This window comes from Kryptolebias marmoratus, linkage group LG3 (genome assembly GCF_001649575.2).
Source record: "Kryptolebias marmoratus isolate JLee-2015 linkage group LG3, ASM164957v2, whole genome shotgun sequence".
Taxonomy (NCBI): domain Eukaryota; kingdom Metazoa; phylum Chordata; class Actinopteri; order Cyprinodontiformes; family Rivulidae; genus Kryptolebias; species Kryptolebias marmoratus.
In genome coordinates this window covers 24,329,562-24,401,650 of record NC_051432.1, presented here as the reverse complement: position 1 = coordinate 24,401,650, position 72,089 = coordinate 24,329,562, and the positions used below count along the sequence as shown (strand labels likewise).

The window sequence follows — 72,089 nt, the reverse complement described above, 5'->3', positions numbered from 1 at the left end:
CTCAGACATCTTCTGGTGTTCCTGCTATGAGCTGGTAAGGAGTGTCTCCTTTAGTACTAAGGCTAATAAATCTTTTAAACTGAAGATACTGTTTCTGACCATTTTTGACTCCTCGTTTCTATGTGCATTTTCCGGTCCGTCGTGAGGAGAGGTTTTTTAGAGTTTGAGTTTCATTTAGGTAATATTTTGTCTCCTCAACATATGTTAAGTGATATGTTAGGTGTATATGTAAGGTCATATGCAAGGTGTATATGTTAAGTGACATAATGATATGTACGGAACATAGACACAACGCAGTACATGTTACAATACATACACACTTAACATATCACTTTACATATCCCCTAATATATACACCTTACATATACACCTAACATATCACCTTACATATCACCTAAGATATCACCTTACATATCACCTAACATATACATAGCATGCTACATACACGCCTTACATAGACACATAAACATATTTTTGGCACTAATGGAACCCCATAAGCATGCTACATACACGGCTTACATAGACACATAAACATATTTTTGGCACTAATGGAACCCCATAATATGTAGCAAAATTATGTCTAAACGCTAAAATGATGGGGAGACAGAAGCTAAAAGGAACAAATGAAGAGAAAAACAGTAAGTTGATGAAGTAGATTTCAGAGAACAACGTTTCTGTAGCAACTGAAGAGATCTGAATGTGTTTCTATGGGGGAAATGTGAATAAAATTAAATATTTTTAAAAGTATAAAAATTAGAAATACTAAAAGTCACGGCGCACACACTGAACCTGTTGACATATGAATGGTTAAAATAGCACAGATATGATTGCAAAATAACATATGGAAAAAACTATAAACAGAAAAAGCAACAGGGCGAACGCTGAATCAGCAGACACACACTGAGTGTGTCAGTAAAAAACTGAAGTACTCTGGGCTCAATCTTAAGAAGTGTTTTGTGTCTTTAAACCCGTCCACCAGTTGTTCCCAGCAGCCGACAGGAGTCATACGGAGTATCAGTGCACACCGATGACTTGGCAGCAGTCGGGTAAATACTGCTTATGACGTCTGCGTGGATGGTCAAAGGTTGTCTCCTGAGTCTGTGGCAATAACAAGAAGTTAATCCCTGCGGTTCGCAGTTTGCTGCAGTGTTGGGTAATGAACACATCCGCAGAGCCTAGAAGGGGAAAAGCACTCTGCACGCAGCACGCACAGCACAGAAACGCTTCTCATAAGAGACCGAAACGAAAAGATAACCTCGTTTTAAAAGGTTAAAGTTACAAATGATGTCATACTTCTACAATATGACGCCAGATTGTTTCTGCTTTCGACGGTTTTTAAAATGACTACAAACGAGACAGCTTGAGTGTTTAAATTTGAAAATGCTTTTTGGAGTTTTTTTTTTAGGGGTCTGCTTTGAAAATGTTTGTTGCAGTGTCTTCTAATTCAGTGAGATTCTCAACCTGTCTGCTTTTTGCGCCTCTGTCAGATTCACGAGGATGTTTCTGTTTGAGGATCGTCAGGTTTCTGTACATAACCCTCCCTACTTCAGGAGCTTCTTTGGGATTTTTAGTGTTTTAGAATAACTTTCCTGTAATCACCCCATTTCATCTAACAGGTTTCATTCTATTTTAAAATGTATAAATACGATCATAAATATGACTGCACAGTAAACTATTGCATTCCTGAAGTCAAACATTTTATCGGCCTTTCTAACAATTCTATTTACTCTGGAATGATTTTTTTTTTTAGATTTTAGCTTGACCTCTGCCTTTATTTAATCACATCTCTTACAGGAGCCAGTGGTTCTGACAGGACATCATTCATGAAGTCATGATTATTCCTAAAACTTTCTGCTTTTCGGTGACTGTTAAACTATCAACACTTTCCTTTGCTGAGTTTTTTAAATCCAATTTTTTCATGTTGTATCTGTATTTTATTTTATTTGTTTTATGTGTTTGAACTGTGTCACCATTTTGGACTTTCTGAACTTCGGCCGATCCCTCCTGATTTCTCTAGAAGCTAACGAGACGACGCGTTTCCTTGCAGCGCTGGCTATAAGACAGTAAGGAAAAACAATCGGGAATTTAACAATCCTAAACTCACACCCCGGCTCGCACAGCTTTCTCATGCACCAAGAAGGCCAAACATGTAAACCCAGAGATTAAACACAGATACATTTATTTTCTCTTTAGAGGATCATGTCATATGTATGTACAGCACCGCCTCTAATCCCATGCAACAGCTCGGCTGTCAACTGAAAACGTAGGTGGGTTTAGATGTAGCTTTTTTGCATTGTGCACAAGTATCTATGTCAAAAGAGATTAAGAGCTGGTGCGTGGCATCTTTTGATTTCCCCTTCAATACATCTAAAGCATATGTGGCTTCAGAGTGGAACACAGCGAGGCCTAAGCTTTTGAAAGACAGAACTCATTTGTATTTCAGTGGCAACTTCTGCTTAAAGCTGATAAGAGTAGAATTTGCCTCTTAACACATAGCCCCTCAGGATTAGTCTTTATAATCTGCCATTCACTGATCCTCAAAATCATACTGTCTGCTCTGAAATCAGCTTACAGTGACAGTAGATGTTGACTGAGTGGTTTTATGATTGCACTTGTGAGCTTTACATCAGCAGTGATGGATGAGGGAAAAAAATAAAATAAAGACTATTGTTTGGGAGTGGTGGTGCCTCCAAACTCCACGGAGGATGTGCCACCCGCTGCTGTGACAACATGCTGCGCAGGCTGCACACACTCAGGCATCTTAACAACACTAAACAGATTAAACCTTTGCTCACACGGGAGCCAACAGATGCCAGCGGACAAAGTTTTGATGAGATACCAAAAAGAAATAGTCATCTGAGGTTCCCTGCAGCTCATGTTGATGCACGAAGTACTGGATCAGAAACAGATAAAACATAAAAATGGTGTCGACACTGACGGAGTTTCTTGGTGTGACGATAGACGACAAAATATGTTGGAAATTATGTTATATAAACATATGCATGGTTAATGATAAAGCATAAATTGTCCCCTTTTTGCTGGCAGCGATGAGAAAGAAGCACATCCTCCACTGTTTACGGGTTTCAGTGTTTTTAAAATGATTTTGCACAGGTTTGGGTTTATGCTTAAAAATGTTCAGTTTTATCATCTTATAAAAAGAGGAGAATAAGGATAATTTATAATACTGGTTACAGAGATCGTACAAATTCATTCTTCTTACAATCACAAATATTAAAATGAACCAAAAACTCGTTTAAACATGTGGTCTTTCCAAAGTACAGAGAGGAAGAAGGGCTTTGATCGTCTTTATACAGTAAATGTGTAACTTGTGATGGCCCTGTGTGTGTGTGTTATATGTCTATTCTGGATATTTGGAAATATGTACATTTCTTGACATGTTACTGGGGTTACATAACCAAAATAATATTTGCAATATTTATAGACTTAGGACAGAATAAAACAGGAAGAATTCAGTTCTAAATGTAAGAAAAGGGGTGGATTAAATAAGCCTGTGCTCCTTTCTATACTTCTATGAATGCTAGGCATGTATTGACTTTTTTAATTTAAGTTTTATTTGTTGTATTATTTAAAGATGTTCAAAATAAAGCCTTATCACTCAGAAAAGAGAAAGAAGTTCCTGACATTCTGGTGGAAAGAACACACAACACAGACAGTTTCATGCTGGCAGGATTTCAATCAGACAACTCTTCTTTTTACAGTTTTGCTCTGTATTAAAGTGAGATTACAAAGACACTTGGACAGATGGTTAACGAGTCCAGATGAGACTATAGAATGTCCCGTATAGTCCAAGTTAAAAATAGACCTTAATGTTTGGTGTTGAATAAAAAAAAAACAGACTGTCCCAGTCGAGCAGATGGGATTTCCTCTCCTCCGAATGTGGATCTTCATTATCCAGTGAGAGAATTTTCTTCGAAAAAGTTGCATCTTATTGTTGTACAAACTGATTCTTAACAAGACCCCAGGGTTAGGTCTGATCAGCCATGTGAACATTTTGAGATTCTTCTATAATTTATTCATGACAAAGTCTAAACATTTCATCTTTAGCTATAGACAAAGCAAGCACAAATACAAGCATCTTATTTCACAGCAGCTTCACTCCAGTCTGATGCAACAAACACAGAAAGACAAACGAGGAACTAATGTAAATATTAGTCTTTTCACTGTCAGATGTAAGTAGTATAAAATAGAGGATGTTCATATTGCTTACATGCACAATCTTTCGTTGCAGACTCATAAAGTCTAAATGACAACGTGTTGCTAGATTTATTTTCACAAATACACCAATCCTGACCCTTTCCCTTTGCTTCTTTAGAATCGTGGAAATCTCACAAGTCGAGGCAGACAACAGTGAAAGTGGATCAAGCTCAAACAGTAGACTGGAAATCTGGCTTCTTTACAAAAACATGGAAATGTTGTTGGATCCTAGAAGATTGTACTCTTCCTTTTTTTTGTGGTGGACTAGGTCTACGTGGAGCTGGAAACAGCCAGTTTCTTCAAGTGATCCATGAAGACTTGTAAGCTGACATCATCGGTCAGGATGGGGGCTCCTGTCTCCTACAGCGACAAGAGAGCAAAGGAAATAAAAGAACGGTGGTTAGAATATTTTAGTTTTCGAACAGATCTGTGCGTAAGACAGACAGCGGGTCCGTGATCGCTGCAGCACACAACACTCGGACCACATTCTGTTGGTAATCCTGCAGTATGACAATATGTGCTACAGTTTACACAACAGGTTAGAGTTCAGCTCCTTGGTGAGTTGGGAAATAAAGAGCTTAATGCTGTTTTTAGATTTCAATCTTTTCCCATTTATAATCAAAGGTTAACTAATCCCTAGATCAGTGTTTACAAACAGAAATCTTTTGAGAAGTCAGAGCTGATTGTTTTTCTTCCCACATTTCAGGCAATACTGGGGATTTTGTTTTATTTTAATAATAAAAAAGGAGGAAAAAACTCATATGTGGAAATGAAATGGGGAAAAAAATAAAAACAGCCCAACTTAATTTTATCAGTTTAAAGCGAAAATTATACTAAAACTGCAGTAAGATTCTGAATAAAATAAAACAAATCAAAAGAAACTGGCACTGTACCTGTCCCCATGCATAGAGGTTGTTGTGGGTCTGTGATGGGTTGACTTTGGAGAGCAGGAAGCGAGCCTGCGAGCCTCCGTGCTCGGTGTCAATGTAGCGAGGCATGGGGAAGCGAGTCTGTAAGATCTCCTGAGCGTCGTCCAGCGGAGCCTGAAGCAGCTGTTTGAAGTTCTCATACTCCGCCATTTCCTGGTAGCCTGCCTTTCTCCACTGGGCTATGGTCTGAAATAAAGACAAACACTTTAACTCTGCATGCATGGACTAGCCTTAGGTAAACAAACGACAACAAAAAAAGCTTTGCTAGAAAACAAACCGAGCTTTAAAAATCCTGTTTTTGACCTAGTGTCTCACCTCTCCGTGGTAAATAACCAGCTGGAAGAAAGTATCCATCAGTAGGATTCGATCTGGCAAGATGCTGCTGCTGTCCAGGAGCACAGGCTGTGGTAAACAAATCACACATTTACAACAGTTTGCAACGCTTCTGCATCAAAACACTGGCTTTAAGGAAAGGCTCAGCTGCTCTGCTGCTCTGCTGCCGGTGGAATATGTGAGGGGAATGAGGCTGACCTCTGGTGGTCCGTAGAAGGAGTACGAGTAGAGAATAGGCTGGACCATGATCAGGGACTGGGTCAGGTCCTGTCTCACAAAGTGGTGCCTGTAGTAGGAGGACTCATCCGGGCTGTTGTTGAACACTTGCAGGAAGGGCGACCGACGGAGGTGGAACATAAACTGTAGGTGGAGGAGAAAACGTTTAATGATGTCTAATTAGGAGAGAAACAAAATGAAACTACAATAAATGTTAAAATAACTTTAAACAAACAAAACAAAAAGGTTGAGTAGATTTTTTTTATATTTCCACTAGAGGGCAGGTTTACCTGTGGGTAGAGGGACAAGGACTCTGACAGCTTGAAGGATGTGGGGTCGTCTTTGTTGAACTGGCCAAACTTCTGACACTGAAAAATGGGCGGTGACACATTGCTTACATATTGAACATACCAAAGACTCAACCCTAAATAGCATGGCTAACCCACTAACCTACTAAAACAAATGACAAACCAACTCATTATGTTAATTACAGAATCCTAACAATGCCAGCTATGTACTGCCATTCTTGTCCTAAGTCCAACTGGGACAGGCCGGTGCGTGGGGTTGTCACTCACCAGGCGGATGAGCTGCCTGTCGAGCCAACGCAGAACGTCCGGTCCTTCCTCCGACTCCGCCCTGAAGACTCCCAAACGAGCCATGAGCACTGCGGCCGCTTCTTGGTCAAACGAGGACTCGATGTGCTGAATCTGAGACTGAGCATCTGCCCAGCTTGAGTAGTTTATAGAAAAATGAATAAAAAGGAAAGGCAGGAGGGGAGATGGAGAGAGAGAAGAAAGTAGCACAGTGGAAACAGGAGAGGAGACAGGTGAGCCACAGGTGAGCATGGGAGTGGTGAGATGACGCACACACATAACTTACAAGTCTTTAAGGGTCAGCCTTATTTGTAGATATGCAAATCTCTATTACAAACAAAGACTACTTCAGGTCTCAACTTCAAAGACTGGCATTCTTCATTTATGTAAATGTTTTCCACTCTTTTAAACAAGAGGGACCAGTTTGTTAAGAACATACCAGGCTGACACTTAAACTGACCTCTTTTAGAATCGACATGGTATTTTAATCTGCCCTGAGGAATCAGACTGCATTCAGATAGCTCTAAGTACAGGTGGGAACAGCAATCAATGCGCATTAGAAATATGTTCACTCAGACTCCCTTTTATCGGCATAGGTTTGGTAGTCTGAACATAATCTGTCCTGAGCCTCAACGTAGGACCCCCTACTGAACCAATGTGAGCTTGAGTAAAACGGCTGATGGTGGATTTTTACAAAACTTCAGTCTTTGCTGTGCCTGTATCACATCTCTTTAAGTAATCAAGCTTATCAAGATACAACTACAAAAATGTGAGTCTGAACTGTGTTATAGTTAAATAATATAGTTCAGATGTCTGAATGTGCTGTGATTTCTACAGAAGCATCAGCAGACTTGGGGTATGAATTAACTGCCAGCTGTGAAAACTCAATCAGAGCTGACCATTTGCAAACAAATTACCCAAGGCAGATGTAAAGTAAAGGTATCAACTGGGCCATTTTGTTCTGTCTGAAAGCCTTACAAAAAATAAAAACTAAAAAAACACAACAATAAAATCAGAGCCTTACTTCCGGGCAATGGTGGTGACCCGTATCCTCCTCTGTGTGTTCGAGTGCTGGTACTGGGTGATAAATTGGACCGCCCCTCGACCGCCCTGGGGGATTGGTGCATTGTGCTACAAACACACAAAAAACAAAACAATTATTCCTCTCTTGCATGTGTTTAACAAATCGCCATTCACTGCAGAAAAAAAAGCACAACAAGCCATTGTTTGAGGGGTTTCAGTAAAAGAAAGGCATTATTCTCAGTCGCAGCTATTGTTTCCTTTAATGTCATTCGAAATTATGCACTCAGCGTAATTTTGTAATCTTGTGATCTAAAAGCTGTAATGGAAAACCCTGCTTTACCTGATTCACAACTTCAAAGTAAATGCCCAAAGTCGTGGAGGGGTTGAGACCGCACACTTTCCACTGGCTTGTCCCACCAATACCCATCTCCTACACAAAACAAAGAGCACATTGTGGTGTAAATGGGTGGCTCTCAGGTTACATTTCTGAGAGCAAGAAATCTGAGTTCCCCAGTTTCACGTATGTGGTAGTGACGTACATTCTCCGAAACACAGGCACCCTTTGAGTGGAGGGAAACACACGGCCCAATGGCCCCACAAACCTTCAGCTCTCTTGAGGTCTGCAAAGACAAAATCTCTCATTAACCCTTAAAAACAAATTTATAACAGATGCAGATCCATTTTACAAGTCTCATTCACTTTTGACTGGGTATTATAGTGATAGGATTTATTTACCTTGATCTCTAGGACACCTCCAAACGCCATCCGGAAGTCTCCGTTGTAGTCCTTACTAAAGACTCTCTGGAAGGTTTGCTTAAACAGGGAGGTGTTGAAAGAGTCTCCCATCACTATGTGTCCCCTGAAACATAAAATATAACAATACTTAGTTAAACATTGAACAAATCCACGCCTGCAACAAATTGAACAGCGAGTGCTGACGTACCCTGTGATGTTAGACAAACACTTCATCTCCAGCAGCCCAGTCTGGTCTAGAGCGCAGGCATAGATGTCAACACTGTGGCCATTTGCTGCAGACCGGTTGGCCAAGGCTTCATAGTACTGTGAAAAGGAGAGAAACCACATGAAAGTGAACATCAGTACTCTTTTTATGAGCGTTTCTGCAAATACATTTATCATAGGATACTGAAAGAAGTTTTTAAAGATGTCCACGGAGGGTTTCATGAGTTTGTCACCTTAGTAGCTTTCTTCAAATGCCTTGCATTGTCCTTCTGGATGTCATGCCAAGAGCGGATGGGGGTTTTCAACTCATCTCCCACCACCATGCCTGGTCCCTGGGTGGGTGGCCCACCAATGAAAAGCATCACACGAGCCCCTGTGTTGGGGAATGTCCCCTGATGAAAAAGCAGGAGTTGGATTTCAGTAACCCCATTGTAGATCACATTGCACATTAGTTCAGTGCACCAAAAAAAAAAAAAGATTAAATAAAAGTCTCTTCTCTTCTTTTCACATTACTTGTCATATCGAGTTATTTTATCAATTGGATACACTGAAATGGTTGATGGCCAAGAACGCACTAAAATAATAAAGATCGCCTATAAAAATACAAGTTTAACATTCAATAACTAATGCTTTAATAGTCAAACTAATCTGTTTAAACTAAGGGCAGAGCTCACAACCAACACAGCCCAATCCAAAGTACCAGAGTCTGGGAAAGTACACAACGGGATGAAACATTTGGCAAAGAGCCACGCAGCCAAAGGAACAGCTACAACAAGCATGTTTATATGGTTTGACTTTTTGATACGTTCTACCCAAACAGTGATTAAACAAATAAACCAGATAACCCTGAATGCTGAAAACATTTTTGCAGCTCTGCTTCATGTGTAATACTTGTGTGTCAGGTCAAATCAGCGAATCTGGAGTCAGTGAAAGAACAGAAATCTGGGCACGTCTCCCGTCGGCTAAGCGGGAGAATGATCTTTTGCGGTTATATAACTACACAGATTATCGAAAGGAGAGGAGAGAGGATAATGATGGTGGGGGGTGTAGACAGAAGGCAAACAGGAACTAGCCTTTGAACTGACAGCACAAACCTACTGTTGATTATCAGGCAGTGAGTAACTTTCTGAACAGTGACATGTGGCGTGGTTGTATTGAAGAGGCTAAAGTTCAAGTTACTACAGAACACCTCAGTGACTGATAATCCATTTGTGTGCAACAGATGTGCCAATTTCTGTGTCCGAAAATGCTATTTGCATCAGATTTGTCTTTGTTGTACCTCCAGAAGGCCGACAGCAACAGACAGCGCGACACCAGTGGAGCGGAGAGGTCGTTTGCCCTGAGGGACAGGCCAGGGATCTTTCTGAAGCTCACCAAGCAAGTCTGTCAGGTTCATATCGACTCGATGCACAGGCTGAAGGAACCTGGGAGTGAACGATTAAAGCTCTTAGGAAAACAAATAGCAAACTGCTGCAAGCTCTTCTAAAAGTACCATGGATTATCATGTGGGAAGTGCTCTCGCTCATCCATACTTGCAAGAGGCAGCAGCAGCATCCTGAGGAGCCACAGGACGGCCTTGCTGTCCTGAAACTGCTGGCTTTGTCAAACCAAGCATCTCCTGGAAAAAACAAAAAAACATTAGGCTCTTTGTTTGAGAACAAAACCATTTCCAGGCATTTTTGTTCCCCGAGCATGAACTTCCTGGTCTAATCAGTTTAGCTTAATGTCACTCTAAATGCCAAGTTTTGTCCACAAATCGTCTCTCCTTTTTAAAAGTGCCCTGGACCAACCTGGATCTGTTTGGAGGAGAGGTCCTTGGTGCCCCTGAAGACATAGCTCTTGGCAATCCCCTCACAGCTGAGCTCGTGAACTTGAACCATGCGTCCGAACGTGATGAGGCCCACCAGTGCGTTGGGTGGCAGCAGGCTCAGGGACATCTGGAGGGACTCCTTGAGGGCCTGGAGGTCCTCTTCTTCCAAACACGTGTCCACAACATACAGGAAGATGAGAGGGGCTGAGGGTCCCCGCTGCGAAGAGTCAGCAAAGAAAGGTTAATAAAGCTGCATCATTATACACAGAGACAAAACAGCTTTTAGTTTTGTCTGCAAACAGAAAAATGTTCGGCTACAAAAAAAAAGGAAGCTGAAAACTGTTTGAACTTGTCAGATGTTGAACATCATTTTCTATCTGACTGTAACACAGATGTCATTTAATCACTAAACCACATGCTTTATTATGTTACACTTAATGCGTATAAATGCAGCTTATATTGTAATTTAACAAATTTTAACACTGATGTCTGTCATTAATATATCAACTTAGATGTTATTTATTATTCCTCAGTAATTCAGCAGCAAAAATGAAAGAATATGATGCATTTAAATCTACATATGAAACTTTAGAAATGCTTTTGGACTCCATGTAACAAAGTACTACACAATACAGATGTTTTAGAATAAGATGGTGACCATCAAACACTCTGTGTATTTAACTAATTGGATTCATTAATGTTCTTTGTTCAGAATATCTTTGGTACATTATGTACTTGGCTGATGTCAGGTTGGTGAGGTGTGTTAAGCATACCTGTACTATGTACTCAATGGTTGAAAATTGTGGCATGAGTTCAGCTGGCTGGTTCATCTCTGATATTCCTGCATAGGAGGGAGGAAACTGCACAAAGAGAAGGAAACAAAGATCCACCTTAAGCAGCCTAATAAAGGAATGTAGACAAACCACATTAATGTGTGACACTTAAACATATTTTGGCAGAACTTAAAATAGGACAAGAAAAAAAAAAAGAAAAAAGAAAAAGAGGACATACTAGTGCAGCTATACTTACAGGGTTCCTCTGGAAACAGAAGTTGCACGCCCATATTTTGGCTCTGAAGTCAACTTGACTGTAAAAAAATAAAATAAAAAGGGTTTGCTTAAAGAAGTCATGGGTAAAACTGATTTACACTATAGTGCAAAATGTAAGAACTTAGCATTTGGTAAAAAAATCATAAATCCTCAAAATTCATCATCCTTATCATATCCAATATGGCAAAATGAAAACAAAAAAAGGCTGACCAATAGGAATAAATAAATAAGTAAACAAACAATAACTCAATAATAGAAACCGATTTCCAGCAACAAACTGATAAAAAGTAGTTTCCACAGTGCGCACACATAAAACTGTGAAACTTACCACAGTGGGTTGAGCACAGCTTTGCAGTTTGCTCGGCTGCACACGACGGGCTCATACTGAACAGGTGGCAGGTTTGGTCTTTCCTTCAGAGGCGTAAGGAGGCAAGAAACGGGAACCACAAGTCTCGTGGCCTCCAGACGGCTGGAGGGCCAAAGGTTCCAGCTGAATCTCACACCATCTCTGTCCTCGTTCTGTTGGATGAACTCCTGGTAGGTCGACATCGCTGATCTTCAGCAGAAATAAATAAATAAATAAACACACCACAGTGAGGCGATCAGTCCAGTAGAAGAACTTAATATAATCAGAGCAACGGCGGTAATCCAAGCTCTGTTGCTCCAAATTTCCCGGGGCTCTGTCTCTCTTCACGCTACCCGCTCTCTGCTTACAACCACACTGAACGTCCTCTCTTTATACGCGGGATCTTTTCTCTGCCGTGCTAATTTAAGACATGGATCCTTGAAAGCATGACGCACATAAAGGCCGTCACAAAACCTGCTCAGCAAGTTTTCGTGACGAGAGCACAGTGAAAACAATTCCTGAAATGAATGAGCAGGTGTGCCCAACCTTTGATTAGTGCTATTTATTTAGGCCATATGTGTATTGGTATGTCCCGTTTGGACATTAGTGACGCCCTTTGCAAAGCATCACTAAGCAACTGAAGCAACAGGATCACTTTCACTAGGGATCACAACATTTTTATGCAGTTTTCAGAAGCATTTAGAAAAGGCCTAGTAAAGCAGTCAGATGCGATTAAGACAGTTTGAGACTAATATACAGTTTTGTCTGGACCAATGGTTCCTAAACCTTTTAGGTTCTGACCCACAAAACATCAGCAAAGATTTGTGACATCTACTGCTGCTGGTTGAAGTGTACAAAAAAAAAAGTCAGTAAGCCAGAAAACAAGGATACACAACAGCCTAAACTGCTGTTGATATTATTTATGGCAAAAAGGTGTTGTTAGAAATCAATTTTAACTTTGATTTAATTTCTGGAAACCATCTTAGGACCCCACGCTTGTTTCACGACCCACAGTGGGGTCCTGACCTTAACTATAGGAACCACAGGTCTAAACTACTGTAGGCTAGTGAATCAATGTAACAGGAAGGTGATATTTTTAGTTATAATATGGGTGAAATTGCTTGAGGCTTTAAGTTAGTGATCATCTTTCTATGGGAAGATTACAGGCTGACGTTTAAACCAAATAGTTTCACAAGAATTTACACTCATCAAGTTTTTGACTGTGTGGAAAAATCGATGCATACGTAATCTGTAATGCATACAAATTATATTACTGAGGGGATTAGAAGTAAATTAGGAAAAGAAAATGTTAAAGATAAAGTTAAAAAGGTGCAACAGAATATGAACATTTACCACTTATCTATATGTATCACCTTCTTTGTCGAAATTTAAACTGTTGATTTTAGATAAATTGTTTATTAAATCCTGAACTATATGCCAACATAACTCTTTTGCTCTGTGTGAGATTTTTCTCACTTTTTTCGAGGAGTAAAAGTGAGATCTTGAATACACTCAGTCAATAATACGAACTACGAGCCACGTATATCAACCCTGATAAAGACGCCGCAGAGGGCTGGTCCCCGTTCTGCTCGGGAATTTACGCTCTGGACTCATTCATATATATACGCAGAGGAAATTCTGTTCAAGATGCTTCGAGTGTTGCTTAATATTAACAAAATAGTAAAAGTCTCCTTGCTGTTTGAACGGTCAAACATCTACAAGTCAACGCCGCCTCGAACAGCGAGCTGAGCCAGGCTAACGGAATGTAGCATTAACCCACTTCCTGTCACTTAAATGGAAGCTAAAAAAAATGGGCGACCTACTTTTTTTTGCTTTTCGACAAAAATAAAGCCGAGCTCTTACCTTTTATATCGAGTTGGCTTCGAGACTGGACCGCAGCTAAACAGACTGTTGTGTTCGAGACGAATTACAGCATTTGGAGGTAAAATCGGACAAACGTAGATGACAGAAAGACGTCGGTGAATGAATCGCTCCTGTCAGCCGGCCGGTTTTTCACTTTACTAGAGCGACGTGTTACTCAGAGTTCAGGAGATTCCTATTGGCTCTGCTGTATATGACGTCACTCAGGCGTACTGCGGAAGTAGGTGCCTTCTGGGAAATGGAGTTCAGTTATGGCTTACGTGGAAACGTGTGCCATCTTTGTGATGATTTAATGTATACAGTGCGATATGCGTGTTATTTTTTTTATTTCTTATTACTTATTTCCCCCCCGTGGCTAATAATTTTATCCATCTTAATATAACTTGCAGGAAGTAATCATGGCATGTCTACAACTGAATTACTTTTGCAGTCAACACCATTCAAGATGGCTATCACAGGCCTTAAAAAACACAAAATGGCCATAATTCAGTTAGATATTGTGCTAAAGATTGGAGTAGTGGTAGCTGAGAATCATTCAGAGCTTAAACTCCATTAATATGACTAACTCAGTCAGTTTAACAAATATTGACCTAAAATCTGGTGTGGAAGTAGCCGAAACTGATCCCCAACACATTCAGGATGCTTACAGATCGTGCAAGGAATTCGTTTACAGTTTTTACTTTAACTATTTGGACACAATTGACTGTCTGTTAGCAAAATATCTTGTAACCCAGTGGACAGATTTGAATTAAACCTCTGGGAAATAATCAATGGATGTGTCTTTATAATTGATTAACAACTCAGTTCAAGATAGTCGCCACAGCCATCAGACCTTAGAAAACACAAAAATGGCCATTGTTTAGACAGATACTGTGCTAAAATTAGGAGTGGTAGTAGCTGAGAGTCATTCAGAACATAAACTCCAAGTGCTACTCATTGCACAGAACTTTTGCTCAATATTTTAGCAATTACTGTTAGTGTCAGCCTTGAACGTATGTTGCCAAAATCTCTCGTGATTTTATTGAAACTTTAATAAAATAATCACTGGATGTACATCTACAATTCATTATTGTTTGAAGTCACTCCAATTCAAAATAGCTGCCAAAGCTAATCGACATTACCCAATGCGAAAAAGGCTTTAACTCAGTCAGTTTAACAGATACTGAGCTAAAATTTGATGTGGTAGTAGTAGTTATTCAGAACACATACTCCGAGCGTGACATTTTGTGAGACTTGCACATAATGTTATTTTCAAGGTTCGAAAAAAACTAAAACAGCTATAACTCTGTCCCAACGTATCATGATCTTAGTCTAAAATTTGGCACAAAAGCAGGCAGACGATGCATTCCTTCAAGGAATGCTAGGCCTTTAATTTTATTGATGTTTTACAGTAAATTAGGCTTAATTTAAAAAATCTCTTGGTGTAGCCTATCTTAGTTTACATAAATGAGAGCAGCAGTTTGGGGGCTTTTCTGTATTTATATGATGTGCACATTTGATATTAGTACACCAAAATTAAGAGACAAACATTCCACTTTCTATGTTTAAAGGTTTTAATGGTAAAAATATATATATTTTTTTATATTAATAGCTTCTTTGTTGGAATCTGGAGTTTGAAACTATTAATAAATACAAGAAGAACAAATAAAAACATATATTTTTGTCTTCTATTGCAATTCACAATTTTTTGTTGGTTTGTTTTTAATGAACTTTTAATGAAAACTTTTAAAAAAGGGACACTTTTCCAAATTAAAATGCAAAAATAGACTACTGGAGTCATCTTGCAGCTGAACCCTTGTGGCTGCTTAGAGTTTCAAAATACTGACTCACATGCTGGAAAGCTATTGATTTTTTTCTGAAAATATAAGAATCTTCAGTTTTCACTGAAGAGCTGAAAACGCTCCTGCTTCAGACTTTTTGGAGTGAAGCTGACCAGTAGGTGTCGCTGCAGCAGAGGTGTATTTTTTATTGCGAGTCAAACCTCTGGAGGGAGAAATCCGGCAGAGAGGAGGAGAGGAGGAGAGAAAGGCAGAGCTGGCTCCCCTCGGTGTGTTTCTCTCTCCTCCCCGCCTCTCTCAGCTCCAAGCACCAGGCGCGTTTCTGCCCAAGCTGCCCTCACTTTCAGAACCGCGTTCCGAGCCGGATTCGGAGTCTGGATGAAGACCGCGCCTCTCCTGGGCTGCTCCGGGGATGATGCAGTGATACAGGGAGCACAGCATCCTCTCAGCTGTTGCTCTACGACGGAGTGGAGGAGTGGAGAGCAACAGAAAGGCCGAACTATGCCCCTGGTTTCCGAACGGTAACCGATTTCCGTCCTCAAAGTCGACGGGGCCAGCGGATGAGAGCAGAGCTCGGTGCCGAACCTCCAAGTATTTCCAGCCCGTCTGTCGGAGTCGGAGGAGCTGTGCCAATGGAGAAGGCAACTCCGCCGCCCCAGCCCCAGCTCCAGCTGTCCATAGCGAAGACGGAAAGTCCAGCCGAGGACATCTCCGGTCTGAGCGACGAGGAGCTGCTGAAGTGGACCAAAGAGGACCTGGTGCGCCGGCTCCGGCGCTCCGAGGCCGACAAGATGAGCGTGATCCTGGACCACGGGAATCTCATCCGAGAGGTCAACCGCAGCCTCCAGCTGCACCTCAACGAGATCAGGGGGCTGAAGGTGAGGGGGCGCGCGCCGGGGAAGGATGAGGTCATAGGTTTGGAGCTGGAGCGCACCTGAGAACGCGCACAGTGCCAGGAATGCTCCGCGTGAGACAAGATAGCGCACAAGTTTACTGCGCCTTTGTGTAGGTAGGCCTGAGGTAAATCTGCAGGCAGGAGGGTTAAATGTGCTGACACTGTGGACTTTGTTAAAATGAGGCTTGAAACGGGTTGATTTTCTGCTTTTGAGCGAAATCTGTAACAAGTGTCCTTTTCAGTCAGCTAATTCAGAGTTTGTCAAAAACCTCAAACCTTCAGATCATCTCAGTGCGGACTTTTGTTGTTCCTCATGGAGAAATTTGTCTTAAAATGACACAAGATATGCAGAAACAATTCGACCAAGTTCAGCCACAAACGTGTGCTCACCTAAAAGAACCCATGACATCTTTAGAGAAGGTGCAGCTGAATGACTCTGCTGAAATCTGCTGGAAAAGCTAAAACTGAGTTACAGCTAAAGAAAGCAGAATAGTACCTAAAAGCCAGAGGAGGAAAAACTCAAAGCTTAATGACGCAAAACACCAGCTGAAAGGTAAGAGAAGTAAAACAGTAGCTGAAAGCTAAAGTAGCAAAAGGGTAGCTGAAAGTAACACAAAGTTTAAAGTAACAGAACAGTAGCTAAAAGTAGCAACAAGCTAGCTAAAAGCAACAAAATGTTAGCTAAAAGCTAAAAGTTTCAAATGACTAGCTAAAAGGTAAAAGCAGGCATAACTATATATATGTAATAAATTGTCATAAAGAATTCATTCATTCATTCATTAAGATTTAGAAGAAAACAATGTTTTTGAAAGTGTTCAGTAGATCTAAATGTATTTCTATGGGGAAATATTCATAAATAAAATTAAATATTTTGAAAAGCAACAAAACTTACAAAAACCAAAAGTCATAGCAGCCATCTCCTGAATGAGCCGAACAGTTTGATATACGGTATGAATGGCTAAATTAGCCGAAATGTATGCAGAAGTAGACTGAAAAACATGGAAAAATAAAAAAGAGGATAACAATAGTGTGAGTGCTGAATCAGCATTCAAACAGAAAAAAACCCAACAGACTTTTTAATTGCATTTGTTGCACTTGGAACAATTTAAATTTTGTAATATTGCACATTGCCCTTGGTAGCCTATCGCTCTGACCAAATGGGAGAAGAACAAATTGTTCCCTTAAAGCATGGTGATAGCTGTCTAAAACAGACCTTCATAAGGTAGAAATGATGCTCTAATAGTGAAGATAAAGATACAAATCTTAACCTTTTCTGTCTGTCTGTCTGCACAGGCCTCACATTCTCTGAAAATCCTCCACAGAAATCGTTAGAAGATGTTTATCTGGTCCACGTTGAAATGCAGTTTGACTGAAGATCAATTAGCACTTGATTTGAAGTTGTATACAGCCTCTCTTTCCCTCAGTAACCTTTACATGTATACCTTTTCTAATAAGGATAATGCGGCCCAGTGTCCACAGTGTTTACAGTTCAAACTGCCTGAGGTAGCCTCAGCAGCACATTGGGATCATTTGCCTCACTCGGAGACCTTGTCACCTCTACCTATCCAAACGGCCTAATTACACTGAAAAGAGCTGCAGGGTTTGACAGGGAGGGGAGCGGGGACAGGAGAGGGAGGATTTAGGGGAGAGTTTAATTGTTACAGGAGGAAATATGGAGGCCTTTTAGAGGTGATGAAGGAGGTTTAATGTCACTGACTAAAATGCCCAACATGTATCATCTCTTTTTTCTTTCTAATTTTATTTCTCTATCTCTGACAGAATATTACAGCCTATATTTTGCATTAGATATTGTAACTATTCTTTTTGATTAAAAAAAAAAACACAGACACTGCTGTAATTTATTATCACCTGCTGTAAAAGGAGAGAGCAGATAATGTTGTGTGTGTACATCAACCCAATTCAAGATGGCCACCACAGCTAATCAACCTTAGCCAACACAAAATGTTTTACAGATATTGAGCTAATTTTTGGTGTGGTAGTAGCTGAAAGTCATCCTCGACGCATTCTCTGAGTGCTAACCAATCTTGCAAGATTTCATAATATTGCATGTTATTGCACATAACGGGATTTACAAGGTTTGATCAAAAATGGATATAACACTGTCACTTGGCAGCGTAAGATGATCCTAGTTAAAAACGTCTGACAGGAAAAATGGCAGGTGATATGCATTCCTTCAGTGAGTACTTGGCCTTTATTTGCGTGTAGGCTGACTCTAATACTACTGTTAGGTTAGTAGTGTCATGCTTTATGGCTCAGTTTAACTCATAATTCTTTTCTTTTTCCCAGGACATCAATCAGAAGCTGCAGGAGGACAATCGAGAGCTGAGGGACTTGTGCTGCTTCTTAGATGACGACCGTCAGAAAGGAAAGCGTGTGTCCAGGGAGTGGCAGCGCCTTGGGCGCTACAGCGCCAGCATCATGCGCAAAGAGGTGACCCTCTACCTTCAGAAGCTCAAGGAGCTGGAGCTTCGACAGGAAGAGGTGATCCGGGAGAATCAGGAGCTGAAGGAGCTCTGCCTGCTGCTGGATGAGGAGAAGGGGGTGGTGGGCGGCGGAGGGGGTGTGGGGGTGAGTGGGGGTGGAGGGGTTGTAGGGATGGGAGGATGCCGTAACTCGATAGACAGCCAGAATAGTTTGCTGCTGGTGCCGGGGCAGGGGCTGCTGATGAGAGACGTAGGGGATGGGAGCAGCACCTCCAGCGCGGGGAGTGCCGACAGCTCCGATCACCCCCATCACAAGCAGGCTCACTTGGCTGCAGGAGTGGGAGGGGTGGGCAGTGGTATAGAAAAAGGGAGTCCTGAACTTTTGCACAAACCCAGGTGTAGCAGCATCAGTGGAATAGGAGTAAGTGTTGGAGACAGGGAGGTGTCCAGTCCCGAGTTCCCTGCTGGGCGCCACCGAAGCACGAGCCTGGAGTATCCGTACACGCTGCCGCAGCTCTCCCGGCCCCGCTGTGGCTCCATATCTGTTCCTGACCACAGTCGAGTCATGCGGGGCCTGAGTCCAGAAAAGTACGGACGCAACATAGGCCATCGCAGTCCGGAGCAGCACCCCAAGCACCATAGCTCCGATCTCCTACTGGGCCAAAGGCAGAACTTCCTCGGTCACGGCGGCAGTGGGGAGCTCTATCAAAAGTACCAGAGGAGCAGCATCAGCAGTACAGGCTGTGGGAGTCCTGAGCCCCGGCATGCACATTTAGGAACTGGTGAGCATCACGAAAAGAGCTGCATGATTCAAGGTGGCAGCCCCGAAACCCATAAGCACCAGTACAGTATGAGTCCTGACCACGTGAAGTTTGGCAGCCCCGTGAGAGACGGGCAGAGGAGGCAGGCTGGAGACGAACTGTCACCACATCATCGGAGCATCTATAATGGCATGAATGGTAGGTGTGTGATTGTGGTCCCGTGAAGTTTGAAGTCACGAAAAAATATAATTCTGTAATAATCAAACTTTTCCTTGGACAGATTTCCTGAAATACTGTTCACTATCTTCAAAGGGATAGTCAAGTCATGTCTGAAGTGATGTTCTATTACTTGATAACTACTGAATAGTTATCAATAGTTATTACTTTATCATCTGTGGCATCAGTCATCGATCACTTCGTATGGAGAAAGAGCCAAAAGCCTTCATCCAGGCTAGACAAATGGCTAGCCAAATGAGCGACAGTTTTTTAAATTGTATTTCAGATTTACAAAACAATTCTTTCTCAAATACGACATACCGATGTGAAAGAACACAACATTAGCTAATAGTAAACCTCTACTCAACTCCAGGAGAACTGAGACATTCGTGGCCTCAGCGCCATCGACATAAACACGTTCTATCTTGAGAAAAGTAAGATCCTTATCAGGAAGACGTCACCACTCTTGTTATAACACTGAACTGTGAACAAAAGAACTACACACAACGATCCTCTTACATCTACTGATGTCATCTCAGCGGGCCTATCAGTATCTTATCCAAGAATCTTATTTTTCTGCAACAAGCAGTTGCTTTTTACAAACATTGTAAAGAGATTTGTTTGACATGGCAGTATTAGGATTTTCTTATTTGATGGAAAAAAGTTAATGCTCCTCCTTAGTCTGGTTGATGTAAAATTTACAGCATTATTGATTTTTTCTTTAGGTTCTTAAGGAGATTGACTCAGTAATTGCGTGAATACATTGATGGTTTAAAAATGTTATGTTCAAGTTATCAGTGCTCAAGATTAAGGCATTATTTTGCATCTTTTGCGACACAAAAACACACACCTTTATTAGAGGATGATTCGATGTTGAATCTTTGCTCAAGTCATGTCCATCTGGGAGTTATAGATGTCAGAGCGGAGGCGGAAAAATCAAAGAACCAACTTGGCCGCTGTGTAAATACCCAGCAGTGGCTGATAATGATTTCTGGAGTCTGGAGGAAAAAGTGCTGAGTGGCACAGAGCTCTCAGATGCTAAAGGACAAATTCCTCAAGGTAAAATATCGGCCTGACTTTGCAATTTGAGGCTGAAATAACAGCAGGAATACAAACAGTGTCCACAGAGCACACAAAGCCAAACTCACAGGATTTTCACTACTGTTGTCCTTCTAAATGATGAGTTATTTACAGGTATTTATCAGTGGGTAATAGACAGAAGATAAGTTGGTGATATTAAAAGTTTTGTTGGGCTAAATGGTGGTGAAATTAGCTTGTTTTCTCATAGTGAGAGGATCTCTAGTACTGAATCTTGGCTTTGTTGGCCTTGTGCACGCTTAGGTTTTGTTTCTACAGGTGTAAAATACATATTAGCTTTACTGGTGAATCTAAATGTACTTTTAGATGGAGGTTCCCAAGCATTTCTGTTTTTTACTCACAAAAAAGAAAAGTTGCAAAGACCTGTGTCCCAACTATTTAGCTGAAGGGTACAAATAAAGAGCCTTGTCAAACATTGCATAGGTTTTTTATGCATTTAAGGCCATTATTTGTATTTTTTTGTACAGTTAGGGCTAAATATGCTATTGGCAATCATTTTTAAAGTTTATTTGATTTCCAAAACTTTTCTGAAGACCTCATACTTGGCGCTTCATGACCTAAAGTGGGGTTCTGACCTCAACTTTGGGAACCACGGCTTTAGAAGTTAATCTGATCATGTTTCAGTGTTTGTCTCATGTTTCTGGTCCTGTTGGTCCTGGGGTAGACTGAAATGGCAACCCAGTGGATCTCACTGAGCTGAGACTGTTTGAGACTAGTTGGTGAAAGGTATTTGTGAAGTAGTCTCCAAAATGTCTTGAAACGTTTGCAGGGTTCTCAGTTTCTTGATGTAAGTCACAGAGGTTCTGTTTGCTTGAATTTTCCACAATTTTGAGTCTCCATCTAGTCTCCAACAGCCCCAGGCCAGTCAGATGCTACATTAAGGGTTATACTCCATAACTTTATGAAATTAAAATATTAAATGGATGAAGCATTTTTTTATTTAAGAACATCAGAATGCCACTGCAGCCTGAGAAATTACAGTCTAGTAGTAAACATGCAATTTCATAATCTCTGTGGATTGAGCTGGATTATTTTAAAGACAAGCACAACTTTGATTTAGATCGTCATTCTGTTTCTATTTTCACTCTCGGTGCACCCTGCGGGTCTAAGAGAGCTCAATCTTGATGTAAACTGAAACCCGTATGATGTCTGCAAAAGCCACAACACATTAAAGCCTCACAAATCCTGAACTGGAAGATGCTGTGAGTGCATGGGGCACTCACTGGCCCTCAGGCTCGGCTGTTTGCCAACACTGGCATAACTGTTTTGAACTTCGCTCAGAGTGAAAAAGCATGCACCCAATAGCCTTTAACCAGGGCCATAAAAGCTTCATTAAGCCCCCATCTCTGTGTGTGTAGAGTCATCAGAGGATATCAGAGCTTGGTTGTTGTCGGAATTGCTGCTTCTCTACAACATGAATACGTCCCCACGGGGGTCTGCAGGACTCGGACCTGACAGGAGCTATAACATGAAGCGCCAGTTGTTTCGTCGAGATCAAAACCACCAATCAGTGGTTAAAGATCAGCGATGCAAACAGTCACTTCTGAATTTACTGTAAAATACTCACTTGTCTCTAGCTGATGACTTCCTATACATACATAAACTGACTACAGCAGAAAAAGAAAATGAACAACAGTGAATGTAGACAAAGAAAATTCAAAAGGAAGAGCAGATTTATGATCATGTCCATCCTCTGACCCAACCTCACAGTCTTGACCTTTCTGAAAGAAGAGGGAATTTAATGCCTGTGGCCATGTAGTACACTCCACTTGCTTGGATTATCCTCTAAACCCTTTGCGCAGTATTATTTCATTTTTGATGTACTTGCATGTATGGGTGTGTGTGTGTGCAGTTTGGGTGTGTGCAGAAGTGTCTCATCTGTGGGTCAATGTAGCAGAGAGGGTTTATTTTTAACAAATTAGCATTTCATGTTCAGCTGCCATTCAGCAGTGCTGATTACTCAGTCCATTAAATTTTTTGACAAAAAAATGAAATAAATGCAGATATTAAAGCACTTCGACCTTTACACCCTTTCTGAAACAATCTGCTGTTGCATCTTTTGGGAAGCTTATCACACATATTTTCATCTGAAAGGAATTACACCAAAATAAATGACAGCATAAAACATGTAAGTCATAACATTGATATTCTGGTGGATGAAAACAAGCCTGGGTGAACTTTTGATCCAGACTCTGAGGCAATTAGTACATTCCAGTTTTAATTAAAGGGATCTCAGTCAGTCTGATCATTTGTTCTGCTCCACTCGAACACAAAATGTCAAGAAAATCAGCGAAGCGGTTTTTCACAAATTGCATAGAAATGAACAAATGACACTGAAAACAAAACTAATTGTAAAACATACTGAGCTTTTTAGCAGTAAAAGGTCACGTAAATTAGAGAAGAAAAGAAATTAGTGTGTGACAGTTGAGCTCTAATGCTGCCAAAGACCGTGAAGATCGTTAAATGTGATACTGAACCAAAATGACAATTTAAATTCTGTGATTACTGATTTAAAAAGTATCTGTCCTCCTATGAGACACGTTTCCTCTCAGAGAAAATAATCATCCTTGAACACTGTGGTCTCTTGACCCAGACGGAAGGGTGTGTGTGTGTGTGTGTTTGCTAAGTCTGCAGAATCTCTTCACTGCAGAGGATCTTTTTCAAGAAAGAGCCGAGACTTAATCATGTTTTCTGCTTTAACAATCACAAGTTCTGCATGTTAGCTTAAGCTGCTCAGACGATTGAAAGGAGAAGAAATAGGCTGCATGGGAAAGAACAGACGCTGCAGTGCGGGGAGAGAACTTTTGCCCTTGTGATGCCAATAAGAAACGCACACACACCCAGGCGCACACACACACACACACACACAGTGTTTACACAGTGAAAGATTCCATTTACAGGAACAGAACAAGTTTTATTCATTTGTGACTCTGCACAGAGGTTGGAACAAAACAAAAACAGAATGATTTTATATTAGTGTTCTTATTTTACTTCCTTAAATGACAGCAATAAAAAAACATACGTTTCACCATCTGATATCTTGGGACAAGAGTTATCATGAGAAATTCTCTCTTGTTAGTCTTTATTTTACTCTTATCTGGTCAGTTTTGGTTTAGCTTGCCTTAATCCTGGTCTAAATTGTCAAATTTGACAAATAAAGGAAGAGATAAAATTGGTAAACAAGAGAGAAATCAGAACTTGCCTTGAGAAACTAAATCCCATGACCAAAGAACAAGACAATTATTCATGTTCTGAACTGAATTTCTGACCTTAATGAGGTTCCTCTGCTCACATTTTTGCACACTTCAAACTACTGTTTATTATTAAGAAATGCACTCTTGTTTGAATCTAAATGTTACAAAATTAGGAAAGCTCACAAACAGTGTTGCTTGCCTAAGTAACAAAACTGGTGTTGTGCCAAAGTTTAATTCCCTGCATAATCCTACCCTCTGTTTGTGGTCCAGTCAGTAAAGTAAACAAATTACAGCACATTTTAATACATTTAACTGGAAGTTCATTTCATGCAATAATAGTCAGTGGCTGTGTTAAGTAACTGTAACTTTAATAATAATAAAAAAAAATGTTTTGGGACGTAAAAAGGTTTTTCTTTTAACTTTTAAGTGAAGAAGTTGTATTTTTTTAAGTTTAGCATAAACAGATTAAAACAAGATGTTAGGCAAATCTTGCAGTTTTAAAACATGATACTGAAGGTTAGTTAGCAGGTTTGCCTACAAAAGAAGCAAATTTTCTACAGTTTATGATAATTTATTTTACACAACACAGTTTTTCCTTCCAATTATGGTAATTCTTTTTAGGCCCCACAGCATTTTCCTTCATTTACAGTAAATCATTTTAGGTAGCACAGCACTTGAATAAGCAGTCAAGGATGAAGGTAAAATAGGGATCCTGTATTTATTTTTGGCCATTTTAAAACAGAAAATACTTTGAAGTAAAAAAAATGTACCCAGTGCTTGACACGTGTACACTTAGATGAGAATATAAACTTACATCTAAGAGCAGCGATAGTTAAACTCTAACATCTGAACTTAGTGTTTGGATCCAAAATTCAGTCTACAAATCTTCTCAGTTATTCAGATGATTCTATCAGGATCTTACAAAATAATCAAACATAAAGCACATTTTTTAACTTCACTGGAAATATCTTTAAAAATGTGGAAAATCTATGTTTCAGGTGTAGAAATAACCTGGATTTATAGTTCATGAATATATTCAATACATTCAGTCTGGAATGGATTTATTTTCCCAAAGGCAACCAAAAACAGAAAATACAGTTTAAAGGCAAAATATATCTGCAGAGAAGGCCAGACAACAAAATCTTTAACAAAATCCTGTTCAAGTTATGAATCTTATTTTAAAGGATGCTCAGTACCAAACCAAAATAAGTTTAATATCTGTAAAACTGACTGAGTGTTGTGGATGGTGCTCAGTTACTATCACACCAAAATTTCACTCAGTATCTGTAAACTTGGCTGAGTTGTAGCCATTTTTGTCTTATAAGGTCAGTTGGCTCAGCATCTGTAATCCTATGAAAATTTTTTTTCCCGTATCTGAATAAATTACAAGGTTTTTATATCTATTTATTGTTTTATTTTTTTTTACTTGCTTTCCTTTAAGTCATAAATGACTCAAACTATGAAAGCATCATTCTTTCAGCATTAATTATCGGATCAAATCATTGAAGCACATCCCTCTGTCTCGTTGCATCTGTTAATCTTTATAATTATAGCATCAGTTCAGACTCTCAGCTCCTCTGGCTGTTGTCTGGACGCGTTGCGGCCTGTCACAGCGACAGGAAGTCATCAGTGAAGCTCTCTCCAGTGTCACTGAGAAAGCCTGCTATCTCTTTTTTCTGTGTCTTCCTCTTCTCTAATTGGCTGCCACTACGAGCAACCAGCTGTCGGACAGGAAGAAAACTCTGATTACAAAGCCCTCTCTCTTTGGAGGATGGAGGATGTGCTGTTTGCCAGGAGGAGCTGAGGAAAGAAGGTTGAGGAAGTATTTGAGTGGATTACTGACTGTTTTCTTCCCCTCCTTCTCATGCTTTTTCTGTCCTCCACCCATCTTCTCCTCTCCGTCTGACTCCTCTCTGTCTTCCTCTTCCTCACTCGTCTGCCAAGGCAATAGATAGAAAGCATCCCTTGATAAACTGTGAAGTCTTGCAGCCTGGGCAACACGGGGAAACTGAAATGTTTGTCACAGCTGCTTGGTGTTAAAGGATTTGGTGGAGTATTAGGCTGGTGCTCAGATATATCACCAGCTTCGCCTGTTTTCCTCTAACTTTATCTCTCATTTCACAAACTTACTAAAGCGAAACATTGCTGGTTTAACTTTCCAGTGGTACTTTGGTTTGGGTCCCAACAGAGGCAAATGTTTATCTGGGTGAATGCCTTGTTACCCTTCAAAAGGGAAAATGTTACCTTTAAAAGTTATCTTGCCATTTGAATTTAAAATCACAGCTGAGACTAAACAACCTTAGTCATTTGAGTGTTCATTAACCAAGCAGAGCTTGATTAGGCACTTTGTTTATCTACCCTCGGTGCATATTATTGTCATTTTTAATCAAGACACTGTCAGCGTCTTCTCTCAGAGGTGGCTCCCCCTGGATCGAAGCAATCAGCCGTGGATTGCCTGTTTTTGGTGTTTTCTTCAGACTGTTCTTCAGACTATTTTTGTCCCTTCGTGTTGTATGTCCAGCCAAAAACCCAGACAGCAGGAGAGACAATGGGAACTGGAGTGTGAAGTGTGTGAAAAAAACAGACTTTTTGCTTCAGGCTGAATTCAAATATGTAGATAAAGTTTTGAGGACAACAGAATAATCAGAGCATGAGCTTGAAAAGCATTTAAACATGCTGGTAAATCGGCTGGTCACTTTATTAGGTACACCTTAGATCCCACTTTGCCTTCAGAACTGCCTTAATTCTTTGTGGCATAGATTCAACAAAGTCTTGGAAACATTCCTTAGAGATTTTGGTCCATATTGATATGATAGTATCACACAATTGCTGCAGATTTGTCAGCTGCACTTGTATGATGCAGATCTCCCGTTCCACCACATCCCAAAGATGTTGGATTGGATTGAGATCTGGTGACTGTGGAGACCACTGTGGTCCAGTGAATCAAGATCAGACCAGGCAATGTTCCTTCAGTTTCTTATTGTCCAATGTTGGTGAGCCTGTGTGATTTATAGCTTCAGTTTTTTGTCCGTAGCTGACAGGAATGGTATCCGGCGTGGTCTTCTGCTGCTGTAGACCATCTGCTTCACATGTTGCGTGTTCAGAGATGGTATTCTGCAGATCTTGATTGTCCTTATGGCATTGTGGGAGCAGCCCACTGAGCTGAAAGGAAATTAGTTTGCTAGGCCAGCTAATTAACTGGAAGTCGAGTGGCTTCTATGTCCAGGGGCAGGACTGGGCCTGAGGGAACCCCAGTCAGTCCTGAAGTCACCAGCAGTAACCACAATCAGCTGTGTTAGATTTACTCCAGGTGTGGGTTGTAGCATGCTGTTAGGTGGCAGTTTGAAGCCTTCAGGTGATTAGATGGAAGTGAAGCGGGAGAGCTGAGCTGGATCAATGTTGATGAGTGTGTCATACAAAGCGCATGAGCTTTAAAACTTGACATCTGGCAAATTTGGGCTGACTGCTTCAGCTTATTTAACTGCCTCTTATCATTCAAAGATAATAAACTTTCACAGTCTTTATTAATAATTGATTTCATGAGAAATACTCCTCAAAACTATAACACACCTAATAAATTTTAAGGTTTGCAGCTCAATTGTGTTTGAAAAAATAATTACTTCTTGCATGTTACTGCCATAATACTGTAAACGGACTGCTTTTATATAGAGTAAAGCACCTTTTCACACACATTAATGCTTCACTTTCTGGGTTAAATAGTCTCTTACAGGCTACATTGACCTGTCACTCTGACATACACACACTCACACATTCAGCGGATTGGGGGCAACATGAAGTTCAGTGTTTGGCCCAAATACATTTTATTACGTAGAGTTGGAAAGGTTGTTGAGCTTTTTGAGTCTGTAAAATGTAAAATAACTGTGAGAATTTAACTGATGCTCAAAGGGTGTTCAGGACTGTCTCAGTCAAGACGTCTGCAACATTAAATTTTGTATTATTTTGCAATATCAAACTATAAAAAGAAGCTACGGGATTTTTTTTACTTTGAAATATGTTAATAAAACTGAATTATGCAAAATCTCTGCTGGAAATCTTTTTTATATCTTTACTTGACTGAGTAAAATCATGTTAAATTAAAGGCTTAGCATTCTTTGAAGGAATGAATATCACCCACTGTCTTTTATGCCAGAGTTTTCTGAAACTTTGATGAATAAATAACTGTAAAACTGTAAAGCCATTTTTGTGTAGGCTAAGATCAATTAGCTGTGGTTGTCTTGAATTGGTTTAACTCCAAAAGTTATTCCATTGTAGATGTATATCTTATGATTATTTTCTGAAATGTTCAATAAAATTCATCCAGCGTTTCATATTTTGCAAAACAAACAAACAAATTTGACTCCAATAGTTATTAGTGAAGTTTTAAACACAGATTTCATGTGATCAGTTAGCAGTCAAAGCATAAGTTTGGGATCAATCTCAGCTACTAACACACCAAAGTTTAGGTCAGTATCTGCAAATTGTGTGCGCTTTAGCCAATACTGTATTTGCTAAACATGCTTTGCTGTGGCGGCCATCTTGAATGTGGCTGACTCAAAGTGATAATGGTTTTGTTACACACAAGCAAAAACATGATCACTCTGCTTTTGCCTTCTGTGATAATTAAGCTGAGAAATGAACCTCTGAGCTTACTGAATATGTCGTCAATAATATAAGGAATTGAATTTCTAATTTCTTGTTTGAAGTTGTGCATTGTTGTGAACTGCTCAGATAGCTCGTTTGTTTGTCTGTTGCTGGTTTGTTTTCTCAGTGGTCAAGCACCAGATGGGCGGCTTTTCTGCTCCCATTAATGTGATGGCTTTTACAGCTCAACCATCTGCTGAAAGAATGGAGAGTGAGATAACACATCAGGAATATAACAAGCCAAAAGGATGTAGTTATCCATTTCCTGGGGCACGGGTTTATCTCCTGCCCTTATTGTGCATTATGTGCATTTGATATAATGGTTTTTCTGATGAGAGTGACAGGAGAGCATGTGTACAGCTCCCATTACCGCTGATGGATCGGCTGATTCTACTGACACGGGATGATTGGCATTATATTTATGTCATTATCTGCCATGAGGTCTCTTTCAGCTTCTGCTCTGTAGGATTTCCTCTCAGAGATATTGGAATCTATTTCATTACCCCCCGCTGCTCCAGACTGGCTGGCTCATTTCCTTCACCATTACAGAAAAAAAGGTACATTTAATTACCACTTTCATCTAACTATGGGAGGACTGCAGCTGCAGGTAGCATGTACCACTGAGGCAGTTCTTCAGTTGCCTTGAACTTAAAGTGTTTCTGCACTTTAGAAATGAATGCTTGATGATTAATAGTCAATAACTATGCTTTATGTTAATATTTCTGAGATTGTAGTTCTTTATATTACAGTTTAAATTAAAGGTCTAGCTTTTCATCAAGGAATGCATATTTATTCTGATTCGCTGTGGGGACCATCTTGAAGTGGATTGAGTCCAAAAGTTAATTAGTTGTAGATGTACATTCAATGAATGCTCTCTGAACGTTTTATTAAAGTCTGTTCAGTGGTTTATAGGATATTTTGCTAAAGAACAAATAGGGTTAACACCACACACACACGGACACACAGTTAAAAACATTTCTGCCTTTAACTAAAAATCCCATTTTATGTGAAGAAAAGCTAAGAGCAGAAATACAAGATCAGAATTGAAATTCTTATCTACAACCAGCTGTTAGGTTTGTCTGTGTATGCTCATTTAAAATGCAAGCTGCATTGTGCTTCCTGAATTCTAGCGTGCATTTTCTCCCATTGTTCTGCAGACTGCCTACATACTTTTTTCACAGCAGGTGCAATATGTAGCATTGTTTCTAAAAACAGAAAAATCTAAAGGTCTTTTTAATGTGGCACAACAAAAGGTTCTTGTTTTCACTCAGGAAAGAAGAGGCAAAATATCAGAAAAACTTGGGAACGGGTTTCAGCCTCAGAACGCGGGCCAACCAGGTCCAAAGGCTTGTGGGAGTAGAGAAGACAGAAGTCATTAAATGTGGCCCCCATGGTGTTCGAAGAAACAGCAAAGCAAGGTGGGACGCTTGAAAGGATGCCATCCATCACAGCTAGTGAAATTAAATGTTGTATCTCTTCAAACCTCCCCATCTGAGATGTGATCTGAGGCACGCATCACAATCCTCTGCACGTTACCGAGAGCCCAGTCTGTTATATTATTCATCAGCTCTGAGGAGGGATGGCTACTGACATGTTCAAATAGGACAACAGCAGTTTATCTTGCAAGTGTCTGCTTAAATATTTAATTTACCTTTGAGAATCATAGCAGAATGCTGCGGCGACATGGAGACACAACACAGAGGATAAAGCATCAAAAGAAGAGTTTGGGGACAACGCTGTCACGTCACACACAGCGAGAATGCTTTCTGACAGTTTCTTGTTGAAGTTTTCTGTTTAAATCTCAAACTCACTGAGGATTTCACTGGACTACAGCGAAACTCCAGAATCTAACAAGGCTTCGTGTTTGGATGTGTTTGTGTGAGTGTATATGTGTATATGTGTGTATATGCACACATATACACACATCCAGTCCTCATAAGCATCATCAGACTGCAGTGTGTCAGTTATTTTACACACTCTCTTCTGTCTGCAGATATGGAAACTTCAAGTTCTCGATTCTTTTTCCCCCCACAAGTTCAGTTGCCTGTATCAGCCATATTGAATTGGACTGATTATAAAAGTTAACAGGTTGTAGATGTTCATCAAATGATTACTTTCTGAGAGTTTCTTTCAAATCTATCCACTGGTACATGAGATATTTGCTAACACACAGACAAACACTCAGACAGGGCAAAAACATGATTGCTGCTTTGCCTTTGACAGTATGTGATAAAGATGTAAAATATTCCCCCATGGCTTATTTTCATGCTCACAAGGCCAAATGTTTTGTGCAAAGAAACAAAAATCTTTCAGAAAAACAACCCTCAAAGAAAATAATGATGAACTAGAGACACTGAGAGAGTATAAATCTCCACCAGAGGCCATAACGTCAATAAAAAAATAATCTGATCCGCGTTGAGATCCGAATCGACACCAACATTTAATCAGTTGTTTCTTGTGACAACCCCAACATTTCCTGAAAACTTTGTTATAATCTGTTCATTAGTTTTTAAGTAGTCTTGCTGATAGATAAACAAACACTACTGAAAACATAACCTCCTTGGTGAAGGTAAAAATCTTTAAATCATGGATTTTCTTAAGTTAAAATCTTTGTTATTATAGTGTCGTAAATACAGCCGGCTTATCTTAAGAAGTGCCTTGCATGGTTTTGATTTTGATTTCTGATCCTTTTCCTTTAAGAAGGTGCTGAGTGTCCAGTAATAAATACAATCAACATTTATTACTTTGAATTATGCATCAAACATTTGTGCAATTTTCAGATTCATACCTAAACCTGATCTTTGGAAAAACTAAACGAATGTGGTGGTTTATATAATGTATGAAATGTTGAGTTTTCTTTCGTAGATATTCTTCATGATCTGTTTGACAGTGAAAATGACATCTCATTTAATCTTTGAGTTCTCTTTAAATCAACTGGGAAACCTTTTGTACCAATTTAACATTACTTTGTCCTTTTCTTCTTCCTTAATTATTTACTTGCTTTGGTTTTTCTCTTGTCTTAGCAGGGGTTTATCTTTGCACTTTGTGTTTTGTAACAGGATGAGAAAAACTGCCAAGGTAAAAAAATTCTGAAAATAGTTTAGGAACATAAAACATAAACAAAAGCAGAAGCAGTTAAATTTTGATGTGGATCTACTGTAGCTCACTTTTTCTTTGACTCAGAAGGTTATGTGCTTTCTTATGGCTGTTGTTTGTTTGGCTGTTTATTCTCAGGATTCTTCAAAAATTAATGAATAGATCTGCGTTAAATTTTTAATACAGGCACAGTGCGGACCAACTTAGAAGTGATTAACTTTTGATGTTGTTTAGAATTTGGATCCAAAGGACGTTTTAAGTGGTCTTGTTGGAGGTTTGCTCTGGGAGATGGCCCCGCTCATTATGTGTCTTTAATTTAAATAAAGAACTGCTCTTTGGCTGGAAGTCAAGCTGCATCCTTTTTCTCCAGTGTTTTATAAATATTCTGCCTATTTCTATCAGTGGCATTAAATTCTTTGGTTGGTTAGAGCTACTCTTAGAAGAATTATTAAAAAACTCAAAAGTTCTGGAGGTGCTTGATTAACATTATTTTAACTGAAAGTATTTCAAGATAACAGGTAAAAATAGGTAATTTTCTATTTTACCCACCTCTTAATCAATGTATGGTTTAAAGATTTATGAAGTTACCCTTTAAGGGATAGTCTGGTCATTTTTGAAGCTATGTTTTGTCAAATAGTTATCAATAGTCAGTCATAGAGCGCAGAGTCTGGAGGAAAGAGGCAGAAGTCTTCATCCATGCCAGGCTAATGGCGACCCAAATGAGGGACAGTTTTTTTTTAATTGTTTTTCAGACTTATAAAACAACTCTGTCATGTTGGGTGGAGAAGGAGGCGAACCCAGAGCTCAGACTCATCTTTCAAAAGAAACTAATTTATTAAAATAAAAGATAATCAAAAAGAAAGGCTGACGTGGCAGCAAAACCAAACATAACAAAATCCAAACCTGAGACACAAGATGAGAGGGACAACCAGACAGCGCGTGAAGCAACAAGGAACCAGCAGTGAGTGGAGGAGATGACCGGGTTTTAAAACAGAGGGTAATTAGGTGACGTGGGCCCAGGTGAGTGATTACAACTAGGATCAGGTGAAGATGGGCGTGGCAGGAAAACAAGAGACTGACTGAGGAGAAGTGAATGATGACAGGAAACAAAGACACGAGAAACAAGAGCTGAACTAAGACAAGGCTAACAAAGATGACTGAATAAGATAAACAATAAACTCAAACTGAAACATGAAGACAATAAAAGCAATAAGCTATACACAAAAACACAAAGAAAACACAAATCCTGACAAACTCTTTCTCAAAAACAATAAAAGCAGCTTTCTAGGCCTAAAAAAAGGCCTTCTTTTGGTTGGACATTAGCCTGGATGAAGACTTCCTCCTTATTCCTTCTACGACTGATGTCGCAGCTGATAAAGTAACTATTGATAACTATTAAGATAAGAACTTTATTGATCCCGCAGGAAACTGTTGTGCCAGGGTTACAATACAAAAAGGACAAGGAATCACACAATTTTGACAGAACATCCCTTCAAAAATGACGAGACTGTCCCTTTAAGCCAAGTTGCTCCCCGCCTCAGCCTGATGAACTGACTCTCTGACTGACTGCGAGCTTAACGGAAGGTCACTGATCTACAGTGCATCTCCACAGGCTTCTCCTGCACAGCCAGCCTGAATAATTTATATAGCCGATTTTCAGAAGATCTGAGCGAATGGCCATGTGAAATTACCTTGTATTGATTCTGTAAATTGAGAGAAGAAGTGGGTGTGATAGGAAGAAATCGGCAGATTGGAGACGATTGAAAGATGAGCGGTACTGATGTGAGCAGGTGATGTGTTTACAGCTTGATTCAGACATCAATGTCAAACTTATCACTGGTTTTAGCACATTATACAATCAGATATATATGTTTTTTGTTTGAAAAAGTGCTTCTGTGTGCATTTGGTATTACAAATATTTTTGAAATCAAGCTATTCAAAACGGTCCTAAATGATCTCCATAAACTGTGAGATTATGAGTAACCCAGAGTCAATAATTGGTGTCTGGTTGTAAAGGAAAAAAGGTTACCCATCTGTAAAAGTGATTTATTCAGTATGGGAGCAGCATCTCCCAAGCCAATCTCACAGATTTCTTTGTGCGAAAATTTAGAGCCTTTCACCAGAGCTGGGGAGTACAGAGGTGGAATTTAAGGAGCTTAGCACCGACATTATTCTGGAATAATCACATTAACTGTATACTCCTGCTCTGACCCACACCAAACCCTGTTTCCTCTACACATCTCTCATATCCCAATAAATCCAATTTTGGTCTTAACACCCTGCCCATAACTAAATCAGCAAACACCATCCAAGTGGGCTGTATGTTTATTTACTTTATAGGTCCCCTTGAGGAGGTCACAGATGCTGGTAAGAATTCAGAGAAAGTTTCATCACACACCAACTTCTCTGTGGTTAGAAACTCTGGATTTTGGAGTCTGAGTTAAACTTCTCCATCGCGAGACAGTAGACGATCTTGTGACTGTATGTGTGAGTGGAGTGTGTGTGTGACTGCCGATCATAAACAACTCATTCATTCAAGGTAATACTGTGAATGCTGAGTCAGCGTTAAGCCTTTTTTCAAAACGCTCAGCCTGATTGGAAATAGTGTGCTGTGCCTTTTTGGTTTAACATTTTGCTATTTTAGCCTTTAGCCACTGTTCTGCTACTTTAGGCCAGCCTTTTGCCATTTTTAGGTACCATTTTGCTCCTTTTAATTTGAAGCTTTTATTATACTCTTATTTAAGCTTCTGTCATCCTTATTTTAACAGTTCAGTTTCAGCTTCATCAGGATATTTCAGCAAAGTCCTTTAGCAGTCAGTGTTCACACTGCAGTTACAGAAAATGGAATTTCTTTAGGTGTCTTTGTGTGCTGAAGTGGTTGAGGACCTAAAACTAAGTTAAGTTAAGTTTAGCTTGACACACTGAAACAGAAACTGCTCAGTTTTCTCAAACTTCTTGAAACATTTCTTGCATTTTTCACCCTTTTCTTATTGACATATTGGTACTGTTCACTGTTGTTGTAACACAACAGATGTATATATTCTGTTAAATGTTATCCTGTTAGCATGGGTTTCTGCTGGGTTGACTCACACAGTGAAGTAAAACTACTAAGAATGCCTAAAACTGGTTTTCAAGACAGTGATGACGGGCCCTACCAACAAGTCTCTGAAGAAGCATACTGTTATGCACTGACCTGCTTTTGCACCCGTATGACAAAGTTATACAACTAAAGTGAGCACATCTGTCAACCTTAAGCCTTAATGTGATTTGGTTTTTACATTATAGCTTTGTACAGTCAGTATCTTACCTGCAGTAAGCAGCAGTCAGCCTTTGGAGAACCAGGAAGTAAGGAGGAACTCCTCAGAACAGGGCTCATTCAAAAGCAAAGCTCCACCATCTAAAACTACTCAAACTCAACTTTTTTTTAGCTGTTTAAGTTGTTGTTATTTTAGGGTTGCTAACTGTTTTGTAAAATTGTTTCATAGCTTAAAATTAAAAGGCGTGTTTCCAGGTTAGAAACAGTATTTCTCTTTGATCCAATGAGATGTTTCTGCTGATTTTAGGTATCACCTTTAAAGCCATTTATGAAAAATTTTGGTTAATCCACTTTAGATCATTAAATCATACGTTACCCTGGTTTGGTTAAAAAAAACACAACTTTTACGTCTTGTGTTTATGAAAGCAGAGGAACAAGAAGCCAAACACAAACGTAAATGACCTTAAGCAGCTCAGCAGAAATCGTCGGGTTTTTGTTAAATGAACCTGCATGTCGTCTTTTCACACAACAATCTGTAGAGTATACGTTCTTTCTGCATAGAATCCTGTGCTCCTGTAATCCAATTTACTTTTACCAGATCACTGTGTTCATGTCAAGCTTGCACAGCAGCAGCTTTCTGAAAACAAGCAATAGTGGAAGATTTTTTAGTGTGTGATGTGCTGAGTCCATTGATTCTTCTTTTATTTATTTATTTTTAAATAAAAACCTATGGTCATATTGCATCCCGTTAGATAACACTGAAGGCTCCAGAAGCCAATGACGATGAGTCAGCAGTAAGCATGTAATAAATAAAGGTAAGTTGTTGCAATAACTCCTCTACACTTGCACTTTGCACCATTTGTATTAGTGCAAATTTATGATTGTGCATTCGCTACAGCGAGTGCAGAAATGGTTTCTATGTTAAAACAGAAGTGATTGGATGTTGTGCCACCACGTGAAGATTGTGAGAGCTGTGATTAGGCAGGCAAGACCCTGTTTAAGTTGTTTTCAATGCTGAAAGTCGGCTGTTAGATGGGCTCTTCTCCAACGGTGGTGAGCTTGATGCCCCTGTGAGAACTTCTTCCTGCTTTTCCAAACTGAAATCGATCTGACTGCTGTCTGCTGCAGGTCAAACACCAAATACTCAAAAGTATGCATACAAGCCCACTATCAAATAACAGAAATGTTTTTTAAAAGGCTCATTTTTGTTTATCATTTTGGCTGATTCTGATGTCAGTGTTGAATTTCTTCCTGGACTGATTCACCAGATCCCCCTGCTTCAGACAGAATCTAAAAAGGACTGAGCTCAACTTTTGAGGCATTTTTTTTTTTGTGATTTTTGTTCCGAGGAAATGAGCTGCATTAGATTTGACCTTTTCCGCACACTCTTTTCTCCAAATAAAAATACCCTCAACTATTCTGCTTTGTCTCCGAAAGCCTTTAAAGGAGTTTTTCAGTGTTTTTACCATCTTGCATCATACCCTCTTTATCCCATAAACAATGGGAAAGAAAGAGGCCGGGGAAGCAGTGAAGGTGGCTACTTGAATCTTTGGCACAATGAAGCGGTCACAAGAGTGTTATGAATCTTTAATGTGAGATGTTGCCGTACCAAGGAGAGGAAATGTGCTGAAAACATGATTATGGACTCCTGGGGAGAAGGAGATTGTTGGCCAAGTGAGAAAGAGATAGAGATTTCAAGCAAGGCGGCGAGGACAAAAGAATTTTGAAGGGCATAGGAGGTAAAAGGGAACCAATTTTTTTAAAGCTTGGAACACTCAAAGCAAAGACATCTTTTTTACATCTTAAGTAAACCAGTGCTATGAAAAGTTGACGCTGTGTTAGAAAAGTTTAGATTTACAACATTTTCTCTGACAGAAAAAAAGCAAATCACCAGTGTTAGGTTGCATATGTGAAGCTAGAGTCACGGGCCTGACGTGTGTTTAAAGTTGAAGGAGTAGCGTTACATCTATCACCGTGTCTGGCTGAGTGTGTGACAGCATGACTTAACTTTTACTGCTCAACACAGTTCAGCCTGTCATTCATTCTGCAAAGTGATTGCTTTATCTCACTGTCTGTCCCTTGGTGTCATCTGTGATTAAAGTTTATATAAATCAGTCTGTGTGGGCGAGGGTCTGAGCACAGTATGAAGGTGCATCACGGCCCACAGCAGCACAGACGGAAACGTGCAAGGTTAAAGAAGGAGAACGTGGTAGTGGTTACTAATGAGATGCCTGTTTTTAATTCAAATAACAAGTTAATCAAGTAAAGGTAGGATTTCTTGAAAGAATGCATCTCAGCATGTTAGAGATTCAGACGAAGACAATCTCATGTTTATGTGTTTATGCTACCACACCAAATTTCAGCTCAACATCTGTAAAGTTCACTGAGGTAAGAGCAGTTAGCTGTGGTGGCCATCTTGAATTGGGTTGACTCCAAAAGTGAATCGGTTTTAGATGTTTATAATATGATTACTTTCTAAGAGTTTAATTAAAATCAGTCCACTGGGTCATGAGATATTTTGCTAACATGACAGACAAATGAACACTCACACACACCCACACACACACACGGGCAAATGCATTATCGTTTGCCTTCGCTTTTCAGCTGCGGTGACGATTAAAGCTTTGTTCAGCATGAACTGACAGGAAGTGCCTTATTTTATTGCCAAACATGGGGCATCGTTTGGTTACAAGTAACCACACTGCAACACTAAAAGGACAAATTGAAAACATTGTTTTTGCTGAAAGATGTCTTTAACAAAACTGCTTGCACTCAGTTGGCTCCTCTCTCCATCTTTTGTCCTCTGAAATGGATTTTTGTTGATTTTTATTGTCCTCCAGACTAAGTGAAGAAAATCTTTTTTCCACTACAACCTCAGACTAATGTGGTGTTACTGCTGTTATTTAAGCTTATTTCACATATTTCTGTCAGATCAGTGTGTTCCCTTGGTTTACAGTCTGTGTCCAGCCTCCTAATATGTGTATAATTTACCCTTTTGAAACTGGAAAAGTATTTGTGTGAATGTTGATCCAGCACTCACACTATTCTGTACCTGTTTTTTTATTTTTTATTTATTTTCAATCTAACTACTTCCTTTTAATTTGTGATATTTTAGCCATTCTTCATTGTATATTCGTCTCATTCAGGAGATGGGTGCTGTGACTTTTGGTTTTTTGTAACTTTTATACTTTTTAAAATATAGAAATACATGGAAATTGTCTTAAAAAACTGCTGACTCTTCAAACACCTTCCCAGCCTTGTTCCAAATGCCAGGAAAGTGCATTTCTGATGCTCTAAATTTCAAATTTCATCCAATAGATGGTCGTCCCTCTACGTTTTCTAAATAGCCTCCTGCTCCTGAAAGTTTTGAACCCCCTGAGTTTCAGTTTCCTCTGCAAATTTCTGCAGAGTCATTCAGCTCTTTGCATTCACACTGGATTTTGGGAGAAAATGTAGTTTCTCTAGTCGGTGGCACAAATTGCCATGAGACTGGCTTGTTTATAGACATGAATGTGTATTTACTCGTCTGATCTTCCTCTCATCGAGCGGAGGATTGGGCATTTCCCAAAATGCCTGTCACACTTTGTCTGTCAGTTTAGTCATTTTTATGTGTGATGTGTGTGTGTGGTGCTGCCATATTCCCAATTCCACATTTGACATACATTTCAAATGCAAGACGAAGCTGCTAGTCGAAGTGTTTTATTCATGAGTCATTTTTATGTACTTTAGCTGTCTAAACAGACACGCGTCAGCTCTAAATTAATGAGGCCTGTCACAACAGCACATTTAAGAATTCTCCTCTGTGTCTCCCCTCTTCTCTCTTTTTGCCACAGCTTTGATATCAGCTGGCTGCTGCTCCAACAACTGTAGAAATGTCAAGCTATGGGACAGGTAAAAACCCCTCTCCACCTTGTTTCTTTTCCATGAACCTCTTTTGAGTTAATTAGACTCTTTGAAGGAAGAAGAACGGCAAATGAAGGTCATTGTCTGTTCTTTTCACAAGGGTCCATAATCCTGTTATGAGCTCCCATTATTCTGTTTAAGCAGGCAGTGTGCTTTCTTTAGCTGACGTCTTGAAGCCTTTTTACTTTTTGTTTAGTTGGAGGAGTTTACCTTGGCAGGATTTACATGAAATAATGAAAAAAAAAAAAAAACTGAGTGCAAAGGAGATAAAATGTGGCAATATTTCCAAATATTTGTTGTGCGTCTTACTAAGTGATAAATAAAGTGTCATCGATATTTATTGTTGCGTCATTTTAAATGTGAGTTATCGCCCTTTGCCGAAGGTGAAAGGGCAATAACTTTTTTTGCTCGTATCTAATATCTGTGTGCATTTGTGTGTGTGTTTGTATGTCTGTTTGTTACCAAAATATCTCATGAACCCCTGGATGAAATGGAATGAAACTTGCAAAAATTAATAATTGGATGCATTTACAACAGTTTACCTTTTGAAGTCAATGCAATACAAAATGGCCACCACAGCTGATCGACCTTAACCAACACAGAAATGGCTATAATAGTCAAATTTACCAATATTGAACTAAAGCCTGATGTAGTAGGAGCACATATTCTGAGTCTGAATCTTGCAATTCTGCATGAGATCGTGCATAACGTCATTTACAAGGTTTGAACAAAAGGCTTTATATCCATTTTCATCATACAATAATCTTAGTTTAACTCTCTGGCATAAAAGGCAGTAGGTGATATAAGGAATGTTAAGCTTTTAATTTAGATGTTTTTCTTTTTATAAATGGACTGGCCCAGGTGTAATCAGTGGGTCTACAGAGTTAGAGGTGACCCTCTCCTGTCCCTGAGCCAACCTACGTCCTCAATCAGGCCTCAGCGGGAGCGGAGATGACTGCGCTAATATTTAATGAGTGTGAGATAAAGCATGCCTTTTCCTGGAGAACAGTGGGCACTCTTGGTCACTAACACGTGCACACGATCTCATAAATGGTTTTAACATACACGGTAAGCTCTTCAAATAGAGTTTCAAAGAATACCTCCCCTCTTTTGTTCCTCAGTTGCTCTCTACTCCCTCTTACCTCACATAAAACTGGTGAGGAAAAGCAGAAAGTGTACTTTGTGTCAGTAGCTGATTTGCAAGCTCAGAGAAAGGCAACAAGGATGTGCTAACAATGCAGACTGAAGTCAGGTCCTGCAGGTGTCCCTTGACTTTCTGCTGCGGCGGAGAACAGATGTAAGCAGCAACAAAAGGTCCTGATAAGTCATAAAAAATAAAGCCTGCTGAGATGAACATCATGTCAGGGTTTGGGGTTTCTGTCTCATGTTTTTTAAGGTTCACCCTGGTTTTTGTCATGTTTTGTGTCCCTGTCTGTTATGAGTTTCCATGATCACAATCTGTTAGTTTGAATTATTTTTCTTACTGAACCTCACTTCCTGTTTAACCTTGTTAGAATATTTTCCCTTTGTGCCTTTGGCTAATTAACTTCCTGTCTTAAAGCCACACTGGGTTTTTCTTTGTAATCAGCTCACCCGTAATGTATTTGTCATTACCTTCCTCGGCATTTATACCTCCAGTTTTCAGTTGTACTTTACCAGATTGTTTATGCCTTGTCTTTAGATTTGTTTCATGTTTGCCTTGTCTGCACAGAAACTCTGCTTTTCCAAAGCAATGTTTTTATTTGTCATTTCCAAACATATCTTCCTCAGTGCAGCACCGTTTCTAGAAATGTTTTTTTTTTCACAGGGAATTGCAGAAAACTATCCAAAACACTGTAGTAACTATCCCTGTATGCGGCGCTGTATTCCTGCCATGTAAAAACAGGAAACAAGGCTTGGAGCATACAGCTAACACTTTGGGTTGAAACCACAGACTTTATACATTATACTTCATGTCACATTAAACTACAAGACCACAAAAGTAAAATTCAATTCAGTTCAGTTCAGTATGATCCATATCTATTCAAATATTATTATTATTATTAATATAATATCAATATTTGAAAACTGCCAGTTTGAAATATTTTGCTTAAGGCCAAAAAAGCCAAAGTGTGTTTATTTTTGACTAACTTTATCTATTGTCATCATTTAAAGACAGTCAGAATTGCACAGTTTTTTAAATCTGATTTGTTGCTTTTTTTCTGCACAGTGATTTTTGACTTTTCATATGTACAATGTTTTTATAAAATAGGCTGTAGATTAAGAAGGGCTGCATAAAAAGCAACAAAACGCCTGCATACAAGGAGAATACGGTAGATTAATGAGTTAAACTGAGGTCTCTCAGCCAGTTGAATCAGGTTTGACGCTTTTAATAATGACCTATTTAGGGTGTATGAAAAATGTGCACACAGTCAAGCTCATCAAAAGACCCCGGTTAGAGAAAAGAGCTTCAGAGGCGGACTGTACATTAGAACGAGAACATTATTTGAAAAGTGGGGCTGTTCGCTGTTTCTGTTATTTGCAGATTTATTGAAAGTCTAATTACAATCATCCTGCTCTGTTTCATGCTGGGACGGCTTTTTGCAGCATAACAAGTCAAACGTCATCAGAAATTATGGTCTATTAGAGAATTAGGGTGGAATAACATATGATTAACAGTTTATTGTAACTCCCCCATTGTGCTTTAATGAGCAGCACACAATCCGTTCGTACCACTGATCTGCAAGAATCCATCAGATTTTACACTGCAGCAGTTTCATTTGTGTTTATTAAACTGTTTTATTCCAAACTAAATCTTTCTTGACCTGCTGGATGTCTGTCATTACTCTTAACTCATGGTTTTATTATCACACACCATTGAAGGCGAAAAGGCAGTATTTTTGCCTGTTTCTCTGCGTGTGCGTGTTTAATTGTCTGGATTGTTAGTAAAATATCCTTTGAACCAGTGCACAGACTTTAGGAAACTCTCAGAAAGTAAACAGTGGGTGTACATTTACTACTGACTTACCTTTGGATTCAGCCCAATTCAACATGGCCACTACAGCTAATCAGCAACAGCCAACACAAAAATTAGTTTTACAGATATTGAGGAACACTTTTACTTAAAATTTCATAATTTACAAGTAAAATCAACTTTGTCTGTTAGCAAAATAATCTAATGAACCACTGGATAGAATTTAGTGAAACTCTCAGGAAGTAATTGCTGGATATAAATTCACAAATGATTAACCAAAATGAAGATGGCTGCCACTGCTAATCGATCTTAGCCAACACAAAAATGGCTCTAACTCAGTTGGACCAACACTGAGTTAGATGTTGTTGTGGTAGAAGTGGAGAGCCGTCCTGTGTGCTAACACATCTCATGAGGTCTTAGAACGTTACACATAATTGATGTTTAATTGTACAAACTTTGTTCATAACGGCGACAACTCTGTCCCCTCTAATCATTGGACAAATTTAGATTAAAAGTCTGGCATATAAGCCGGTGATATGCATTCCTTCCAGAAATGAAGTGCCTTTAATTATTTTTAGCATTCAGCATCCATTTGAATAAAAACGTCTCTCCTCTTCCTGTGCTTCTCTTCTCTTCTGCAGCTTTGATGCATCCTCTTGACAACCTGCCCACCCACGCCTCTCACAAGAAGTAGGGGTAGTGGTGGGGCAGCCCTCCTGCGACTCTGGCCTTGAACGACTCCGGGGCCCCCGGAAGTCGCCCTCCATGGCTCCGGACCGTCTGTAGTTCCAGGCCTCAACCATGTCCACAGCCCTTAAAACAGCCTGCCTCCATGTTTTCATTTCTACATATCAAGAGTTTCGGGAGATTTTGGCTGGATTGGTTTTATTTTACTGATGTTTGTGTAAACTTGTGAGGACTGCCATGGCCGAACGATTTCGAGTGGATATCTCTCAGTACCAGCTGTGGTATCGCTGCCTCCTGGAGAGAAACTAAAGACAATGGGGCTTGGTGAGGAGATGAACAGGACTTTGCTCTGTTTGTGCTGCTACCCTCTGTTTACATATGTAGATCATCATTGGAGAAGCACAGAAAACTTGTTCAAAACATACCACCTCTTTTCCACACTTTTTATTCTTAATTCTACATTTTCTATCTTTTTTGACATCCCTGATCTTCATCCTTAAGGTGTGTAACGAGACCGGTGTAATCTAATGTTGCGTCTCCAAATCCAGTTGATCGTGAGTTGAACGTGGTTGCCACTGTCCACATCCTCATCAAAAAACTTTTCTGCCATTCCAAATGAACTTAAAACATATTTTTCAAAGATATACTTCCTGTGTCTTAAACCAAGATGGTCGACATTACTAGCTGCTGACAGATGTTCTAGTTCTGCAAGATGCAATTATCAGGTGTAATTTTGTTTTTGTATTATTTTCTCTGCTCCCTCAAAGCGCCTATATTGAAGCTGGGGAGGAAGTGATACATTTCTCAATATTGTTTGTTTTTTTTTTACACAAGGAAGTAATGTTCGAGTAAAAAGTAGATTATTGGATTAGTTTTCTATATATCTATATATACAAATATAATATGATTATTATTTTTGACTTACTGGTATTAGAACTATTATATGAAAATGCATATGATGAATCAATTAATAAACAGACATCTTTATCTAAAAGTGCATCATTTGTTCATGTTTTTGTTTGTTTCAGTTAAACGAGTTTTTGTTTTGTACCTGTTATGATATTAACTCTGATAAGACTTCAGTCTGACTTTAAAACGTAGAAGAAACGTCTTACAGACACAGTGTTGAATCTCAATGTTTCCCTCTGACTCTGGCAGAAGTTATTTAAGAGTTGCATCTTAAGAAATTACAGCACGAGCTACGTGACTCGAATTGCATTAAACATTAATAATAAATGAGAGAATTGGGGCTTTATTTTCTATTTGGAAACATGGAAAAAACCATGCAGCTCATGTGAACTCGATACTTTTAATACTGCCTTCATCTGCAGTTTTCTCAAGTGTGTGATGAGCGCTCATATAAGCTTTGGTGAGTTAAGATGATCAGTCAGCGGCTCAAACAGCTCCAGTTATCCTGTGTTACACAATGAGACCCTCACATGTTGCTACATCTCATCCGCTCAGGTGGAAAACAAGGCATCACCCTGTTGAGAAGTTCCTGTTGGAGAAGTTCCAGCCAGTTTTTCCTTCCTCTGAACTCGTCACATTCCCTCACATCTTGCAACATCTGCAGCGCCGCTAAACATTTACGACCCTCTTCCACTGTGCGTGCGATTGGGCTTATGATGATGTTGTTGGAGGATGTGTGCGGTGACATTTTATTCTTGTTAAGATGATCAAATCCATCGCATGAAAAAAAACAACTTCCAGTCCATCTTTTAGTACACTTTGATCTTTGTGTGGGATTGCAGCTTCAGATGGGTTAATGCAGAGGTCTGTGTGGTAGCTTGCAGGAAAATAGTGATGATAATAATAATAATGTTCTGTTAGATGCCACTAGACTTGTCTTTTATTATTAATGTTGAGGGCAGTTCAGGTCAGGTGTGACAACACCTGCAGCAAATTAATCAAATTTAGCACCATCCTATAAAAAACGTGTTTAAGGTGGCCTGCTGTAACCGGCTGAAGCTGATGTGTTTTGATCTGATTGCGGGGAGTCATTAGGGCTTGTTTATTGGCCCCAGAAACTCTGTTTAATGAGGGTCTGTGCTGGTGTTTGAATTACACATCTTGGCACTGCTGTGGCACATTGTGCTCCTATGGGATGCACTGCTGGGAGAGTGGCTGATGGAACTGAGAGATGCAGCTCAAAGGGGTAAAAAAAAACAACAGCTGGTTGTAGATGTGTAAATGCAGAGAAATATAGACAAGTAGTGCATTAAAAAGGGTTAAATTTGGGAAGTCATGTATTTCTAGTCGACTGTGTGCTTTGAAATCTTTAAGCATAATTTCTTAAAAGCCCATGCTTGAATCTGTAAAATGATTAGAATGTAAATGTGTGAGAAAATAGGTGAATGTGTGTGTGGGTGTGTATGTTTATGTGTCATTAAAGTGGTGTGCGAAGTTTCAGCCAGTAACACACCAGCAGCAGGACACACCCCTCCCTGCTTCAGGACCACAGAGCGTAAGTGGTTATATTATTGATTTGCGTACATCTGTGCATGCTTTGCTGCTTCATGATACAGTGCTGCAGTTTATGTGCTTGTGTGTGTGTGTGTGTGTGTGTGTGTGTGTGTGTGTGTGCGCGCTTGTGTGTGTGGGTGAAAGCATGCAGCTCCCTGAACTGCTTTGCTGCATTGCAGCACATTTTGCACATCCCCGAGGTTAGCGTCGTTCTCTGCCGGGGCACTCTTCCAAGGTCACAGCAGGTCAATCCTCCCCATCTGCATACCCAGCCGCTGCGAGGCTAAATCTGCGAACACCAAATCTGTCAGCTGGTGAAGCAACAAGACGTCAGCGAGAACCACGAGGGGAGATAACCCGACTGCAGCTGCATGATAACAGTAATCCAACAACCGAGAGACACAAAATTTACCCAAATGATCAACATGTGATCTGCAGGACAAACATTCTGCAACTAAAGACACAAACAGAAGTCATGATGTTATTGAAACTTTGTCTGAGGAGATGTTTACTTTCTGTACGCTGAAATTAAATTCTTTTCTGGGACCTGACATGACGCATGGAAAGACATCATGATCAAATATAACAACATGTTGCTAGTTGTTATCACATATAAAGCAATGAAAAGAAACAAAATAGGGCAAAAATCTAAAAATGTGAAGACAGAAGAAAACACTCATTTGTACTGTGAACAATTTACAGAAAAGGTTGGTTTTGGTTTCCATTTGGGAAGTGTTAGATGAAAAATAAAGTACTGAGATTGTCCTCCCTGATCTGAAAACAACAACAAGAAAACAAGTATAATGAGTTTTCTCTCCAGAATAAAAACTAAACGATAAAGTTCTGGTAGCACTTTGTTATTCTTTCTGAAGTTAGGCTGAAAAAAACAGTAATTCAGATGATAATTTGCAATGAAAGCAAAGAGGTTTTGGTGTAGTGAATCTGGTGTGATTTGAAGTTAACTTTGAGGGAGGATAATGATGAAGAGGTGGGATTTCTTCTTCTTCTCTGTACTGGTGAAGCAATGAATATTTTTACTGTGAATCTGAGCCAATCAAATAAAAGCAAAACTGTTTTTATCTCAGTGAGTTGTGCTTTCTTGAGTTTTTAAATTGGTTGATACTTTGAAAAGCCAGATAGTGGATTTTGTTGCTGATGGATTCTACTTTTTTCAATCTCTACTAAAATCTAATAATGAAAAAAAAAAAAATTGACTAAAACAAGGAGCTTTTGGGGAATTGTATTTTCTCACAGCTGACTGAGTTCCCGTCTGACAGTCCCTCCCGTTCTGAAGAGCTGTTTTATGTTGTAAAAATAAGCTTCTGCTCATCTGCAAGGATGTTTGGGGTCAGAAGCATTTCAGTGGGGCAGTAATTTATTATTTTTATTTGGTTGCAACAGAACCAACTATACTCTAAAACAGCAAACTCAAATTTTCCAGTAAAAGAAAAAAAAAATAGGAAATGATGGCATCACAGTGATGCTTGGTGTAAAAGATAAACCACATCATTATAAAGTCTTTGCCTGAAGAGAATCTCTTATTATTCAGAGATAATCACGCAGTAATAAAAAAAGGTACCATATTTTAAAAAGTGAGCACAAGTGACTTTTTTTCCAAGTATCCATGACTCAAAGATTCACTAGATTCTTTCAGTTTGGGCATAAAAATTAACATTTTTGTGGTTTGTTTATATTAAATTGGAAAAAAAGTCATACATTTTGTAGTGAACACGGCCTCAGTTTTGCATGCTCACAACAGAACTTATTTAACTTCAACATAACCAGCATAATCAAGCTGAAGCTCCGTACATCTTGTGCTGATTCCTTCTGACTCGTCTCTGAAATGATAGGAGTTAATTACATCCTCTAATGACTTCACACTAAAGCTAATGGCCAACAGAGATAACAGATCTGTCATTACCACTCAGCACATATCTCGGCTGGAATAATAGGGGATATATTCAACAGCTCACAGTTAATTGTGAGGACACTTGCCACAGATATACGAGGAGACGTGACTAATGCTTTTAAATGTGACATGAACTAAGAGAGAGCCTAAAATGCTCGTTTAACCAAAGAGGCTGCTGGGATTTTCACATTGTGTCCACAACAAGGTGTTTGATAGTGAGACACCTCAGTAATGGTTATAAAAAGACAGACGCATAATTTAAAGGCTTAATTTACACTTTTAAATGTGGTGTTTTACAAGGTTCTCATTCAGTGTAATTATAGTGCATGCAATAAATGCCACTCAGCAAAATCCCAGACTGAGGATAACACCAGCATGGAGGGTAAGCAAAGCATTACACTGAACCTGATCCACCGAGAAACTCATTTTAACCATCCAACAAAAAAAAAGCCCCTGAAAAATCTCTACCATCTTAAGTCTTTGATAGATTGAACTAATTTCCACCGCTTTTAGACAAATCACCCTGACAGGGCTGCAGTTATTGTACTTATTCTGTAACAAGCCTTACAGAAAACCCCCCACATGAACTCCACAGATGAGAAAAGTGGATAAAAAGAAGAAGAATCAGAGCCAAAACTGTAAAAGTCTAAAAATAAAGAAGTCCAAAACCAAATGGACATTTTGTGCCAACATATGACTACAAAAAAATTTGACCTTTGCTAAAATAAGTTTTTAAATTCCCAAAGAAGACATAAATACTTAAACAATGTTTAACATTTTATATGATTGGGTTAAAAATATGATATGTGTGTGTGTTTTTGTCTTCTACACCAGTTGACACATGACCTTGACAGGTGTCTCTTTGCAGAATAAACTAAAACAACAACACATAAAGCATCTGGACACGTCGCAGCTGGATCCTGACCTATTTTATGTCAGACATTTCAAGCTGAAATGTTGGGATTACCTCAGGTGTATTACTGAAGGCTGCTGCACTAGAGCACAACTGTACAACATGCAAAAGCAGAGATGCAGCTCTCATTAACGCCCTCATGGGACGAAAGACCCAACCAGGTATTAAAAACAGATAAATTAACAAAAATATGTTCAGAATCACGTGTTTTTCTCTGTGCTCAGATCAGTAATTTGACTTATAACATGTTAGAAAATTGAGAAAAACTCTAACATGGATTTATTTTTGATTTTTGTTGATGCCTTGGTAATCTGTGCATCTTTTCTCATGTTTTGTTTGTTTGCAGTATCTTTGAGCCGTTTGCTGCAGGCTATTGTTAGCTGAAAATGACTTCATCAGGTTCTTAAAAATATCTAACAAGTTTAGGAAAACATTGTGTGGGATTTTTTTGGTTTCCTTGCCAATTTTTCAAACAGTTCTTTGTTTGAGGCAGGGGTTCATTTTCTGTGCTGTATGTTTAAAATTAGTGAACAATATGCTCCCAGAGTGCCCTCTAAAGCCAGGTAGTAAGTCTACAATGCAGGCTAAAGTGTTTTGTTGGCAGAGATTTAAGACTAATGATAAATAAAAGGCTGCAATACAATAAGACTTGCCAACCTACAAAACATACTAAATGAAGGAAGCATTCCTCTGACTGATGTTCTGGGATTTTGTTGTTTTAATATTGTAGTCTGAGGGACAGGTGTTCTGATTGATGGAAGTGCGACGACTCGTTCCAGGGAGCATTGAGTTTATTTGCAGATGCAATCTGTGTGCAATTAGCACTTAATTTACTAAAAAAAAAAAATTAAAAAAAAGAGTGTAATTATGCAATCAGTGGCCTGAACTGCTTGTAATCTAAGTGCAAGTGGAGGCAAGCTTAAAAGGGGAGGTTCAGCAGCAGGATTTGTGTGAAAACTGCTATCTTCCAAGTTTTTAATGACTTTTTGTGATGGAATCACGCTAACTAGTACCAGTGAGAATTCCATGTACAAGAGAAGGTAATTACATTTTATCTTTCCAACCATACCTGAATAATCCTCAACTGCTTTTCAGAGAATTTTTCACAAAATGTGTCATGCAAGAAAAGACAGAAAATGCTGCGAGCTGTTATCTCACAACAAGTCCTGTTATTTATTGTATCTGACGTTATCTGGCCTTATCAAAGTTTGTGCACCAGCTTTGTGGAATTTCTGGCTTTGTTTCTCCATTCTTCTTTCTTTATTCCTCGGCGCCGAAGTGAGACAGTTGCATAAACCCAAAGCTCCAAAGCTGATTTGTAGTGACAGCAGTGGAGGCAGCAGAAATAGGGTTTGAAATCAGAAAGACACCAGTGAATGACAGTGGTGAGAACATGAGACTATCCCGTAATACTGCCTTGTGCAATCTCTTTGTGTTTTTCTTCATGCACCCTTTTAAAAATGATTTGCAACTAAATCTTTAGTTCAGTAATTCAATTATCTATTGTAAATATTTACAGTATGGAAACGATTAAGGTTCCATACACAGAAACTTAATTGTGAATTATGCTCATATGAAAGAAATATGTGATCTGGTTTCAGCATTTAGACAGCTCAATAAATACTTTGTTTATCCTCGAGGGGAAACTCAAAATTCATTTAGCACTAAAAGAGCATAAATTTTCCTCTAAAATTGGTGGACAGCAAAAACAGGAGAGTGAATATTTGGTTTGATTCATGAGGAGAACAGGGACATGAGCCTGAATTATTGCTATTTCTTCATTTCTGCTGATTAATGTTTAAACAAGTAATTGTTTGCCAGTACAGTATATCACTTTAATGTTCATGTAGTCTGCAGATAATCCAAGGAAAACACGACAAAGCAGAGTTTAGTTTTTACATCTACATTTGAATAGCTGAACCAAATTTATATATATATATATATATATATATATATATGCTTCATAAAAACTTCACTCAGTTATTATACAATCATTCAGGCCAATGCAGTATCGTTAACTTTTTGTTTTTTATAGCATGTCCATTCCACTCAACATCATGTCTGCAGAATTTAACAGATAACTGAAGCAACAGAGAAAAATCTACAGTCATGCTCATTCATTTAAAACGAAGCTCCGGAGTTGAGCTGGAAGACAGAGCCTCAGCTGGACTTAGATAGTGAAGGAAATGGATTTGAATGTAGCGCATCGCTGGAAGGCAAACCATCTATTAGATGCACAAACAGCACCTGATACAGCAATGTCTTATCTGACAAGGGAAGAATGCCTTCGGTTGATGGCTTGTTGCTTTTTATCTGTTACATATTGAGTTGAGTTTTTTTTTTTAATGACTACCATTATGTTTTTCAATCTATCGCTGCCAAAGATCAAATAAATACAACAGTCTCTATTAGAGCAATGAAGCAAGGAATAAGCCTTCCAACTGACTCACACACACACGGTGTAATTATCGTTTGACCCAGTACACAAAGAACATTACCCTCCCTGAAGCTCGGTGGTTTTTAACATTTCCACCGCTTTAAAAACTGATGCTGGTTAGTTTGCTGCATCTATTTTTAACTGCAACTTTTTCTTGACCTTCGCACAAAAATATATAAAAGGTAAAAACCTAGAATTTCTTAAAGGAATGCATATCAGCTGTCGGCTTTCATGTCAGAGTTGTATGATATCTCTGTCTTGAAAATGATTTTTAGCCTTTCTGAAGAAACTGTCAGCGCTCAGAGTTTGTGTTGGGTATGACTCTCAGCTACTACCACAGCAGATTTTAAATTAGTATCTGTAAAATTAACTGAGTTATAGCCATTGTTATGTTTACTAAGTGAAGTGAAGTGAAATTTATTTATATAGCACTTTTCAGCAGCAAGGCGATCCAAAGTGCTTTACAACACAGAAATAACAACAGAATCAAATACAGAAATATAGAAATAAAAAACATCAATCAGGTTATTTTAGCTAATAGTAAGATTGGTATAACTATAACAGGTAATTTGAGTAAACTAACAAACATGAATAAACTTTCCTTTAAGAGGAACCATTTAAAAATATCAAGAATACTAATCAAAAAGCAATTACAGAATCATAAAGGTTGATCAGGTGTGGTGGACATTTTGAATTGGGTTGACTCCAGATGTCAATCATCTACATCCAATAAATGTTTTCTGAAAATGTTCTTAACATCTAATCTGTGGTTTAGAGATAATTTACTAACACTGCAGATAATAAACACGCATGAACACACAGACACAGGCTATTCCATTAAAACACACTATTTGGCAGCAGGAGACAACAAATGACAACATCTCTAAAGATGTGAAAACAAGGAATTTGGGACATAATGTAACGGTAAACCAACAGGAGTGTAGCGTATAACAAATAAAGCACCTCCGTTCATCACAATGATCAGGCACAAGGGTGCACTCATGGCCCTCCACACATACATTCACCTTAGATCAGGTACAAAATAAAAAGCCACCTTGGCCCGTTTCATTGTATTAGTTTAGCTACGGGGCTTGAAATAAAGATGAGATGACTCCTTGGGGATGTTTTTGATGACTTTGTCCCCTCATTCTCTTTAGCAGACTGACATCACAGGGTTTTTGTCCCTGTAGTTTTATTCTCATTTTAAAGCTTAAAAGCCTATTATTACTTGAAGGAATGCATATCACCCGCTGCTTTTCACAAGTTTTAGACTAAGATTATTGTACACTGAGAAATGACAGAGCTTTTTTGGTCAAATATCTCTCATGTGACCTATTAGCACTTACAGTATGTGTTGTGAATGACCTTCAGCGACTAGCACACCAAATTTTAGCTCAGTTTCTGTAAAATTATTAGTTAGTTTCAGCCATTTATGTGCAGGCTAAAGTTGATTCGCGAGTGGCCATCTTGACTTGGGTTGATTCCAATTGTTATCAGTTGTAGATGACAACCCAAGGATTATCATCTGACAGCTTTATTGGGCTGTGTTCAGTAAGATATTTATGAGATATTTTACTAATGGTACAGACAAACAGACATTTACAAAAAATTATCGCCTTTTTTCTGTCTGTGGAGGATGATAAACATTACAGTAAAAAAACAAGATTAAATCATTGCTGTAATCTAAAGTATTGATATGATGATGAATACTCAAGACTAGTAAAGACATCTAAACTGCTCTGTAGTCCTCTCAGAGCTGTAGAGGATTATGATGCCTGTAAAATGCAAATGACATTTAATGATTCTGCAGAACGTTTCTGTCACGACAACAAAACAAGCAGTGAATCACTGAGTGACCTGAAAACGGTTCAGTTTGTATGTTGGATTAAAATGAACACTGATACGGCTGCGTGTTCACACACTACCGGCACATACAAACCCAATAATCTGTTAATCTCCAGGCAGGACAATATGCTGTTAGTGTCACTTGAACCAGGCAGGAATGGGTATCGTTCCTTCGAGGGCGTTGGACCAGAAAAAGACTTTAGGCCGTTTTTGTTTACGCTTCTCCTTTCTGTTGATGAAAAGACAGAGACAGAAAGGGAAAGAAAGATTGAAATGATTTACGAGTGAAAAAGCTCAAAAAGTCAGAGGGAGGTGGAGTTCAGAAGACGGATTTGTGTGCAAAACTTCAGGCAGCATTGAGTCAAACAGAACAAATGTATGGAAATAAAAAATTTCATGTTTATTTAATCAGAACTTATAACATCACTGTCACATTTGTTAAAACAATACAGAAAATTAAATTAAATGGTTAGCAATATCACTGCTGTTTTTTATGCCAGAATTTTAGACTAAGATCATCTTATATTGAGAAATAAAGCAGTTATAGCCAATTTGAAAATAACATTATATAGAACATCATATAATTTTGTAAGATGTCACACTCAAAGTATGTGTTATAAATGACTCTGAGCTCCTACCACATTAAATTTTAGGTCAATATTTGCAAAATTAATAAAATTTTTTGAGATCAGCTGACTGCTGCAGCAATCCTTAATCGAATGGACTCCAAAAGTTAATCATTTGTAAATGTGGATCCAGTGAATACTTTCTGCAAGTTTTATATAAATGTATACAATCTTTCATTACGTGTTTTGCTAACAGACATGTGCACACAAGCAAAAACAAGTTAATCTGTTAATAATAAAGTCTGAGATTTAGAAAGGACAGAATTTGCTTGTCCACACAAATGTGCACAAGCAAATCAATCAGCAGTGACTCAGTTTAATTTGATCTTTAAGGTGGAATTATAAGTCGATGCTTCAGTGTTCTAAATCTGCACCAAATCAGAGCAACTTTCCCTCTGTACAGCCACAGAACAGAACCCATGTTGTTCTGGTTCTGCTCCGACAGGACCGGGTAGATTTCTGATTAAGGCCAGAGAGATTTTGCCGGAGCGAATGAAACACGAGCTCTCAGAATAGGCTGATTGCCAAGGCACTCATAATCCGAAGCATTAGTCAAATTTATATTTTCATTTGATGATGGCAGTTGTTGTTTTTAAAAGCTCAAAGCATCAATCCGGTACTGGTGGTTTGAAGGGTCCAGCCTGAGGTTTTTATTTATTTTCACTTTATCAAATTTGGTCTTTTTTTCATCTATGTAAAAAAGATTACATATTTAAGCATCATAAATGTAGAATGTAAAATTATAAAAACTTCAGGGAACAACTGCAATATGGTTAGAAGTTTTTTTTCTTGTTCAGTCTGACTTTGGACCAAACTGCCTCACCAACCAAATAATAGTGGAATCCTGATTCACTGTTTTTAATTTATTTTACTTAATGTTTTGGCAATCTGAAAACTTTGCGCTATTTTAGTCATATGTTTATCAAAAAGTTCAGCTCGTTCAGGAGATGAGTGAGACATTGTTGGAAATGTTATACTTTTCTAAAGATTAAATGTATTCACAAATTTTATTTCTACAAAAATATGCAGAGCTATCTTCAACTCATTAAAAATGTTTTCTTTTAAAATCTGCTCCTGGATGCTTGCTTTGTTTTTGTGTTTTTTGTTTTTTGTGTATTTTCAAACTTTTAGCTGTCCGTTTGCTACATGTAGCTAGTCTTTTGCTATTTTTAGCCATTGTTTTTGCTCACAACACTGTTTTTAGGTGAAACTTTAAGTGAAACAGGACCTTAACCTTTAGCTAGCCTTTTGTTTCTTTTAGCTCTTAGATAGCAGCTTGCTACTTAAATCGACTGAGAACCATTGTAGCTTTTTTTTTTTTTTTTTTTTTTTTTTGTGTGAGGTTACTTTGCTGAGACAATGCCAGAAGGAGCCACTGTTGGGTCTGAAGCGGTGGAGATGGTGTGAAACAGCAGATGACGTGTGAGGGGCTTTGGGACAAGAATCAGAGAGCCGGAGACGAGCTGGAGCAGCCGTCCTGCTGCCCAGCAGGCTTCGGCCTCATTAGATTCAGCAGCAGTTTGGTTTTTAAGTGTGTGTGTGTGTGTTTGCTTGCACAAGCGAGAAGGCCCAGTGGGGAGGAGCAGATGCTCCATCCTCACGCTGAAAACTCCCCCAGTGTGTGTGTGTCGCTGTGTGTGTGTTATCTCTCTCTGAGTAAAGCTTTTCGTTGCTTCCTCTCGTGCTCTAACTCGATCAATTTCCCCTTCAGCTTTTGATCCTGATACATATACAAGCTGTGCGTACATGCAATCACAGTGTCTGTGTACTGAGACTGCACAAGCAAAGTGATCTCCTATCAGGCCATTTTGATATTATTTAGAGCTCCGAGATCTTTTTATCCTTTCTGCATAAGCAATAATGATTGTGTTACACGTAAAACATCGAGCAGAACCAGATGTTGACCTCTTTTTTTTGAAGCTTTGTCTAAATTGCATTTTTTTTTTTGCAGTAATTATTTAGCAAAAATAGCTGCTTGTGAGTTCAGTTGTTTTATTTTATAATCTAAATGTCACAGTGTGTCACAGCGTTCAGCTGTATTTTGCATCCTGGCAGCAGAAGGTTATCCACTGACCCATCCTAATACATCCACGCTCCCAAACGGAGCCAAACAGTGATCATCCCTCGCTTGCATGAGTGGTCCTGATGTCACAGTGACCCCATTGGCTCAACGTCAACATGTGGGGTCATGCTGTCAACAGAGACAGGCTGCTATTTTTAAAAGTTCAACTATCAGTCTATAGATGATGTGTTTTACTGCAATTGTTTTAGACAGTCCAACTGTGTTGCCTCGTTTTGTCCTTCAGTTACCTTTTTTGTATTATTCTCTCCTAAGTCAGCTCTGTCTGTTAGCAAAAAAATCTCATGAAACACTGGATGGATTTTAGTGAAACTTTCAGAAATCAGTCATTGGGTGTACACCTACAACTGAATATATTTTAGACTCAACTTACTTCAAGATAGACAACTAACTTACAAAACACAAAATTGTTATATCTCAGCTAATTTTACAAATATTACACTAAAATTAGGTGTGATAGTAGCTGAGAGTCATCCCCAAGACGGACTCTGAAGTCTCAACATTGTGCAAGATTTTTACTTCAAACTCTTGTTTTAAATGTTGATGTCAACCATGTTTGCATGTTAGCAAAATATCACATGAACCACTGATCTAATTTTAATGAAACTCTTGCTTCTACATCTACAGCTTATTCAGTTTTGAAGTCACTCCAGTGCAATATGACCACCACAGTTAATCAGTATCAGCCAATACAAAAAGGACTAGAACTCAATCAGTTTTACAGATATTGAGCAAAACATTGTGTGACATCTTCAGTCAGTCAACACTTTGTTGACAAATTCTGATGAACCAATTGGACGAATATTAATGAAACTTTTAGAAACTAATCATCAGATGAAAGAAGGCAATATGGTTTTTTTTCAAGGAGTGCTGAGCCTCAAATAACAGACTTTATTTTAGGTGATGCACTCTCATTATGCTAACATTTTTTTTCTTGAGCCACAACATTAAAAGTCTTGCAAGCTGTTGATATTTTTGACTTTATATAAGAAACTTTATTTTTTCTTCCAGCTCACAGGAAGAGCAAATACCTCCTCACTCCCCATAATGTTTACAATTTGCTGTAACACAAATCTCTGTATTGATTTCAGAACCGATTAGCATTTCTTTCTTTGGCTTTGCATCTTTTTTCATTGCACAGAAAGTGAGTTTTGCAGGTGAAACTGGACCAAAACTCCATCGAACAAATCAATTGTGCTATTCTTAGAAGTGGCAACAGTCCCATTTTCTTGCATCAGCACAGTGAAACTGTAAAGCAATACTTTGACTGTGTTTTTCTTTTTCTGTGAAAAAAATAAATCGATAAAAGTGACTGTACACAATGTACACAATGCTCAAACATGGAATCTAAACTCGGTAGCAAACACAAACTTTTGCATTATGTCGTTCCTATCTGTCTTTTCTTAAGCAGCCGAATGCACTGGTTCTGTAAAACCAGGCCAAGCTGCTCTTAAAATGTCTACAGGGGCATAAGATTTATCACACCACCTGTACAGCAGTATAAAAAGGATCATTTGTTCCCCTTCCATCATATATCAACTCGTATGTCAAGCCAGGGGGTATAGCAATCGACACGGCACACTTTCTGTCTCTCCAGCCTTCCTTCTGTACTTACAGAGGAATTTATTTATCAGTTTTATGCACCAGCACAGATGTCTTGTCAGACAGGAGCTGCAGCAATGGCTAGCCATATAAAACCAGTCACAGTTAGTGTCACATTTGCATAAATGCACAGGTGAAGTTTTTGCTGACTCAGGGACAAAGCAAATCAGAACTAGGATTTAGTTTGGATGCAAAATGATATCAGACTAAAGAAACTGCAGAAGACAATCTGCCCCAGAAGAACATGAAACTTACCAGTGCTCGAAGTGGGCCGGTAGTACCATCCCTTTTAAATGTTCATCTCAGCTTACCATCACTTTTTGTAGCATTCCGCCTCTTCTCATAAACCTGCCTGTAAACAGGTTTTAGTTTCACAAACAATAAGCTACAGCCAGATCTTATAAACTACATTACCCACAGAACACTGCTTGTAAACAGGAAGTCATGACTTACTCTACGCTGCTTTAATTGGGTCAAATATAAGAAATCATAAGATCGTTACTTTAAGTCAGTGGTGTGCAATTCTGGCCCTCGAGGGCCACTATCCTGCACGTTTTAGTTGTTTCTCTGCTCTTCAGCAGGTCTTCAAGTTCTGCAGAAGCCTGTTAATCACTCAGTCATTCAAATCAGGTGTGTCACAGCAGAGAAACACTTAAAACATGCTGGGTAGTGGCCCTCCAGGACCAGGATTGGACACCACTGCTGTAAGTAAACAGTAAATTTGAGAATATCCCCCCGACTTTAAGCACTGCTTATCTCAGTACAAACCCCACAAGTTTAGGAAACCAGCTGTATGTTAAAATGTATTTTTTTCCAAGAAAAAAGAAGGTGAACTTCTACAAATGAAACCCCGATAAAATCAGAATTTATAGGAAGACTTTGCTGCAGTAACTGATGAGGAGTCTCCCCAGCTAAAGACACACAGACATCTAATAATTCTTTAACCAGGATGCTTCATTTCAGCCTAGAATAAACCCTTAATTAGTGAGTGTGAGGATTCACACGCGCACAAGTCTTCAATGTTTAAAGACACTCTCAAATCAATAGCCTAATTTAGTTTTATTCACTCCTTCGTACCCTGCAGGGGTCTGATTGGTTGGGTTTGACTAATAAAGGGTAAACAGAAGGAGAGCATACATTGTGTGTTCAAAAAAAACAGCAACTTTGGTTTGGATTCTGAGTGGCTGCTCCTTCGATAAATTAATGCTTTGAGACCTTTACACAACATCAACTTGTATTTAAACTCAGCATTTTGACCCAGTTATTACATTTTTGCTTATTTAATAATTTCTTGATAAAATCACCCCTTTCCAAATGCACCAAAATACCAAACAAACAAACAAAAGACCCAAACCATGGTGCTACTACCCTGATGTTTTGCAAAGAAACAAAAAGTTCTATTTGCTCTTGTCTGTCTCAAAAGTCTCTTTTGATCAGCTAATTACTGACCCACCTGTTATACACCTGTCAGAATCCAGCACAGGTTGTTTATTTCCCTGTGGTAAAAGTTAAAGACATCATTATCTACCTACTTCAATGAGCCCACTCTCATCTGGACGAAGGAAACATTCTGTGAGTATGATAGTTTTTTTTTCAATGCATTTAATACAATTTAGCTCGCTCTGTTATATAACCCTGAGAAGTTTAAAGTACAACCAATGCCTCCCGACAACCTGATGGACAAACTACAGTTTGTTCAAAGGATGGTGTGTCGGAGTGGACGGACATCAAGAGAAAAGACCAGCAGGAGACTGTACCATCATTATGCACTTCAGACTTCTAGTGCAAAATCATGCTCCTTTGTTCTGCAGTAAAATCTGGATGACTGCAGTTTTTGGGTGTGTCAGATGAAGGTTTGAGTAGAAAGAAGGTATGGAATGATTTAACACAAAATTCATTTATTACCTGATATTAAACATGGGAATAAAAGTGATGTTAGTAAGACTACAGATATCTATCTATCTATCTATCTATCTATCTATCTATCTATCTATCTATCTATCTATCTATCTATCTATCTATCTATCTATCTATCTATCTATCTATCTATCTATCTATCTATCTATCTATCTATCTATCTATCTATCTATCTATCTATCTATCTATCTATCTAATTCCGTTCAATGAAGATTGGTGTGAAAATTTGATGTATTTTTAATTTTAATACAAGAATGCAGAACTTTTTAAAAGATAGTATTTCACACAATGAAAGATTTGTTCAAGCACTTCATTTTTAAAATGCATCAGTTTGCTGTAAAAGGGATATAATTTGTCATTCTAAATAAAGCTATTGGTATCAGTTCTTATAAAAAGTCACAAAGACACCATTGAAAATTTGTAATAGATATTTTATTAGCTATAAACCGCCCTCAGTCCCCTCGCCTGTGTAATTCAACATCTTTAATACTGACTGAAAAAAAAAAAAGAAAAATGAGCAAATGAGAGAAAAAGAGAAGAACGGTGTGGCGCTCCCTCTCCCCCTCGCTATGACTTTGCACTTTCCTCCTTATTAGTGGAGGCGGACCTGCCAGTGTCCTATTGAGGACAGCAGCAGTGGTGGCAGCCCGAATCTGTGGCCAGAATCTCTAATGAGAGGTTCAGAGAGATAACTGATGGCAGTTTTGAATGTGTTGGACATTGTACAAGCCTTTAACACTTTGGTTTAATGAAAATTAAAGATTCAAAAGCAATGCATTTTATATCAATCAGGCAAACAACCCACAGGAGCTGAGCGGCACAGTGGGCGCAGTTATGTCTGAAATCAGCAGTGAGGATGGAAAACGAGATTAGTCAGAGCGGAGGATAATTATAGAAACGCTGTGTGTTTTACAGCAATGTTTGTTGAAGTTTTCTTTAATGTGTAGTACTGTATGATTCATTATTCCTGCTTCTAATTGAAAAACATTTTTCTTGAAAAATGATTTTGTCAATGCAATACAAACCATTATTTGTGATCAATGCAGATAGATTTTTAGTTTTTCCCACACAGCAGCTCCCAGCATTACATTTTCTAAGTGCTGTGCCATTAACAAATAGTGTTCAGTTTTATCCAATTTATATTATGTAACTGTGAGGGCAGTATATGACATTTTCATGAACCTCGGACCGTTAATTTTTGTTGACTACACTGCAGTGTGTTTGCCCATGTAGGTGGTCCCCTTTTCATCAGCACTTCTGTGGAACAAAAAAAGAACAGAATGTCCTGCTGACACCCTTCAGGCAGACGGGGAATGGCAGCTCAAACTGTCACTGTGAGGAGTCAAACATGAGGAAGGGGAGCTGTGGTGGAGGCATGACGGGAAGAAGAGGAGGAGAAGGAAAATGACACCGGGAGGATACAACAATCTTTCAGCAGGGGAGTGGTGATGACATCAGAGGAGCAGCGTGAAGCGTCTCATCATGCAGGGACATGGTGAAGGCTTCCTGTACACACACACACACACACACACACACACACACACACACACACACACACTGAGCTGCGGAGCAAATGACACACAGAATGACAATGGACCCACCCATAGAGCACCAGTTTGAACACTATTCTTCCACAATTCAGGTAGCTTGAAAAGTCAAGCAAAGTTTCCCTCAGCACTAAAACACTGTGTAGAAGTTTAAACCTTGTATTTTTTAGTGAAAATGCTACTTGAATGTTGAATGCTGAATAACTTTGCTGAAAATTGCTGAAGAAGCTGAAACTGAGTTGTTAAAGCTAAAAGGTGCACGAGCTGAAAGCCAAAAGTACCAAAATGCTACCTAAAAGCTAAAAGTTGCAAAAGGCGATCTAGAAGCTAAAAGTGGCAAAATCTACCTGAAAGCTAAACTAACAAAAGACTTGCTAAAAGTTGCAAAACAGTAAATAAAACCTAAATTTTGTGAAAAGCGAGGTTAAAGCTCAAACTAGCACAATTCGAAATAAAGGTAGTAAAATACTACCTAAAACATAAATGTAAAAGTAAGAAAACTGTAGCTAAAACTAAAAGTAGCATAAGAAGACAAAAAGAAGAAGTGTGCTAAAGCAGATTTCAAAGAGAACAATGTTTTTAAAAGAATTGAGGATCTCAAAGTCTTTCTATGCAGAAAATATTTGTAAATTAAAATCACAGCACCATCTTTTGAATGAGCTGAAAGTTTTTATACAGTATATGAATGGCTAAAATTGCACAAAGTATGCAAAAGGAATAAGATAAAACAATGCTGTAAACTCAAAATCAGTATTCACAATATTACTTAAAATATGAAGATGTACTAATGATGTTCTTATCCAAACATACCGATTTACTTCTGCTGATTGCTTCTGCCGATTTAATGTTATGATTAGTTTTATGAAATAAAAAGTATTTTGAGTTTAAAAATGTTATCGTTTATTGCTGTCCAGTCCATGGCTGAATCTTTAGCTCTAATTGGGCAGCTACACTGCCCAAAGGGTCAGCTGATCCAGCTGTTTGTGGACTTTTTGGTCAACCTTTTAAAATGTTTCATCTTTAAGAAAACCAAACAACATAAAAAATAAAAAAAAATTTGTGAAGTTGTGTTGTGGATGAAACTTTGATGACCTTGTCATTTCATGTTTTCAATATAGAAACCTAATATGTAATTCCTGTTAGTCCAAGTTTTTTTTTTTTTTTTTTTTGTGGACTTTTCACCTTTTAAAATTTTTGCTCCAGTGGTGTTCAATAGAGCCTTTGTTTGAGTGGATTATCTCACCTTTGATGTATTCGTTTTCAACCAAGGTCCAGCGCTACTAAAGCCGAAATTACTCTTGTGACCTGCCTGAGCCCACTTCGATAGATAATTTGTTTTACGTAATCATCTTAACATGATTAATAGACTGTGAGAGCCGTCTAAGAGGTCACTTATGTTAACCTTTTATGGGTATTTCCCTCTAGAGGAGCTATAAGTGGCTACACAATTGTCTGGTTTCCTATCTGATATACTTCTATGACGTACCAGCTCTTACAGAGGGACAAGGAAAAGTGCATGAACCCAATCGTATTTCCCAGGAAGCACATGAAAAAGCATAGATTGTTTATTGCCCCCGAGAGAAAGTTTTCTGCCAAAGGCAGGATCATATAAAATGTACAATGTACACACTGCGGCAGGAGAATAAACTATAGGCAGTAGTTTTGTGTACAAAAATGGTGCATACTTCAATGGAAATGTAAGAAGACACAGCCAGGGTCCTGCATGTGCACGTGCACACACTCAGAAGGGGCCAGGAGAGCAGCAGGTATTCAGTAACAGTGGAAGTAACTACTGCAGAGGCTATCTGACACCTCCTGGAGATTCAGGGACAGTCTTGTAACCGCATACTGAGGCACTATTATTTCTTTTTATTCAAAGTGGTTTCAGTCCTGGTTCAGGGCTGATGGTGGATCCAGTTCTAAGTGATTTCCAACAAAGAAATGGTTTGATTTCCCATTACCAGACAGCCACCACAGATTTATATCATTATGTGACTGTAAACATATTTTCTGATCTGGAAACCAGCACATCAATCTCATCAGGATTTTTACAGTTTTTAACAACGGTTTGTGTTTGTGAACGCTGTTTGCAACTAGCTCACTGGGTTGCTGCTGCAAATCGACAAACAGAATTTGTGAGGGAGTCTACAGATTGTGTCTTGACATCTGCAGGGATTCTCAATTTCTTAGCTTGACTCTCAGTTTTTACACTTGAAGTTTTAACGTGTTCAAAAAATTTGTGCGACAAATTTTCTCTCAAAAGGTTGTCCAAAAGGTTGCACTGGCTTAAAATGTAATAAAAGGGGTGTAAAGATGCTCTTTTAGGCATGATCTTTAAATATCATCTGATGACATTGAAACACATAACAGCATTTATAAATAAAGCTGAAGAAAGTGTTAAAATGTATATAAATGTCACTCCCTGTGGTGCATTAACAACACAACAGATGCCATCAAATTAACAGCACAAAAATGAAACTAACAATCATAATAGTTTTCTAAAGCTGTTTTACGACTTCATTAAGGTTAAAGTTCATGTATTGTGTAATTTAGATTCAACTCTAGCTCAGATTCTTTAACATGCTCTGGTTGATCTCCAGAACCCCGTATCCAGCTCTTCAGTTTAGTCATTTTGCGCCGACCCACCAAAGAATTGCTGCTTCTGTAGCATCAGTTTTGTTTTTTTGCTTTGGGAGATAAAAGAGAAATAACTGATGCTAAAATCAGCAGTAGCACAGAACCACCACTAGAAAAATGTCCTAAGTCAGTCTGCTTATACTTCAGGCTTTAAATTACACAATATTTGTTCTAAGAACTCAATTTTGAGGTTGGAGCATCATCATCATTTATAATTCAGTAAAATTGCTTTGCATTTTCTCTTTCTCTCAAAGCAATAACATCGGCATGAATTTCCTTTACAGTCTTGCTCCTGACAACATTTACATGTGAAAAGACATCTGGAAAGCCATTAGCCGTCTTATCAAATAACCTAAGCATATTATAGAGCTTGGCATCATGGCACCATAGTCTCTGTTATACCATTTGGCTTTTTTTTTGCATTTCCAGGCATTTTATGAGCACATTCTCATTTTGGATATTCCCATGGGTCTCGCACGTCTAAGGTAGTTCACTTTGTGAGGAAAAGTTCAGAAAAAGGCCAGTAGCAGCTTTTGTGTTTTTGCATGCAGGCAATGAATAAATGTACGATGAATCACGCAACTGACACAAACAATGAAGCTAAGATCAAAGACAAACAGGTTTTAATTTATTTAATTTGGTCAAAGAGAGTCTCTGTATAATGCATTTAGTCTGCAGCAACTCGGAGCCTCTTCATGCTAATAAAAAATAACCAAATTTCACAATTTTCATTGAAATTGATTTGGATGGCTGCATTTTTCAATTTATTTTGGACTTAAATTACATCCAGTCTAGATTGCAAATCTATTAGCAAACTTGATTAAAATTAATTAATGTCTGGTATGATAACACACTTTAGACATTTGAAATAAAAAAAGAAGTTACATCAAAATTTAAGCTAATTTCTGAAAATTTATGAAATTAATTGCCACAAAATTTAACAGAATTTTTACCCAAAGAAAAAAAAATTAAATGAAATAGAACTGAAGACATCTGCTACACACATTTTTTCCCCCAATGGGCCTGATGTTTAGAACTGGTTGTGTTTTCTTTACGCACATCTCTCACTGTGAAGTTAGCATGGTTTTTATTTATTTATTTTTAAGTAGCCTAAATTCAGTGAAGAATCTTGTTAAAGAATTTTGTAAAAAAAAAAATCTGATATCTCTGAACATGTCTGGAAAATAAGCTTTTTCTTATTAGTTTATTTTGTTAAATAGCATTTATTTGAGGACAGCTGTAAGTGAAGCTGCATGAAACTTCCAAATCATGTCCAATAAAAATGTTTTTCTAGAATTATTTTTGTACAACTGTAAATAAATCAATCTTTTTTTGTCGATGTTATAACATGGCAGTTTAATAAAATATACCCTCGTAAATCCACAGCAGCAAAAACGTCAGAAGATAAGGTAAATATTATTTAGGGACTCACACACACTGAGCTGAAGCTTTATGCATAAACCATGAATACGATCACGTGTGTTTTGTACGCCAGTTTTCATGAGAGTTCTTCTGGTAGAGCTGCGCTGGAAATGAGCAGCTTGTTCCATAATCTGTTGTCTTCATATTCTTTGTCGTCAGCAACAATTTACAAAACTCTTCTACTCCAGCTACTTTTGTATTCAAAAATTACAATAATTGGCAGCAAATACATAATTAGTCTGAATATTTTCAAGGATTAATGACCAAAAGTCATCAGATGTTTCCAGTTTCTACAATTAAGCCCAACTTTGTGTTGGAGGCATTTACTGTATTAAACATTCAGATTCTTTACTGAACTACTTCCAGTTTGCCACTAAATACATAAATTTTCTTTTACTTACTTGCAAATGAGTTTTATATTAGCAGTTTTATTCAGATTACTGGCCGTGGACAGCTGTGACTCTGGACACAGAGGGTCCCTGCAGGACGGAGCCATCAAGCGCATCCAAACTCTGGAGACACATGGTTCTCCTCTCCGGTTATCTCAGAATCTGATTGATTCAAATCGACTCGTGGTCCATTCCTGGCTCTCGATTACAGTTTCTGCTGTAGAAACTCTGACAATATCCACCAATTCATCGTTTTATGGCGTTCTGACTCCTTATTGTATATAAAATAATTTAACATGTACCTGGACACTTCCTCATTTTAATATTCTATGCTACATCTATAATTACTACTATGTTATTTGTTCTTAAAATTATAAAATTATACAGTAAATGATACCATTGAGTCTATTACCTGCTGACATTAGGTTTAGTGAGTGAAAGATTAGAAATATTTCACTAAGATGGACAAGAGACCAAAAAGTAACACATGTGCGTGACCAACAATACACTCAAAGATAATTGGGGAAACAAGCTGTCACACTGTCAGTATGGTGACATGTTGATATTTGAATTTGCTGCACGAAAGCCACGCGTTTTACACAAAGAGTAGTGTCAACCACACGTCTGCTCCCACGCGCACGACAGAGGGTAACAACGTGATGTGGCCCTGCTAATCCATCTGGTCATCTCCGGGGTCAGCACTGACACGCATCTCCACCGTTCTGACATGGACGTCCCCTGTGTGCTGTTCTGCAGCTGCCACCTCGGTGTGCACCCCACACCTACACACAGACAGGTTGACAGGTCACCGGACAGACAATCAGGGACAAAGACATTGTTCTGTCTCAATAAATACTTGCTAGTAGAGCTCGTCTGCTCGGCTTCTACATGAGTTCACTGCATCGTTCAATCCTAATTGTTCTGCAGACTCTTTAATGAAATGTAAAGGCCTAGCATTCTTTAAAGGAATGCATATCTTTGTAAGAGTTTTAGACTACAATCATCCTTTGGTAAGAAATAACAAATTATGGCTTTTTTCATCAAACTGTGAAAACAACATAACCCGTTAGCTTTCAGAGTAGGTGTGTCAGCTACTACCACACCAAATTTGAGTTCAGTGTCTGTGAAGTTCACTCAGTGAAAGCCATTTTTGTGTTTGCTAATGTCTATTTCAACCTGGAGAGACTCACGACAAAGAGAAGCTGCAATTAAATGGTTTTATTTGACATGAATGACATAAGATATTTGGCGCTCGGACCTCGGCGGAAGACACGAGTGTCGACAATAGCAATGTGCTTTGGCGAGAAGCTCAGGTTGTGCATTAGAGGCGTCTTCCCCGGGCCGGACACTGGTGGTGGGGGTTGAAGAGGGGAAGGAAGCTTGAGGGAGCTGGGAAACTGGGGGTGGAGAAGGGGCGGAGGTGGGCTGAAGTTTGGCCGGCGAACGGATGGGGCCATGATGGAAGTCCTTTTAAACGAAGGCTTGCTCGCTGATTGGATACGCTGGAGGCGCGGTCGGATGCTGATGGGCTGGAGTGGAGGTGCTCGACGCAGCGATTAGATGCAGGTGAGGCTGAAGCAGGTCTTCCAGTCTGAATTTACGCCTGGGCTTCATTATCTGTGAAAGGATCAAATCCAAAAGTTAATCTGTTGTAGATGTACACCTGATGATTATTATCTGAAGGTTTTATTAAAACCCATTCAGTGATTCTTGAGATAGTTTGCTAATGATGCAAACAAATGCGCACACACACACACACACACACACATTACTGCTCCACCTTTGCCAGTGGGCAACGACAGACACCAGAACAGAAGAAATCTTAACTTTTCATCAAATGCTTAAAAAAATTGTCCAAGTATGACTCAAGTTGAGTCCATCTATTCTCTTCTTTACTTTTCTCTTCATTCCTTATTTTTTGTCATTTGATTTGACCATCTGACCAACTTTCAAGGCAATCAAATCAAGAGGTGTGCTTACCCAAACATCCAGTAACAAACTGCATGCAGTAGGTTTGTTATATTCAACATACAGTAAATGTGAAAAAGTGTAAAAGTGAATACATTTTAGATATATTTATATAATTTTTTTCTTGCATACAGCTAAATACAGCTGTTGAAGAATTGTAAATATTTAAATAGACAGAATAAGTTAAATTTTCAGGTTAATTTCTCCTGAACTCAGGATGCAAACCTCACTGCCAAGTCTGTAAATTGTAAGCTGCTCAATTCAAACAGCAACAGTTTAGTGTAAATTTTACACCCTCAATCAGCATTAACATCAGCCCCCAGGTAGTTAGTCACCATCCGGGATGAGAAATCAATGGCAGGCTGCAGTTTGGGTTCACTTGGCTGAGAAGAAAACATTTATCGTTCGCTCTGACAAATGCTATTGTTCTCTGCTGAAACTCAGCACAAACACAGCTTGTTAATGTATTTCTGCCTTAAAGGAGCTTGTTTGTCTTTTTGAATTCTGTCAGCTACAATTTGAAATAATTTTTCAAGGAAGAAGCTTGGCAGTAATAGCAATAAAAAAAAAAGACTGATTAACCTTTGGAGTCAACCTGATTCAAGATGGATGCCTCAACTAAGATTTAGCAAACACAAAACAGATATAACTTAGCCAAATTTACCGATTTACTAAAATTCAGTTTGGTAGTAGCTGAGATGAATCCCCAACTTGCGCTGTTAGCTCAACTAATCACCTAAGATCTGTCGTTAAAACTTTTCCATTAACTCCTGGATTCAACTCAACATGTCTGTTAGCAGAATATCTCATGAACCACTGGACAGATTTGAATGAAAGTCTTGGAAGGTAATCATTGAATGTACATCTACAACTGATTAACTTTCAGAGTCAATCCAATTAAAGATGGCCATCACTGCCAACAGACTTCAGGAAACATGAAGATGGCTAAAACTGATACTTACAAGTATAGAGTTTTTTTTGGTGTAGTAGTAGCTGAGAGTCACCCTCAACAGATCACTAACAGATCACTCGATCAAGGTTTGATCAAAACGGCTGTAACTCCATCCCTTCACGGCATGAAATGATCTCAGTTTAAAACTCCGGCATGAAAGGCAACAGGCGATATGCATTCCTTCAAGAAAGGATTTAAGTCACTGCTGTAACTTTACATTGTTTCTATTTCATCTTCACTATCATGAGGCAGCACAAGATGGAAAACCAGAGGGCAATGACACTGAACAAAACCACACAAGCTCAAATACACACACCATTCTCCCCAAAAGTCTCCACAGGTGAACAAACATTTCCCTCACCAGGGATTTATGGTTTGTTTTATGACAGTGGAATGAGGAGGCAATATTGCTGTGACTTGGAGGAACTGTGTTTAATAACTTTCTAAGAGAGAAAAGAGTTTCCTTAGGTGGGCGAAAGCAAATTTCTGAGTAAAGCTGTGGGTGGATTGCAGGCCCGAGGCTTCAGAAGACAGAAAGACCGAGGTCAACGTGTCAGTAAATACAGAACAATGTCAGGATGGAGGCATGGAGCAAAAAATCACACCTGAGTGCATCATCATAAGCCCATCTTTTCAAAAGTAATGCTCTGTAAATCCACACACACAGAGACACGTAATCCAACGCCTCCCATTAAAAATACAGACCCCTAACTAACGGTCACAACACGTGACCTGCTGCGCTCCTCTGGATCACAGCGAGGCAGACGAACACGATAAGAGACACAGAGAAGGTGTTTTAAAAGTCCCACTCACCATGACTCACCACTAACTGCTCCTGAAGTTAGCATGGCTGTCACTCAGACCGTTCCCCAATCAATGCACTGCAGTGGACGCACTTGATTATCGTTTTAATGAGAAAGCCCTGATTGATTTCCCTTCATTTATCACGGGCCTAGGCGCTCCTGGGAACTGGTTTAATTTTCCTGGTATCCGTTTATTCCCTAAAGCTCAGTCATAACATGCCGTTTACTGGTGAGTCATTGTTAGAGTCAGCAACTGGCATAATTGTTGCAACTGAAAATATACAATAATACTGTATCACGATGCACTTTGATGAAACGGCTACAGGAAGTTTCCCCCACTGCGTGCCAACTATCCCTACGCAGCGTAATACAGGTACTATAACACACACATCTTTAATTTAAAAAAACATTTAATGCTGCTTTGATTATTATAACCTCAACACTCAGCAGGACATTGAAGGAAACAATCATTGCAGGGTTTGTAATTACTGCTCCAGCAATAAGAAATATAGGGTTTATCGTTTGAAATTTATGAAGGATATTTCCGTTAATCTACTCATGTTTCATTTTAACAGTTTGGTGGATACGCTTGCTTAGAGTTTGATGGGCGAGCTAACAACACTTAAATGTTTCTGTGTTCACTGAAGAGACCGAGGGAAAAAATAAAATAAAATTCAAAAAGCCAGCTCAGGACCTGAGTAATGAATCATCCTTCAGTTGTGCATCGATTGCATGTCAAGTTTTCAGCTAATAGCTCTTTGGGAATCACCCTGCTGGTGCGAAAATATTATTTTATGTCTGTCAAATTGTGTCATCTTTGGTATTTTTTTTATAGATTTAACTCAAAAAATTGGAGCAAATTGTGTTTTTGCGACAGATTGTCAATAACATTGTGGCTGAAGATCCAGTTTGAGTCTTTGCTAAATTGTTTATATGTAGACTCAACGCTGGTTAACACGTAAAGGGATAGTCTGGTCATTTTTGAAGTGATGTTTTGTTAAATAGTTATCAGTGAGCCATGACACCAGTCATAGAGGTTAGGCTGGACAAACAAATGAGTTCTTTTTTTCCTGTTTTTCAGGTTAATAAAACAATTATTTCTTAAAAACAACATATTGGTGGTAAAGAACGCTACAGTAGCTAAAATTAAACCTCTACACTTTTGCATGACACCATTTGTTTAGTATGTTGCTGTTTTTTCAACAACAAAGTCTGTGTTGCTGTAAAAATGTGACTGTACTGTGAAAATGACTATAGACTATATATCATGTGAATGTATCAGCGCGTCTGTTTTTGGTTGAGAAAACAGCAACATATTCAACAAACAGTGTAAAGGTGTGTGGAGATTTAATATCATCTAATGTCGTTTTCTTTCACACCACATGTCACTTCTGAGAATCCAACTCTTGCCTATTTAACTTTATCTCCAAACCTCTCAACCTGAGCTGTCCCTCTGATTTATTAATTCCTCATCTTGTCCATTTCAGTCCCTCCCAACGAAAATCTTAACATCTTTGTCTCTGCCACCTCCTGTCTTTTTGTTAGAGCCACTGTCTCTGAACCATACATAACACAGAGACTATATTTTATAAATGTTTATTTCTTGTCCAGCTCAGTTCACTCACCTCTCTTAGCCTCACTTAACTGTGAGAGACGACCTGCAGATAATCTCCTTATATCATCCAGAAGACTCCAACTGGTCCCAGACATTCTTCATACTGCATTACTGAAGGTATGTGTTAATTACATGCCTCATAAAGCATTTTAGTTAAATACTTATCCCATGGCTTCATAAATTTGTGCTAAACTGTAGACAATCATGCTCATGTGTGTTTGTTTGGTGCAGTATTGTGTTTTTCTGCAGTGTCACTCTGCCTGTGAGTTAGAGAGACAGTCCTCTGAGTGCTCTCTGCCTGCTCCTCTGCATCCATCAGTGTTGTGATAGAGAGCCATGAATTTGTCTCCTTTTTTAGATTTATTAACATGATATACCCCACTGTCTGCTCTTGGCACAAATTTTAGACCGCACTGAAAAAATAAGAGCACTTTGTGGCCAGAGAGTTGCAGAGAAATCATCAGGAAAGTGTTACATGAGGGGTTTAAACTCGACGCAGTATAAAGTGCAAGCCACACAGACAATGGTGTACTTAAAAAAGAAAAAGAAATTCTTGATAATTAGACTTCTGATCCAATTTTATGGATTTTTTTGAAACATTAAAAATAGAAGAAAGTACCACTTGACTTTATAATGGAGGCTTTCACATTCACTCTCATGCTTGACGTTACACTTATCACGAGCAGTTTAGAGCTGAATGGATGATGCAGACAACAAGGACAGCTCTGCTGTGATGTAAACAGGTTGAGAGCTGTTAACTAGACAGATATGATACCAAAATGTTATCAGAACAGATCAGCTAACCACATCAACAAAATTAAAAAACATATATATATTGATTTTCTATATCAGGTTTTGGATGGGTTGGATGATACCATACTATAATGTTTTGGGCTGATTCTACCGTAGGACTCCATCGATCTGCTCTCCAACATTACTATCAAACCAATCACAGCAGTGTGAAGATGATCAGCTGAAAACTGAGGCGTGCCTTTACCTGTCTACACCTATCCTTACCTAAAAACATCCACCAAGTTGTTTTCTTGCCTTCTGATTGTTAGGTGAAGGGATGACGGAGACAAACTCAGAGTGCAGACTCATTGTAAAAGCAAAAAGTAATTTATTAAACTAAAGGGCTAAACAAAACAAACGCTGATGTGGCAGCAATAACAGAAACATTAACTAAATCAAAAAACTAGGGCAGGAAACAAATACCAACAGGTACAGGAACAAGGACAGGACCGGGAACGGGCAGGACAAAAACAAACAATGAACCAGCGGAGGATGGAAGGAAATGAAACCCCCCTGGGTTTTAAACACTGAGGATGACGAGGTAAGTGGGAACAGGTGAGTGGAGATGATGATGGGCAGGTGGAGATGGGCGTGGCAGGGAAACCAAGAGGGAGACTGAGGAGGAGTGAATGAAACATGAACACGAGGAACAAAAGACAGAATCCAAACCAAATAACTGAATAAAAATGAAACAAAACCAAAACAAAGAGCATACCCAAAAAACCCACACTGAATAAAAATTGACTGTAGTTTCAAAGGCTTTAATCAAACTGACTGACTTTGCTCTTATAATAGTATAAAAAAGGTTCCTGTTTGTTGCCTTGAGAATTTTAAACAGCACTTTTATATTATTAGGTTTAAAGACAAAAGTGTGTTAAATCAAAGCTAAATGGATTGAATGCATTGATCTTTTATTCCTGTTACCTTAAACTTTTCTCACTTAGGACATCTCACATATATGTTGTGCTCTTTGTGACTAACAGAAGAGGTCAAACTCATCTATGACAGCCAACCCCCCCCCACCCCCGCTGAGCTCCAACCAATCACAGATCAAATCAGATTGGATTGAGGGGCATGAGTGCTGCAATCAGGATCCTAGCGTTACATTCAGTTAACCTTGATTTTCTCCATTCAGCACCTGCTGAAGCCACTTGCATCACGTTAGCTCAACACACTTATGGATAGGACAACTGACTATTGTCAAAAGGACAACTGAAAGTCAATATTAGATGCTTGTGATCTTTGGGCCCTCAGGGGCCAGTGCATTAAAAACAGTTCTGAGTCTATTCTGGACATCACTGCATGGGCTCAGGAACACTTCCGCAAATCATTGTGTGTAAAAACAGTTTGCCATGCCATCCACAAATGCTACTTAAAGCTCTATCATGTAAAGAAAAAGCCATCTGGAAACGCTGCTGTCTTCACTGGATCTAAGCTCATTTAAAATGAATTGATGCAAAGTGAAAAGCTGATCTGTGGTCAGATAAATCAAAATTAGCAATTCTTTTTGGAAACTATGGACAACACATCCTCTGTACTATAGAGGGATTCCTTGTGTCAGTACACAGTTTCAAAGCCTGCCTCTCTGATGGTATGGGATTACATTAGTGCCTCTGCCATGGGCGGTTTACACTTCTGGAAAGACACCAGATCTCCAAATCTTGTTATCGAATAGTGAACTGCCATCAGGATTTGAACCTAAATTATGTTTCACTTAGAAACAGATGTTTTTTTCTGTCTAGAATTTTAAAACAATGACACAAAGCTAAGCAAGAAATCTATATACTCCAAAAACAGAAACCAATACAACTAAAAAAAATAACTGATCTTCAATGTGAAGACCTCTTTGTTAAATCTGCTGAGCCATCCATCATTATCGTGTCTCAGCGTTATCC

At 38.8% G+C, this 72,089-nt stretch overlaps 2 protein-coding genes across 4 annotated transcripts; one reads left to right on the top strand and one right to left on the bottom strand.

Moving 5' to 3' along the window:
* Window positions 1–3,118: 3,118 nt before the first annotated feature.
* On the bottom strand, window positions 3,119–13,495 carry sec23b (SEC23 homolog B, coat complex II component). Of its 2 annotated transcripts, XM_017417040.3 has the most exons (19): window positions 13,338–13,495; window positions 11,457–11,684; window positions 11,109–11,166; window positions 10,853–10,939; window positions 10,060–10,296; window positions 9,802–9,887; window positions 9,549–9,693; window positions 8,503–8,661; window positions 8,253–8,368; window positions 8,045–8,168; window positions 7,849–7,929; window positions 7,650–7,739; window positions 7,311–7,417; window positions 6,269–6,422; window positions 5,984–6,061; window positions 5,676–5,837; window positions 5,460–5,546; window positions 5,109–5,330; window positions 3,119–4,575 (listed from the first exon to the last, which is right to left on the bottom strand). In XM_017417040.3, exons 2-19 carry the CDS (start codon window positions 11,675–11,677, stop codon window positions 4,486–4,488), a joined length of 2,304 nt encoding a protein of 767 aa, XP_017272529.1. In that variant the 5' UTR covers window positions 11,678–11,684; window positions 13,338–13,495; the 3' UTR covers window positions 3,119–4,485. The 2 variants fall into 2 exon arrangements, with proteins under 2 accessions (XP_017272529.1, XP_037830765.1); XM_037974837.1 differs by lacking the exon at window positions 13,338–13,495 and having other exon boundaries at window positions 11,457–11,866.
* Window positions 13,496–15,384: 1,889 nt separating this feature from the next.
* Window positions 15,385–43,274, top strand: ccdc85al (coiled-coil domain containing 85A, like). Of its 2 annotated transcripts, XM_017416878.3 has the most exons (4): window positions 15,385–16,011; window positions 18,336–19,431; window positions 38,568–38,625; window positions 42,232–43,274. In XM_017416878.3, exons 1-4 carry the CDS (start codon window positions 15,694–15,696, stop codon window positions 42,248–42,250), a joined length of 1,491 nt encoding a protein of 496 aa, XP_017272367.1. In that variant the 5' UTR covers window positions 15,385–15,693; the 3' UTR covers window positions 42,251–43,274. The 2 variants fall into 2 exon arrangements, with proteins under 2 accessions (XP_017272367.1, XP_017272368.1); XM_017416879.3 differs by lacking the exon at window positions 38,568–38,625.
* Window positions 43,275–72,089: the final 28,815 nt, after the last annotated feature.

Bases quoted from the DNA above. Each gene is read 5' to 3' on its own strand.
- sec23b (XM_017417040.3), bottom strand. From the start codon at position 11,677: ATGTCGACCTACCAGGAGTTCATCCAACAGAACGAGGACAGAGATGGT. The intron at 9,694-9,801 runs GTATGGATGAGC...GTTCACTCCCAG, and splicing joins GCTGCTGCTGCCTCTTGCAA to GTTCCTTCAGCCTGTGCATC. The intron at 7,418-7,649 runs GTAAAGCAGGGT...GTGTGTTTGTAG, and splicing joins ACTTTGAAGTTGTGAATCAG to CACAATGCACCAATCCCCCA.
- ccdc85al (XM_017416878.3), top strand. From the start codon at position 15,694: ATGAGAGCAGAGCTCGGTGCCGAACCTCCAAGTATTTCCAGCCCGTCT. The intron at 16,012-18,335 runs GTGAGGGGGCGC...TCTTTTTCCCAG, and splicing joins ACGAGATCAGGGGGCTGAAG to GACATCAATCAGAAGCTGCA. The intron at 19,432-38,567 runs GTAGGTGTGTGA...TTTTTGCCACAG, and splicing joins CATCTATAATGGCATGAATG to CTTTGATATCAGCTGGCTGC.